The 72,089-nt window shown below is 45.3% G+C and overlaps 1 protein-coding gene across 2 annotated transcripts; it reads left to right on the plus strand.

The window, feature by feature from the left end:
- Positions 1-3,956: 3,956 nt before the first annotated feature.
- Positions 3,957-32,397, plus strand: LOC140714404 (peroxisomal N(1)-acetyl-spermine/spermidine oxidase-like). 2 transcript variants are annotated; one of them, XM_073025673.1, is made up of 7 exons: positions 3,957-4,217; positions 13,282-13,765; positions 18,494-18,693; positions 20,474-20,729; positions 25,583-25,695; positions 25,778-25,935; positions 31,373-32,397. In XM_073025673.1, exons 1-7 carry the CDS (start codon positions 4,043-4,045, stop codon positions 31,448-31,450), a joined length of 1,464 nt encoding a protein of 487 aa, XP_072881774.1. In that variant the 5' UTR covers positions 3,957-4,042; the 3' UTR covers positions 31,451-32,397. The 2 variants fall into 2 exon arrangements, with proteins under 2 accessions (XP_072881774.1, XP_072881773.1); XM_073025672.1 differs by having other exon boundaries at positions 3,960-4,217; positions 30,787-32,397.
- Positions 32,398-72,089: the final 39,692 nt, after the last annotated feature.

Raw genomic sequence — 72,089 nt, forward strand, 5'->3', positions numbered from 1 at the left:
CTATCTAACTCTTTCTTGAAAACATCCAGAGAATTGGGCTCCACTGCCTTCTGAGGCAGAGCATTCCATAGATCCACAAGTGTTCTCAGAGATCACATACTCGGGGGGGTGGCACAGTCGCATAACAGTTAACAAAATGCTTTCACAGCACCAGTGAACAGGGTTCAATTCCCACTGCTGCCTGTAAAATATTTGCTCGTTCTCCCTGTGACTGCATGGAGCACAGGTTTCCTCCCACATTCCAAAGGTTATTAGGTTAATTAGTCACATGGACGAGGTGGGATGACTGGACCGGAAGGGCCTGTTACCAAATAAATGAAACGAAACAACAGAAATTTTAGTAGCAGCACAGAGTATTGGGCAGTGAATGAATGCCACATGCAAACTGAGAGGAGTTATTGTGTGTCAGTAGTTCCTTTGATTCTAAAACTCCCTTCTCCCCACCGCTTTATACCTGCTATCTCTCTGCTTCCCGTGCAGTTCTGATGCAGGGTCTCCACCTGGTATCTTCTCTATTGGTTTCCCTGCTGAGTTCCTCCAGCATATTGTGTGTTGAAGCAGCGACTCTGAGATCACACATATAACCATATAACAATTACAGCACGGAAACAGGCCATTTCGGCCCTTCTAGTCCATGCCAACGCTTACACTCACCTAGTCCCACTGGCCCGCACTCAGCCCATAATCCTCCATTCCTTTCCTGTCCGTATACCTATCCAATTTTACTTTAAATGACAATACCGACCCTGCCTCTACCACTTCTACTGGAAGCTCATTCCACACAGCTACCACTCTCTGAGTAAAGAAATTTCCCCTCGTGTTACCCTTAAACTTTTGCCCCCTAACTCTCAACTCATGTCCTCTTGTTTGAATCTCCCCTACTCTGAATGGAAAAAGCCTACCCACGTCAACTCCATCTATCCCCCTCATAATTTTAAATACCACAATCAAGTCCCCCCTCAACCTTCTGCGCTCCAAAGAATAAAGACCTAACTTGTTCAGCCTTTCCCTGTAACTTAGGTGCTGAAACCCAGGTAACATTCTAGTAAATCTTCTCTGCACTCTCTCTATTTTGTTGACATCTTTCCTATAATTCGGTGACCAGAACTGTACACAATAAATGAGCCAGAGTCAGTAAGGACAGCAGATTGTGTTCCCTGTAAGACACCCCTGGCCCAGATGTGAATTCTCTGCTGCCTCTTACTCATGAATCCAGATGAATGCACAAGATGCCTGGATATTACAAATGCAAACTATTGGAAAACTGGAATAGAACAGAGCATGTTGAAGATACTCAGTAGGTCAGGCAGCATCTGTGGGATGAGAAAAAGAGTTAACAGTACCATGCTGACTATCCCTAATCAGACTCTGCTTATCCTCTGACTAGGATCTTTATGTCCTCGTTGTCCACGGGAATGGTACCGGAGGATTGGAGGGAGGCGAATGTGTCCCCTTGTTCAAAAAAGGTAGTAAGGATAGTCCAGGTAATTACAGACCAGTGAGCCTTACGCCTGTGGTGGGAAAGCTGTTGGAAAAGATTCTTAGAGATAGGATCTATGGGCATTTAGAGAATCATGGTCTGATCAAGGACAGTCAGCATGGCTTTGTGAAGGGCAGATCGTGCCTAACAAGCCTGATAGAGTTCTTTGAGGAGGTGACCAGGCATATAGATGAGGGTAGTGCAGTGGATGTGATCTACATGGATTTTAGTAAGGCATTTGACAAGGTTCCATACGGTAGGCTTATTCAGAAAGTCAGAAGGCATGGGATCCAGGGAAGTTTGGCCAGGTGGATTCAGAAATGGCTTGCCTGCAGAAGGCAGAGGGTTGTGGTAGAGGGAGTACATTCAGATTGGAGGGTTGTGACTAGTGGTGTCCCACAAGGATCTGTTCTGGGACCTCTACTTTTTGTGATTTTTATTAATGACCTGGATGTGGGGGTAGAAGGGTGGGTTGGCAAGTTTGCAGACGACACAAAGGTTGGTGTAGAGGATTGTCAAAGATTGCAGAGAGACATTGATAGGATGCAGAAGTGGGCTGAGAAGTGGCAGATGGAGTTCAACCCAGAGAAGTGTGAGGTGGTACACTTTGGAGGGACAAACTCCAAGGCAGAGTACAAAGTAAATGGCAGGATTCTTGGTAGTGTGGAGGAGCAGAGAGATCTGGGGGTACATGTCCACAGATCCCTGAAAGTTGCCTCACAGGTAGATAGGGTAGTTAAGAAAGCTTATGGGGTGTTAGCTTTCATAAGTCAAGGGATAGCGTTTAAGAGACGCGATGAAATGATGCAGCTCTATGAAACTCTAGTTAGGCCACATTTGGAGTACTGTGTCCAGTTCTGGTCGCCTCAGTATAGGAAGGATGTGGAAGCATTGGAAAGGGTACAGAGGAGATTTACCAGGATGCTGCCTGGTTTAGAGAGTATGGATTATGATCAGAGATTAAGGGAGCTAGGGCTTTACTCTTTGGAGAGAAGGAGGATGAGAGGAGACATGATAGAGGTGTACAAGATATTAAGAGGAATAGACAGAGTGGACAGCCAGCGCCTCTTCCCCAGGGCACCACTGCTCAGTACAAGAGGACATGGCTTTAAGGTAAGGGGAGGGAAGTTCAAGGGGGATATTAGAGGAAGGTTTTTACGTTTCCTCTTTTATCCTCAGTTCTACTCTCACTCTAGTCATCCACCTTAGGGTTGTCTTTAATCCTACTCATCAAGGCCTTCTCATGCCCCCTTCTAGCTCTCCCATCTGCATTCTTAAGCTCCTTCCAGACTACCTTGTAACTTTCAAGAGCCCTGTCTGAACTCTGCTTCCTAAACCTTAACTGCGCTTCTTTCTTCTTTTCACTAAATGTTCTACTTCTCTTCTCAATGATGGTTCTTCCACCCTACCATCCTTTCCCTGAATCAAAGGGAACCAGAACCCCACACAAATTCTCCCTAACAACCTTCACATTTCCATTGTGTATTTCCCTGAGTACATCTCTTCCCAATTTATGATCCTAAATTCCTTCCTAATTAGTTAGCCCTCCCTCAAACTGTCTGCTCCAATCCCAGTACAAGGTTAGAAACATAACTGGAGATGACCCATCTGCTACTCCCTCTGCAGATACTGACTGATCATCTGAGTGTTTCTGCTGGAAGGCAGTGTGCTACCGCAGAACTCTTTAAGAAAAGCATCTAAGGAGGAATAACATTACCAGCGATATCTGGGCTAAGAGAGATTGATAGTTCCCCTGTATAATCCCAATATTAAATACAGAATTTTGTGTAAAGATTTTCAGTTTATAATTTGATGCAGGGTGAGTTTTAACATCTCTTGGTGGTTTTTGAACAGGGACCAGACCACCTTATCCATTTTCAACATGCAAAGTGGAGGAATTTTCTATCCGCCGTGTGGGTATGTAATAAACTCACCACCTGGTCATTGTATTTAGCTGCCCATTGTTCCTTGCTGTCTTGCATTCAGAGCCTTCAGTAAAGATAGCTACTTCATTAATCCCAGAGGAAGTTACAGTGTCACAGTTACATTACACATGCATAGGTAATAAATGTTAGAAGTAGAAAGAAACTACAGGTCACACAAACTACAAGTACAGGAGCCTCAAGACTCACACCACCAGGTTCATGAACAGTTATTACCCCTCAACCATTGGGCTGCTGAACCAGAGAGGATAACTTTGCTTGGCCCATCTCTGAAATGTTCCCACAACCTATGGACGTTCTTTCAAGGTCTCCTGAACTCGTCTTCTCGATATTTAATTCGTTAGTTAGTTATTCATTCTTTTTGCATCGTTTGTTGTCTTTTGCACACTGGTTGAACTCCCAAGTTGGTGCGCCCTTTCAATGACTGTTATGGTTATTATTTTATGATTTTATTTCATATGCACGTAAGCCAATATATGGTGACAGGTATGTAATTTAGTAATAAATCTACTTTGAACTTTGAAGTGCTCCATCTTTGCAGGCATCCGCGACCGGCGCAGCCACTGCGCAGAATCGACTGGCAGAGGCGGCGCAAAGCCGAGCCCCGGGAGCGAGCGGAATGGCTACCGCTGATGGTCACCTCGGACCGGGCCGGGACTGCAACATCGTCATCGTGGGCTGCGGAATCGCGGGGATAGCGGCAGCGCAGCGGCTGATGGAGCACGGCTTCGGCCGGGTGCGCATCGTCGAGGCAAGGGAGCGGTGCGGCGGCCGCATTTGGAGCCGCGGCTTCGGTGAGAACGGCGCGGTGATGGACAGAGCGGCGGCCAAACAGCATGCCAGCCAAGCCCGGAATAGGGCGACAGCGGCCAATGAGCAAAGGGCCGGTGGGAGGGGGGGCGGGGTTTTCAGTGCAGGGTGACTGTCTTCATTTTGTGACACAGGTCATTCAGCCCATCGTCCTTCTCTCCCATTTGTCCCCATACACTGTTGCCTCGTATATCAGGGTGGTACGATGTAGTACCTCAGTTTCAGAGAAAGGGCAGTGCAAACAGATAAGTAAGGTGCAACATGGGAGATTGGGAGATCCAGAGTTATAACAGAATGGAAATAGTCCTTGACCTGTGATGCACCATCAATAACTCTCGGAGACGGGAGGCGAACGATAGGCTTTTATTAGCTGCAAGAGACCACCACACAACATCCTGGAGACTGAGGGGGGAGCAGTGCCTCCAATCGCCTTTATACAGGGGTCAGTGGGAGGAGCCACAGGAGCAGTCAGCGGGGGGGCGTGTCCAGACAGGTATACATAGTTCACCACATTCACCCCCCCTTTGTTTTAAAAGAGAGTCCCCATGGGGCGAAGTTCCTTACAAGTATATTTACAGATTAAGTCTATCAGGCAGTCGAATCTGTTGCTGCGAACTACGTAGCACCGGTGGTGATTGCATCAGTGACGGTGGTTGTGCTGGCTCCAGCCTGACTTGAGGTGTCAGCCCGTTAGGCGTCAGTAATCCCTCATGCGTGTGCGAGGCGCCCAGTATGGGAGTGTCGTGAGGAGTCTGTGTAGGGCTTGGTGTGCGCGGTGTCTCGTGGGTATATACCCTCGGTGGGTACGGGGTTCATAGTCATCGTGGAGTGTTCGGGGTAGCGGTCTGCTGCTCCTGCGGGCGTCAGGTCGCGGACGGAGACCGTGTCCTCCTGCCCATCAGGTAAGACCACGTAGGCATACTGGGGGTTCGCATGAAGTAGGTGAACCCTCTCGACCATTGGGGAGTATTTATTGCTCCTCGCATGTTTCCGGAGCAGCACTAGCCCTGGGGACGTCAGCCAAGCTGGTAGGGAGGTCCCAGTGGCAGACTTCCTGGGAAAAGAAAAGAGGCGCTCATGAGGGGTGACATTGGTGGACGTGCATAACAGAGAGCGGATGGAGTGGAGTGCCTCGGGGAGGACCTCCTGCCAGCGAGAGACCGGCAATCCCTTTGACTTAAGGGCTAGGAGTGTGGCCTTCCACTCAGTGGCATTCTCCCTCTCCACCTGTCCATTTCCCCGGGGATTATAACTTGTGGTCCCACTAGTAGCAATACCCCTAGCCAGCAGGTACTGGCGCAGCTCGTCACTCATAAAGGAGGACCCTCTATCACTGTGGATATAGCAGGGATATCCGAACAGAGTGAAGAGCTGGCGCAGGGCTTTTATGACGGACGTGGCAGTGGTATTGGGGCAGGGGATGGCAAAGGGGAACCGCGAGTACTCGTCGATTATGTTGAGAAAGTAGACATTGTGGTCGGTGGAGGGAAGGGGGCCCTTAAAGTCCACAATCAGTCGCTCAAAGGGGTGGGTGGCCTTGATAAGTTGTGCCTTTTCAGGACGGTAGAAGTGCGGTTTGCACTCAGCGCAGACTTGGCAGTCCCTGATCATCATTCTGATGTCCTCAAGGGAGTAAGGCAGGTTCCGGGCTTTCACGAAGTAAAATCGGGTGACTCCTGGGTGGCAAAGATCTGCATGGAGGGTGTATAGCTGGTTGAGCTGCGCGCTGGCACATGCTCCCCGGGATAGGGCATCAGGGGGCTCATTGAGCCTTCCAGGCTGGTACAGGATATCATAGTTGTAGGTGGAGAGTTCCATTCTCCACTGCAAAATTTTATCATTTTTGATTTTGCCCCGCTGTTGGTTGCTAAACATGAATGCAACTGAGCGTTGGTCGGTCAGCAAGGTGAACCTTTTGCCGGCGAGATAGTGCCTCCAGTGCCTAATAGCTTCCACTATGGCCTGGGCTTCTTTCTCCACTGTGGAGTGCCGAATTTCAGGGCTTGAAGGGTACGAGAGAAGAATGCTACTGGCCTTCCTGCCTGATTGAGGGTAGCAGCCAGCGCGAAGTCGGAGGCGTCACTCTCTACTTGGAAGGGAATGGTCTCGTCCACCGCATGCATCGTTGCTTTGGCAATGTCCCCTTTAATGCAGCTGAAGGCTGCGCGGGCCTTGGCTGAGAGGGGAAATGTGGTAGACCTGACCAGGGGGCGGGCCTTGTCTGCGTAGTGAGGGACGCATTGGGCGTAATAGGAAAAGAAGCCCAAGCACCTTTTGAGGGCTCTGAGGGTGGTGGGAAGACGGAGTTCCAACAGGGGGCGCATACAGTCGGGGTCAGGGCCAATGACTCCGTTCTCCACGACACACCCAAGGATAGCGAGCCGGGTGGTTCTGAACACACACTTGTCCCTGTTATAGGTAAGGTTAAGAGCTTTGGCTGCTTGGAAAAATCATTGGAGGTTGGTGTTGTGATCCTGCCAGTCGTGACCGCAGATGGTGATGTTATCCAGATATGGGAACGTGGCCTTCAGTTGGCACTGGTCCACCATCCGGTCCATTTCCCTCTGGAAGACAGAGACACCATTCGTGACACTGAAGGGGACGCGCAGGAAGTGATAGAGCCTGCCGCCCGCCTCGAAGGCGGTGTAGGGGCGGTCCTCCGGGTGGATGGGGAGCTGATGGTAAGTGGATTTCAGGTCTATGGTCGAGTACACCTTGTACTGAGCTATCTGATTGACCATATCCGCGATGCGGGGTAGGGGGTACGCGTCAAGCTGCGTGAACCTATTGATGGTCTGGCTATAGTCCACGACCATCTTATTTTTCTGCCCTGTCCGAACAACAATCACCTGGGCCCTCCAAGGACTTGTGCTTGGCTTGATGATCCCCTCCCTGAGCAGCCGCTGCACCTCCGACTTAATGAAGGCCCTGTCCCCCGCGCTGTACCGCCTGCTTTTAGTTGCCACAGGTTTACAGTCGGGGTCAGGTTGGCGAACAGCAGTGGGGGAGGGATCTTGAGGGTGGAGAGGCTGTAAGTGGAGTCAGTAGCGCAGCTGTTGGCATGGTGTTGGGTGGGATGTGTGGGTCGGTGTGTGTGTGTGGTCAGTAGCGGGGTATATGACGAAGCCCCACAGAACTGAGGATTTCTGACAGCGATTGGTGGGAGGGGCCCGTCATACTCCATTGTCACATTTTTCAGGTGGCTCTGGAAGTCGAGCCCCAATAGCACAGGGGCACACAATTGAGGCATGACCAGTAACGCAAAGTTCCGATATTCTGTGCCCTGCACCACCAATGTCGCTACACAACCCCCCCGGATGTCTGTGGAATGCGATCCAGAAGCCATGGTGACCCTCTGGCTTACCGGCTGTGTCACGGGTCCGCAGCGTTGCACTGTGTCCGGGTGAATAAAACTCTCAGTGCTGCCCGTGTCAAACAGGCAGCTAGTCCTGTGCCCCTCCACCAGGATGTCCATCATTGACCTTGCAAGCTGGTGTGGAGCGCTTTGGTCGAGGGTTACGGAGGCCAGAGTTGAATCGTCGTCTTGGTGCCCGGTAAGCACCCGTGGGTCAGAGGTGGGGCGAGGTGGCGCTGACAAAGATGGCCGCCCCCATGCCTAGCATGAGGCGGGCAGGCAAGATGGCGGTGACCAAGATGGCGACCTCCATGCCTCGCACACGGCGCTGCTCGACCCTGCTCATGCTTTAGACTTACAGGCCTTGGCGAAGTGGCCCTTCTTTCTGCAGTTGGAGCAGGTAGCTTCTCGGGCCGGGCAGCATTTTCGGGGGTGCTTTTCGAGTCCGCAGAAGTAACACTGCGCGGACTTGCGACTGGCAGCAGCCGTGGTCGATTCGTCGGAGGGTTGCGGGGAGTTCATGGACTCGCGAGTGGCAGCAGCTGTGGTCGATTCGCCAGCGGGTGGCGGGGTCTGCAGCGTCCATGGGACCGGCGGGAGATCGCGCAGCTGGACAGCATCAGCGTTGTGCAGAGCAGCCTCCAGCGTGTCGGCCAGCTCGATCGCCGACTGTAAGGTAAGATCGGCGTTTTCCAGCAGCCGCTGGCGCACGTACACTGACCTGATCCCCGTAATGAAGGCGACTCGTACCAGGAGCTCCGCATGCTGTTCTGCCACCAGTCCCCTGCAGTCGCAGGCCCGCACGAGGGTCTGTAGGGCCTGGACAAACTCAACGCTCGACTCTCCGGCCCGCTGCCGCCGTGTCGCTAAACAATGTCTTGCATAGACGGTGTTCACCGGCCGCAGGTACTGTCTTTTGAGGGCGTCCAGTGCCCCTTGGTAGGTCGTCAGGTCCCTGATTAGGGAGTATACCCACGGACTGACTCTGGAGAGGAGAACTCTGCGTATGATAGCAGGCTCAGTCACGCGAATCTCTTCCAGGTGTGATTGGAAGCATGCAAGCCAGAGATCAAAGGCAATGGCTGCTTCGGGAGATTGAGGATCAATGTCCAATTTATCTGGTCGTAAAATGCTCTTCATGTTTTAAAATTGCAGCTAATAAAATTGATGCACCATCAATAACTCTCGGAGACGGGAGGCGAACGATCGGCTTTTATTAGCTGCAAGAGACCACGATTAGCAGCAAGAGACTACCACACAACATCCTAGAGACTGAGGGGGGAGCAGTGCCTCCAAGTGCCTTTATACAGGGGTCTGTGGAAGGAGCCACAGGAGCAGTCAGCAGAGGGGCGTGTCCAGACAGGTATATGTAGTTCACCACAACCTGGTGGAACATGATCTGAAGTTTTTGTACTTCTGCCCAATGGGAGTGGGGAGAAGAGAGAATGCTTGTGGTGGGAGGAGAGTTCCTGCGCTGGCTACTTTCCTAAGGCAGTGGGAAGTGTAGACAGACAGTAGAGGGGTGTCTCATTTGTGTGATAGACCGGGCGGTGTTCAGGGCTCACACCAAGCTGAGATGTATTTGTAAAGAATTCATTTGTAAAAATTGATGAGTCATGGGATCATTGGAAGTTTCCTTAGCTTTCTGAGGAAGTGGAAGCACTGGTGTGCTTTCTGAATGATAGCATGCACGTGACTTGATGATTGTTACACTGGAAATTTTTTAAATTGCCTTCGAGTGAATCTTGTATAAATGGACTCTTGATCTCAATCTATATTGTTTTGATCTTGGTTTAATCTTTTACTTTTCATTATCTATTAGACTTTCTTCTGCCTTGTTAGTGTTTTACATTATTCCATCTCAATAAGCTGTGTAATGGTCTTAACTGTATGAACAATACGCGATGTCTTAGTACATGTGACAACCATCATCATCATTATGTGCCGTGTCTGGATGATCTGAGTGATAATGGTCACATGAACTTGATTGTTCTTGGCAATTTTTTCTTTAGAAGTGCTTTGCCATTGCCTTCTGGGCAATGTCTTTACAAGACGGGTGTCCCCAGTCATTCTCAATACTCGTCAGAGATTGTCTGACATCTGTGGTCACATAACCAGGACTCGTGATATGCACCAGCTGCTCATATGAGCATCCACCACCTGCTCCCATGGCTTCACGTGACCCTGATTGGGCGGGCTAAGTTACACATTACGTTTCCTTTTATAGAGACGAATCTCCACCCCACCACCCATACATGTGACAATAATACACCATAAGACCTAGGAGAAGAATTAGGCCCATTGAATCTGCTTCACCATTCAATCATGACTGATCTTTTTTTTCCCCCTCAGCCCCAGATCCCAGCCTTCTCCCTGTAATCTATGATGCCATGTCCAATCAAGAGCCTATCAATCTCTGCCTTAAATGCACCCAGTGCCCTGGCCTCCACAGCTGCATGTGGCAACAAATTCCACAAATTCACCACCCTTTGTCTAGAGAAATTTCACCGCATCTCTGTTTTGAAAGTACACTCCTCTATCCTGAGACTGTGCCCTCTTGTCCTAGACTTCCCCAGCATGGGAAACATCTTTTCCACATCTACTCTGTCAGGGCCTTTCAACATTCGAAAGGTTTCAGTGAGATCCCCCCCCCCCCCCTTCTAAATTCCAGTGAGTACAAACCCAGAGCTATCAAACATTCCTCGTATGATAACCCTTTCATTCCCAGAAACAACCTTGTGAACCTCTGAAATCTCTTCAATGCCAACACATCTTTTCTTAGATGAGGAGCCCAATACTGTTCAGAATACTCAAGGTGAGGCCTTACCAGTGCCTTATAAAGCCTCAGCACCACATCCCTGCTCTTGTATTCTAGACCTCTTGAAATGAATGCTAACATTGCATTTGTCTTCTTCACCACCAACTCTTCCAGCAAGTTAACCTTTAGGTTCTTCTGCACAAAGACTTGCATCCCTTTGCATCTCAGATTTTTGGATTTTCTTCCCAATTAGAAAACAGTCTGCTCATTTATTTCTTCCTCCAAAGTGCATGACCCTGCATTTTCCAACATTATATTTCATTTGCTACTTTCTTGCCCATTCTCTTAATCTGTATAAGTCCTTCTGCATCCTACCCATTTCCTCTACACTACCTGCCCCTCCATCAATCTTTGTATCATCTGCAAACTTGGCAACAAAGACATCTATACCATCATCAAAATCATTGATCAATTGATCATTGGTTAAACCAGTATGAATACACAAGCAGCACTCAGGGTTCAGCATCAAACTTGTTGTGCTTTCCAATGCCCAATGTTATTCATGCAAATATTATCCTAAGGGGGCTTGACAGGGTAGATGTTGAGATGAAGATGCAACAGAGTGCAGATGCTGGAATCTGGAGCATCAAACAATCTGCTGGAAGAACTCAGCATGTGGAGCAGCAACTGGGAGGAATTGTTGATATTTTGGGCCAAATTCCTGCATCTGAACATTGAGTTGTTTCCACTAGTGAGAGAGTCACAAAACAAGAGAATAACATCCAATCACTACAAAGAGAGGTCACCAAAATTTCTTCTCAGAGGATGGTGAGTCTCTGGAATTCTCTGTCTTGGAGAGTGGTGGCGGCTGGATCAATGGATTTATTTAAGGAGGAGGCAGGTAAATATTTGGAAGATCAAAGAATTGAGGGTTATGAGGGACTGAAACAGAAGGCAAGCTGAGGCCAACGTAGATGAACCAGAATTATATTGAATGTCTGGGCAGCCTTGAGGAGCAGAGTTGCTTGTTCGTGGAGAATCTGAAGGAGCTGGACTTGGTGCAGATCGTGCTGCTGCCTGAGACAGGGGTCGGAGGAGGTGATATGCAGTCTAACGACAAGTGATGGTGGGTGGGTGGTGTGGTGATAGTGAGTGGGTGACGGTGGGTGGGTGATGTTGGTGGTGCTGTTGCCGATGATGAACTCCAAAACACTGAGCTGTAATCATGTCAGGCTAACCATTGCGTTATGTGGTGCCCTGTGAAGTACTTCATTACAGCTTTGGCATGTACTGCAAGGTACTTCCTTGTTGGAAGCCTGTTTTCTTAGGGGAAGGGGCTGTTGTTTTGCTTTCCTATTTCTTAAAAAGGATGAGAAATTCATGAGTACACAATAATGAGAGAAACTACAAGGCCAAGGTTGTGTGTACATTGCCAATAGAACAGTCTGCATTGACATCTTCTAAAAAAGTAACTGAAGATTCATCAACTAAAAGATAAAGATTGGCTTTATCTTAAATATAGAGTGAAATGTGTCATTTGCATCAACAGCCAACACAGTCGAGAATATGCTGGTGGCAGCCCTCAAGTGTCACCGTGTTTCTGGTGCCAGTATCACATGCCCACAGCCTGGTAACTAGCACGTCTTTGGAATGTGGGAGGAAACCGGAGCACCCGGAGGAAACCCACACAGTCAAGGGGAGAACGTACAAACTCCTTACAAACAGCAGCAGGAATAGAACCCTTGTTTGCCAGAAGTGGTGGTTGAAGAGGCCCATTAACAATGTTTGAAAGAGATGGGCTGAGAGGAAATTTAGATCAGCCATGATGAAATGGCTGAGTAGAGACAATGCGCCAAATGGCCCAATTCTGCTCCTAATTCTTATGGACATATGGTCTTATGATCCCATGAATAAATAAAATTAAAATCAGGCATACATGCACATCCTTGTTTGTGAAAGATCAGGACTAAGTGAAATGGAGTAAATTGAAGGAAGCCGTTCTCCCATTAAAGAACAGTTCAATTAAAGGGGCAGAAATAATATGAAACGAAGACAAACATACAAGAGGAGTGTAAGGAAAACCTTTAGCATACAATCTGATACAGGATTTGATGTTTGCAAGCTGGTGGAAGTAGAATCAATCAGTGTTTAAAATGGAACTGGGTCGACTCTTGAGGGAAAATAATTGACCAAACCATGGGAAGAGTGGAGACATGGAACAGATCCAGAGCTGGCAGAGACTCAATGGACCAAATAAGAAAAAAGAGAAAAAGGATCTCCCATGATTCTGGCCTAATTCTGCTCCTATATTTTATGGTCTTATGGTCAAATAGCCACCTTCTGGATCAGAATTATAGGAAAATACAGCAATTGGTTATGTTTTGTTTCTAGGACATCACTATGGCTGATGAAAGGAAACATTCTGGATCAGTACATGGATAGCAGAGGTTTAGAGGGCTGTGGGCCAAGTGCAGTCAGATGGCATGTGCTCACTGGGCAACACAGTCAGCCTAGAAAAGTTGGGCAGAAGAGCCTGTTTCAATTATCTATAACTTATTAAAACATCTACTGACAAGACTGAACAGATAACATATCATAAGACCATAAGGTAACGGAGCAGAATTGGGCTATTTGGCTCATCAATTTTGCTCCGCTGTCCCATCATAGATGAATGATTATCCCTTTCAATCCCATTCTCCTGCCTTCTCCCTGTGCCGCCCTGACTAATAAAGGATATATAAACCTCTACCTTAAATATACTCAACAACTTGGTCTCCACTGGAGCCTATGACAATGAATTCCACAGATTCACCACCCTCTGAAGAAATTTCTCCTCATCTCTGTTCTAAATGGATGTCCCTCTATTCTGAGACTGTGCCCTCTGCAATTTCCATTATAATGAAAATGCTTCTGTGCAAATTTCTTTCTGCAAAAGGTTTGGTTGAAATTGGAGCACAGTGGATCCACGGCCCCTCGAAGCGGAACGCTGTATTTCAGTTAGCTGGCCAATACGGTCTTCTGGATGAAACAGCAATGTCCGAGGAGAACCAGGCAGTACAACTAGACACTCACCTGCCGGCCGTGACAACCTGTTACACCAGCTCTGGGAAGAGAATAGACCCAGAGATAGCAGCTTCCATGGAAGATCTATATTCAACGCTGTGCCTGAAAAGCAGAGAATTCTTCCAATCAAAGAAAGAACCTGTCCAGAGTCTGGGCGAATTTCTCAAGTGTGAAATAGCTCAGTGTGCAGAGAGTTGGAAAGACAATGAGGAACTGTGCAGTCTTAAACTGGCCCTGCTGAATGTGGAATTTAAACTGGTATGTTGCGTGGCAGGCACTGACAGTTTGGATCTGTTGGCACTACAGCCGTATGGTGAATACATGATGCTGCCTGGGATTGACTGCACTTTTCCAAGGTTTGTGTTATTTTTATGCAGACCTAAAGCTTTAAGTTTAAGTTCTGGAGGTTGTTTTTCCTTCATGTACATTATTTCAATAGTGCTGTTCGACAACCTCTCCAGACCCTTCATCCTCCCCCCATTTACTGTCACTGACACTCCACACCTCATCCCTACACTGACACACTCCCTTCCACACACCCTCACCACTCCTTCATCCCCCATTCACTGTCACTCCACACTGACACTCCACACCTCATCCCTACACGGACACACTCCTCTCCACAGTCCCTCACCACCCCCTTCATCCCCCCATTCACTGTCACTCCACACTGACACTCCACACCTCATCCCTACACTGACACACTCCTCTCCAGTCCCTCACCACCCCCTTCATCCCCCCGTTCACTGTCACTATCACTCCACACCTCATCCCTACACTGACACACTCCTCTCCACAGTCCCTCACCACCCCCTTCATCCCCCCATTTACTGTCACTGACACTCCACACCTCATCCCTACACTGACACACTCCCTTCCACACACCCTCACCACCCCTTCATCCCCCATTCACTGTCACTCCACACTGACACTCCACACCTCATCCCTACACGGACACACTCCTCTCCACAGTCCCTCACCACCCCCTTCATCCCCCCATTCACTGTCACTCCACACTGACACTCCACACCTCATCCCTACACTGACACACTCCTCTCCAGTCCCTCACCACCCCCTTCATCCCCCCGTTCACTGTCACTATCACTCCACACCTCATCCCTACACTGACACACTCCTCTCCACAGTCCCTCACCACCCCCTTCATCCCCCCATTTACTGTCACTGACACTCCACACCTCATCCCTACACTGACACACTCCTTTCCACAGTCCCTCATCACCCCTTCATCCCCCCATTCACTGTCACTCCACACCTCATCCCTACACTGACACACTCCCTTCCACACACCCTCACCACCCCTTCATCCCCCATTCACTGTCACTCCACACTGACACTCCACACCTCATCCCTACACGGACACACTCCTCTCCACAGTCCCTCACCACCCCCTTCATCCCCCCATTCACTGTCACTCCACACTGACACTCCACACCTCATCCCTACACTGACACACTCCTCTCCAGTCCCTCACCACCCCCTTCATCCCCCCGTTCACTGTCACTATCACTCCACACCTCATCCCTACACTGACACACTCCTCTCCACAGTCCCTCACCACCCCCTTCATCCCCCCATTTACTGTCACTGACACTCCACACCTCATCCCTACACTGACACACTCCTCTCCACAGTCCCTCATCACCCCTTCATCCCCCCATTCACTGTCACTCCACACCTCATCCCTACACTGACACACTCCTCTCCACAGTCCCTCACCACCCCCTTCATCCCCCCATTCACTGTCACTCCACACCTCATCCCTACACTGACACACTCCTCTCCACAGACCCTCACCACCCCTTCATCCCCCATTCACTGTCACTATCACTCCACACCTCATCCCTACATTGACACACTCCTCTCCACAGACCCTCACCACCCCCTTCATCCCCCCATTCACCGTCACTCCACACTGACACTCCACACCTCATCCCTACACTGACACACTCCTCTCCACACACCCTCACCATCCCCTTCATCCCCCCATTCACCGTCACTCCACACTGACACTCCACACCTCATCCCTACACTGACACACTCCTCTCCACACACCCTCACCATCCCCTTCATCCCCCCATTCACCGTCACTCCACACTGACACTCCACACCTCATCCCTACACTGACACACTCCTCTCCACACACCCTCACCATCCCCTTCATCCCCCCATTCAATGTCACTTCACACTGTCACTCCACACCTCATCTCTACACTGACACACTCCTCTCCACACACCCTCACCACCTCCTTCATCCCCCCATTCACTGTCACTATCACTCCACACCTCATCCCTACACTGACACACTCCTCTCCACAGTCCCTCACCACCCCCTTCATCCCCATTCACTGTCACTCCACACTGACACTCCACACCTCATCCCTACACTGACACACTCCTCTCCACAGTCCCTCACCACCCCTTCATCCCCCATTTACTGTCACTGACACTCCACACCTCATCCCTACACTGACACACTCCTCTCCACTGTCCCTCACCACCCCCTTCATCCCCCCATTCACTGTCACTTCACACTGACACTCCACACCTCATCCCTACACTGACACACTCCTCTCCACAGTCCCTCACCATCCCCTTCATCCCCCATTTACTGTCACTCCACACTTCATCCCTACACTGACACACTCCTCTCCACAGTCCCTCACCACCCCTTCATCCCCCATTCACTGTCATTTCACACTGACACTCCACACCTCATCCCTACACTGACATACTCCTCCCCACAGTCCCTCACCACCCCCTTCATCCCCCCATTCACTGTCACTTCACACTGACACTCCACACCTCATCCCTACACTGACACACTCCTCTCCACAGTCCCTCACCACCCCCTTCATCCCCCATTCACTGTCACTATCACTCCACACCTCATCCCTACACTGACACACTCCTCTCCACAGTCCCTCACCACCCCCTTCATCCCCCCATTCACTGTCATTTCACACTGACACTCCACACCTCATCCCTACACTGACATACTCCTCCCCACAGTCCCTCACCACCCCCTTCATCCCCCCATTCACTGTCACTTCACACTGACACTCCACACCTCATCCCTACACTGACACACTCCTCTCCACAGTCCCTCACCACCCCCTTCATCCCCCATTCACTGTCACTATCACTCCACACCTCATCCCTACACTGACACACTCCTCTCCACAGTCCCTCACCACCCCCTTCATCCCCCCATTCACTGTCACTATCACTGCACTCCTTATGTGCTGGGCACAATCACTGTGCTACTGTAATTTCACGCCTTGCATGCTACCTGAAAGAGTTGTTCATTCCAAGACTCACATGTCACTTTATCATTTCTTGTCAGACACACCAGAAATGGGCAGTTATGTAATTAATATTACTTTACCCATTTTCCAAGCCTATAAAAAGGAGTGATTTTTGCCTGATCGCCAACCCTTACGCACTGCAGCCAAGAAGAATTTAAAAATTAATAAGTGACTCAAAAGATAACATATTTTTCCAAAGCAAATCATTAGCTCAACATCTGGAGTCTTAGGGTCCTCAAGAACTCTTAAAGACCCCATTCTCTGCTATTGCTACAACTGATTTAATTATGATCGTCCACAGTGCATACACCCTCCCGAGGGATTGAGCATCAGCTGTTGTGTGGTGGGTATAATTTTAATGCTAATGACACAGCAGAACTTCTTTACCAAACTGGAGGTTTGGAGGTACACAAAGAGGTGGAGCCTCACATAAATTAATTTTGCTATTTTCTAATTGGCTGCAGACCTATATTATTGCATGGTGTCTGGAATAATATTATAATTCACATGGGTTTATTTATAATTCAACTTAAATGTATTGTCTTAATTATTAATTAATTCTCCATAATAATCATTTAGGTGCTGATTATAGGAAGGATGTAGAAACTTTAGAGAGGATGCAGAGGAGATTTACCAGGATGCTGCCTGGACTAGAGGGCATGTATTATGAAGCTAAGTCGAGTGAACTCGGGCTTTTCTCTTGGAGAGAAGGAAGCTGATAGAGGTGTACAAGATGATGAGAGTGGACAGCCAGGGACTTCAGAATCTGAATCAGGTTTATTATCACCGGTATGTGTCATGAAATTTGTTAACTTAGCAGCAGCAGTTCAATGCAATACATAATATAGAAGGAAGAAATAAATAAATTACAGTTTATGTATATTGGAGATTAAAAACCGTGCAAAAACAGAAATAATATATATTTAAAAAGTGAGGTAGTGTCCAAGGGTTCAATTTCCATTTGGCAATTGGATGGCAGAGGGGAAGAAGCTGTTCCTGGATCAATGAGTGTGTGCCTTCAGACTTCTGTACCTCCTGCCTGATGGTAACAGTGGGAAAAGGGCATGCCCTGGGTGCTGGAGGTCCTTACTAATGGATGTTGACTTTCTGAGACAGGAGTCCCTGAAGATGCCCTGGGTACTTTGTAGGCTAGTGCCCAAGATGGAGCTGAATAGATGTACAACCTTCTGCAGCTTCTTTCAGTCCTGTGCAGTAGCCCCTCTATACCAGACAGTGATGCAGCCTGTCAGAATGCTCTCCATGGCACATCTGTAGAAGTTTTTGAGTGTTTTTGTTGATCTGCCAAATCTCTTCAAACCCCTAATGAAGTATAGAACTTTTTCCCAAGGCAGAAATGGCTAACATAAGGGGACATAAATTTAAGGTGATTGGAGGAAAGTATAAGGGGGAATGTCAGATAGGTGTTTTTTTTTACATAATGTGTGTTGGGTACGTGGGACACACTGCCAGGGGTAGTGGTGGAGGCAGATACATAAGGGACATTTAAGAACTCTTAGATTGGTACGTGGGTGATAAAATGGAGGGCCATGAGCGAGGGAAGGGGAAGATTGATTTCAGAGTAGGTTAAAAAGTCAGTACAACATTTTGGGCCAAAGGGCCTGTACTCTACTATAATGTCCCATGTTCTAACAAATGACAGTAAATGAAAATTATTTGACAAAATCATTGATCAAGCTTAAAGTTTTACTTTGGTATGATGATCTTGATTACAATTAATATTTTATTGATTTTTTTCAGGGGATTTAACAGCCTCATTGATGAAATGATGAAACCCCTGCCAAAGAACTTAGTGTCATTCAACAAGCCAGTTAAATGCATCCATTGGAATGGCTCCTTTGAAACACCAGCAGCTCTGAAACAGTCTGACCCGGTTGTAGTGGAGTGCGAAGACGGCGAAAGTATACCAGCAGATCATGTTATAGTCACTGTCCCTTTAGGTAATGTACCATTTGAGATTCATTTTGTCCCTCACAAACATAAATGAACAGATTTTGTGTGAGGAAATCAGCTTTCACAGGCACGATTCTTTAGTAGTTTGCCCAGAATAATTAGTACAAGTCTAAAAATGAAAATCTGCAACTCAAAAACTTAATAGTCATGAATGAATCACTCCCTCACTCCATCTCTCACTCTCTCATTCCCTGCCGCCTGCCTTTCCAGCCCAACAAGCTGCATCGCCTAGCAACCCACCGATTGGAAGAGGTCAATACTCCCCAATGCCATTAGGCTTTACAATTCTACCGCCAGGACTAAAGAACTTTTTAAAAGCTATTATTAATGCTTTTTGAGATAGTGATTTAGATGCATATCATATTCTTTACTGAGTTAAGTATTGTATGTAATTAGTTTTGCTACAACAAGTGTATGGGACATTGGAAAAAAGTTGAATTTCCTCATGGGGATGAATAAAGTATCTATCTATCTATCTATCTATTTGATCCTGGCCTAATCACAGGACAATTTACAATGGCCAAATAACCTACTAACACTACGTCTGTGGATTGTGAGAGGAAACTGGAGCAGTGGAGGACACCCACACTGTTCACAGAGAGGATGGTAAACTCCTGACAAGCGACACTGGAGACTCTGAACCCTGGAGCACCCCAAGGTGTAATAGCATCACGCTTAACCACTGTGCTACTGTGACGCCCGTGTAATACCAATATGGAAAAGTAAAACTGACAATGTCCAGAGTTTTATGTTGGATGTCAAAATGCTCTTACATAATATTCACCCATACAAATGTTCTAGGTTTCCAGTGGAAGCAATTGTTTGTACCAGTCAAAAAATGAAGCCGTAGCTTTGGCTTCTATAATGTTTCAATAATCAAACACATCTCACTAGTCCTTACATTTCTTGCGATAATGAACTGCATGAAATCCTACACTTTTAAAATCCTGTTAACCTTTCACAAGTCAGCTCAAGTTGCTGGGGGAGCCCAGCAATGTTTATGCTGAACATTGTGGGCGTATGATGTTGGTGCTGGGATGTGTGGTGACGCTTACGGGCTGTCCCAGCACATCGATGGGTGTGTAGGCTGTTAACACAAACGACACACTTCACTGTGTGTTTCCATGTGATAAATGAACCTAAATCTGAGCCTGACTTTACAACTTACTGTCTGTTACACCACTGGTTTGTAGGGCAGCAATAAAGCTTCTAGTTCTCTATCTGTCCTTGACGTAGCATCGCACACAGATATAGAAAGATCCTTCATTGCTGTATTGGTAATATTTTTTTTGACCGGTCAGGTTTGTTAACCTGGTTTGAACTCCCAAACCTGAAGGACCGCTGGAGCACTCTTAGTCTGCCTCTGCCCTTTGACCTGTTTGGCATGGGTGACCATGCCCAGTGCCAAAGCACATGGACCTGCCTCTAGCCAAGGTACCTCTACAGATCATTGAGTCATACAAGCCTTCAAATCCCAAGGCAATGTTGTGGTCATCTTGGAAGCTGACAGTTTAAGATAACGTTTAATTCATGGGCCTGTGTAGTTTTGGTTCTTGGGTTTGACTCACAGTTAGTTCACTCTGATTGAGTCCATCAAACACAAAAATAGCCCAAGGGTGGGGTCTTTCACTGTGAATGTCTGCAAGAGAACTAATCTCAGGGTTGTATATGGTGACATGTACTTTGATAATAAATTTACTTTGAACTTTCTGAACTTTGAGTTTTGGGGTTAACTGCTTATTGAAGATCACACTAATTGTTTTCCAGGTTTCCTCAAGGAACATTACAAAGCTTTCTTCTACCCCCCACTTCCTCCCGGCAAAACCAATTCCATTCAGAAAATGGGTTTTGGAACAATTAATAAAATCTTCCTTGAATTTGATGAGCCATTTTGGGAGCCAGAATATGACTTAATCAAACTGGTCTGGGAGGATGAATCTCCGCTAAATGATCGGCCGCCAGATCTGCAGAAGACCTGGTTTAGGAAGATCCTTGGTTTTATTGTCCTTAAACCAGCTGAAAGGTAATGATGCACATGATCTATTTTAGTGTCTAACATCAACGGTTTGTTGTGCTTCACCCAGATTTGGAGTTGTAGTTTTGAGAACATTTTAATTGTCTGAATGTGCCTTAATAAGAAGCAGTGATTTCACCGCTAAATGCTGTAACCAGCTAACTGTTAAAAAGCAAGAACCGTGTGGAGAGTGGGTTGGACAGGATCAAACCAGCATTTTTGTGAATATTCTTTGAACCCTCTCCAGTTTCTTCACATCCTTTCTAAGATAAGGGACCCAAACCTACTCACAATACTCCAAGTGAGACTTCACCAGTACTTTATAAAGTCTCAATATTACATCCTTGCTTTTATACCCTAGTCCTCTTGAAATGAATCCAAAACATTGCATTTGCCTTCCTCACCGCAGACTCAACCTGCAAATAAACCTTTAGCGAATCCTGCACAAAACTCCCAAGCCCCTTTGCACCTTAGATTTTTGTATTTTCTCTCATTTAGAAAATAATCAGCCCTTTCATTTCTTCAATCAAAGTGCATGATCATAGACTTCCCAACACTGTATTCAATCTGCATTTTTGCCCATTCTCCTAATCTAAGACCTTCTGTAGCCACTCTACTTCCTCAAAACCACCTGCCCATCCACCTATCTTCATATCATTTGCAAACTTTGCCACAAGCCCATCAATTCCATCATCCAAAATATTCACATATAATGTAAAAAGAATCAGTCCCAACACAGACCCCTGTGGAACACCACAAGTCACCAGCAACCAACCAGAAAAGGCGCTCTTTATTCACACTTTTTGCCATCTGCCAGTCAATCTCTGCTTTATCCATGCCCGAATCTTTCTTGTAATACCAATGGGCTCGTAGCTTGTTATGGATCCTCAGGTGTGCCACCTTGTCAAGGGCCTTTTGAAAATCCAAGTACACAACATCAAACGATTCTCCTTTATCTATCCTGCTTGTTATTTGTTCAAAGAATTCCAACAGATTTACACGTACAAATAAGCTGGATGAACTCAGCAGGTCGGGCAGCATCCGTTGAAAGGAGCCCTCAACGTTTCGGGCCGAGACCCTCCTGAGTCCTGACGATGCTGCCCGAACTGCTGAGTTCATCCAGCTTATTTGTACGGGTTATTTAACCACAGCATTCTGCAGTATACTTTGTGGTTCCAACAGATTTGTCAGGCAAGATTTTCCCTTGAGGGAGGAAACAGACAGACAGACAAACATACTTTATTGATCCTGAGGGAAATTGGGTTTCGTTACAGCCACACCAACCAAGAATAGTGAAGAAATATAGCAATATAAAACCATAAATAATTAAATAATAAGTTAATCATGCCAAGTGGAAATAAGTCCAGGACCAGCCTATTGGCACAGGGTGTCTTACACTCCGAGGGAGGAGTTGTAAAGTTTGATGGCTACAGATAGGAATGACTTCCTATGACGCTCAGTGTTACATCTCGGTGGAATGAGTCTCTGGCTGAATGTACTCCTGTGCCTAACCAGTACATTATGGAGTGGATGGGAGTCATTGTCCAAGATGACATGCAACTTGGACAGCATCCTCTTTTCAGACACCACCGTCAGAGAGTCCAGTTCCACCCCCACAACATCACTGGCCTTACGAATGAGTTTGTTGATTCTGTTGGTGTCTGCTACCCTCAGCCTGCTGCCCCAGCACACAACAGCAAACATGATAGCACTGGCCACCACAGACTCGTAGAACATCCTCAGCATTGTCCGGCAGATGTTAAAGGACCTCAGTCTCCTCAGGAAATAGAGACGGCTCTGACCCTTCTTGTAGACAGCCTCAGTGTTCTTTGACCAGTCCAGTTTATTGTCCATTCATATCCCCAGTTATTTGTAATCCTCCACCATGTCCATACTGACCCCTTGGATGGAAACCATACTGACTGCAGCCTATTTCTTCATGTGCCTCCAAGTACCCCAAAACCACATCCTTAACAATCGACTCCAACATCTTCCCAACCACTGAGGTCAGACTAACTGGCCTATAGTTTCCTTTCTTCTGCCTCCTTCCCTTCTTGAAGAGTGGTGTGACATTTGCAACTTTTCAGTCTTCTGAAACCATTTCAGAATCTAGTGATTCTTGAAGGATCATTACTAATCCCTCAGCAATCTCTTCAGCCTCCTCTTTCACAACCCTGGGGTGTACACCAACTGGTCCAGATGACTTATCTACCTTCAGAACTTTCAATTTCCCAAAGTACTTTCTCCCTAGTAATGATAACTTCACACACTTCATGCCCCGTCACCTGGAACTTCCACCATACTGCCAGTGTCTTTCACAGTGAACACTGATGCAAAATAGTTATTCAGTTTGTCTGCTATTTGCTTTTCCCCCATTACTACCTCTCCAGCATCGTTTTCCAGCAGTCCGATATCCCCTGTCGCCTCTCTTTTACACTTTATATATCTGAAGAGAGATTGGCAGCTGGTAGTATGACAGCCTTTACTTGGCACACACAAGCTGATAACATTTGGAGTCACTCTGGAGAGGGGCTCCCTGAGCTAATATTACATCACATTTTTATATGCTAAAGATCAAAAGTATCAGCAGGACCATTACTATAGTTGCAATGCATTCATAATGCTTTCTTTGAATTACATATAATTTCCAAACACCTAGATCTTCTCACCAACACTCCAGACACCCAAAATGAATGTTAATCACCGGTCTCTCTAAACTGCACTCATGCATGTGCAGACATCTCAGGTCAATAGGGTGTTTCCTGGTTTGCAATCAATCTCAGTCTGCAGCTCCAGGAAGACCATTGTTCTGAGCTGCATTTTTACCTCAATCTACAATCCAAGTTCAGATCTGAAGACTAGGGTTGCTATTGTAATGATTATTTGCTAAATTCCATGTCTCCAGAATATGCCCCAGCACCCTTAGTAACATGGAGGTCCAGAGGGATCATGCGGTCCAGGTCCATCGTTCACTGAAAGTGTCTACACAAGTGGATAATGGGTAAAGAAGATGATTGACATGGTAGGGCTGTTGAGTTTAAGAGTAAAAACTTCAGTCACACTCCACCTGGAGTATTTTGTGCATTTTTGAATAAAACATTAGCCACACTCCACTTGGAGCATTGTGTGCAGCCTGTATAAAACTTCAGTCTCACGAACCTGGAGTATTTTGTACATTTTTGTATAAATCTTAAGTCGCACTCCTCTTGGAGTATTGTATGCAGCCTGTATAAAACTTCAGCCACACTCCACTTGGAGTATTTTGTGTATTTTTGTATAATACTTTAGCCACACTGCACCTGAAGTATTTTGTGCATTTTTGGTCACCTCCATTACAGGAAGATGTCATGTCTATGGTAAAGGGCACAGAAGAGGTTTACCAGGATGCTTCCTGGATTACGGGGCCTGAACTAAAAGGATAGGTTGGACAAACTTGGGTTGTTCTCTTTGGAGAGTCAGAGGCTGATGGAGGCCTGCGAGGCGTTTGTAGTTATGAGAGTCATAGAGAGAGTAGATAGTTGGAACCTGTACCCCAGAGTAGAATTGTTAAACAGCAGAGGACATGCTTTAGGGTTAGTTGGGGGTTGTTTAATGGTGATGTGAGGGGGCAAGTTTTTTTTAATAAGGAGTGGTCGGTACCTGGAATGTCTTACCAGGGTACAGGCAGAATCAAGTAGTTTAGAGTAGTTAAAGAAGCCATACAACGATGAATGCTACACAATAGGAGGACATCGTATAGACCAGCACAGCATCGCAGGCCAAATGACTTATCGAGAGACATTTCTCTAACTTCTGGTAACCATTGAGGCTCTCCAATGGTTGGGGTTAACCATGCATATTGTGTCCTAGCTGTCTAAGTGATACACAAGCCGGGTGGTACGATATGGAGAGCAAGCTGTTTCCCGTGCAACAGGCTCCCTACGCTACACGCAACTGATGAATCCAAAGGAACGGCAGAGACTGATATATTTTGGCACCGACAGCATCACAGGAGTTGCCAGTCAGTGTTAAACTCAACATAGAACTGTTTTGGGGACTCCAGCTCCAGACTTTTCCTCAGCAGTTACTCCGAAGCCTTCTCCATGAATGGCTATAGCCACAAGGCAGCAGAGGTTTCAAATCAGAGTTCCCCAACCACGGCTGATGAATCCCATCTGCCCGAAGTGACTGGTTTTAAGGCGTCTTAACCCTGTCAGTAGAAATTACTGTCAGTAGACTTAGTAATTAAGGCTAGGAGCTAGACTTGGTTGTCAGAGGCTATTTGAGATGGACATCATTAAATCATTGGGAACATTTAATAGGTAGTGGGAACTTATTCCCACTACACCTGGTGGTGGTGGACACAGAGGTACTGTAGATGCTGGAAATTTAGAGCAATATATACAAGGTGCTAGAGAAACTCGGCTGGTCAGGAGGCATCTACGGGTGGGAATAAACAATCGACATTTGGGCCAAGACCTTTCATCAGTACTGGGAAAGAAGGGAGAAGATTTAAACTTCTTTAGGGTCGGCATATTCCAAAGAGAGTACGCAGTAGAGCAGAAAATCATAGACACGAGGTACTGCAGATGCTGGAAATCGAGCAATACACACAATGTGCTGGAGGAGCTCAGCAGAGGGTGGTAGCAGATGGAACATATTCTGTGAGGAGGTCGGTTACCTTTCGTGCTCCGCAATGATCTGTTCTGGAACCCCTGATCTTTTGAAATTAGCATTTGAAAATAAAGTTTAAAATTTACATTATATACATTTTTGAATACACTAATAGAGCAGAGGTGAAGCATATTGTGTAAAGTTTGAGAAGTGAACCTAGGATATTCAAGGTTCATGCCAGACTTCATGACTGTGTTTTCTGGTTGCAGGTATGGCCATGTCCTCTTAGCTGTGCTGGCAGGGCAGGAAGCCAACCTAATGGAGCAGTTATCAGACTCTGATATTAAAGACTGTTTGACACAAATCATACATCAATTTACAGGTATAATTTCTCACATTGCATATCAATACAAGTCAATACTCAAACACCCTACAAAATACTGATAAATATTTTTTTTATTTAGGAAACCCCTCAATACCTCCACCAAAGAGTATAGTACGATCAAAATGGCACAGTGATCGGTTCACAAAGGGATCCTATAGTTATGTCGAAGTTGGCAGTTCAGGTGATGATATAGATGTTATTGCACAACCTCTCCCATCAACGTCTGCAGAGGAACAGGTATATCCCGATTCTGTTTTCTTTATTATGTAAAGTACACTCAGTGGCCATTTTATTAGGTACACCTGCTCATTGATGCAGATATCTACTCAGCCAATCACGTGGCAGCAACTCAATGCATAAAAGCATGCAGACATGGTCAAGAGGTTCCCTTGTTATTCAGACCAAACATCGGAATGGGGAAGAAATGTGAGCTAAGTGACCATGGAATAATTGTTGGTGCCAGGCAGGGTGGTTTGAGTAACCCAGAAACAGCTGATCTCCTGGGATTTTCATGCACAGCAGCCTCTAGAGTTTACAGAGTGGTAGCTTGCCTGAAACGTTTATGAGTGGCAGTTCTGTGGGCACCTTGTTAATGAGAGAGGTCGGAGGAGAATGACCAGACTGGTTCAAGCTGACAGGAAGGCAACAATAACTCTAGTAACCATGTTTTACAACAGTGGTGTGCAGAAGAGCATCTCTGAATGCATAACACGTCAAACCTTGAAGTGGTTGGCTTGCAGCAGTAGAAGACCACTGCTATACCTTATAAAATGGCCACTGGGTGTATACATTAATTTTCTATCTTAAAGATTAAAATTGCTGTTTTAGATCTTCCTCTTGGGCAGTCCCAGGGCCAGGGTGCTTGGCTTCCACGCCGTTTCTGTGGGCTCTGAGGTGGTGGATGAGCCTTGTGTGAGATCACCAGATTCTGTGTTTGATGGGGGTGGTGACTGGATTATATGCATGCTCCTTCCACAAGCTACACTTTACTCATCAGACTTGAGGAGGTATGTGCCTCCACAGAAGCTTCACTGTACTGAGTAGTTAGAGGCTCAGGATCCCAATGAGTTGGTGCGGATGAAGTCAGCAGTAGAGGATGTGTACGGACAAGAGACTGGAGACTGGAGACCTAATGTCTACGAGTTTAAGATTCCAGAAGGCCTGGACGTGTCCTGTACTGGGGTTGGAGGCCTGTGAGTATGAGGGGGTGGGAGAGAGTGAAAGTGGTGTGTTTTTGCTGTTATTGTCTTGTTCTGTTGTGGGTGCTGCTTATGTGCATGTGTTGGACATTGTGGGCATACTATGTTGGCGCTGGAGTGTATGGTGAGAACTTGCGGGCTACCCCAAGCACATCCTCGGACTGTGTTGTTAGTGACTGCAAACAATGCAGTTCACTGTATATTTCAAAGTACTTGTGACAAGTGAATCTGAACCTGTAAGTTTTCAGTGAGACTTAAAGAATGGAAAGTTATTTCCATCACCAAGCTCAGGGCTGCAGTTCATTTGCTTGTCTGACTGAAGTAGCTGAGCTTCTCAGCTGACTGTACTCTGAGCCTGGTCGCTGCAGATATTCAGCCAACAGTGGTTCATTTAATCTGGTCATGTGGATTTGGAGGATCTGTGAAAAGAGTATTAGTAGCGTTCCTCCAGTGCTTCCAGGTGTCGTCCATGTCTCTGAAGTAAGTCGGAGCACACAGACATCACAGCTGCTTGCAAACCCATGAGCTTCGGGCTGGGCTTGACATCTAAGCTTTGGAGCAAATCTTGCAATTCTTGTAAATACAAGAGATTCTGCAAATTCTGGAAATCCAGAGCAACACACACAAAGTGTTAGAGGGATTCAGCAGGTCAGGTGGCATCCATGGCAATTAATAATCAGTTTACATTTTGGGCTGAGACCTGTCATATCAGGACTGGATGAAGGGTCTTGGCCCAAAACAATGACTGATTCTTCATTTCTATAGATGCTGGTAACTACAGAGTTCCTCCAGCCTTTTGTGTGTTGCTCTCATGATTCTTAGATTGAGATTCTAAATTGGGAAAAGGTTAATTCTGATGGTATCAGAAAGGATCTGGCAAGTGTGGATTGTGACAGGCCATTTTCTGGCAAAAATGTGTTTGCTAAGTGGGAGGCCTTCAAAATTGAGATGTTGAGAGTGTAAAGCTTGTATGTGCCTGTCAGATTAAAAGGTACATATAACAAGTGTAGGGAACCTTGATCTTCAAGAGATGGGCAGGTGTAGCACTAAGCTGCTTGTAGGGATAAGTGCCTGGAGAGAGATTAGTGGGGAGGGGAAAATGGACAAGGGAATCACGGAGGGAGGGGGTAGTGGAGGTAAAGATATGTTTAGTGGTAGGGTCCCTTTGAAGATGGCTGAAGTTAAAGAGGATAACGTTATATGCAGAGGCTGTGGGGTGGTGGTAAGGATCAGAGGAACTCTATCCTTATTGAGGCAGCGGACGATGGGTGAGCACGGCAGATATGTAAGAGCAAAAGGATTGCTAGGGATACAATTGATCCTCTGGAAGATCAGAATGGTAATCCATGTGTGGAACCAAAAGAGATGGGGGAGATCATAAATGATTTTTTTGCATCTGTATTTTCTCATGAGATAGAAATGAGGCAAAATAGCATAGCTTCCTCCCTCCCCCCACCTTCCTGCTCTTACTTCTCATCTTTTTTACCAGTCTTGCTGAAGGGTCTTAGCCCAAAATGTTTCCTGGCCTGCTAAGTTCCTCCAGCATTTTATGTGTGTTGCTTGGATTTCTGGCATCTTCAGATTTTCTTTTGTTTGTCAACTTCATGGACCCTGTACAGATTACAGAGGAGGAGGTGGTTGCTGTCCAGAGGCAAATTACGGTGGATCAATCCCTGACAAGGTGATCCCTCTGACCCTGCGGAAGTCCAGCGCAGGGACTGCTGGGCCCTAGCAAAGATATTTAAATCATCCTTGGGGACTGACGAGGTACCAGATAGCCTATGTTGTTCTGTTCAAGAAAGGCTCTAAAAATAAACCAGGAAATTATAGGCCGGTGAGTTTGACGTCAGTAATGGGAAAGTTATTGGAAAGTAATATAAGTATTTAGATAGACAGGGACTGGTTACAGATAGTCAGCATGGCTTCATGTGTAGGTCATGTTTAACCAATCTTACAGAGTTTTTCAAGGAAGTCACCAGAAAAGTTGATGAAGGCAAGGTATTTGTCTACATGGACTTTACCAAGGCATTTGACAAGGCCCCGCATGGGAGATTGGTCAAGAAAGTTGGTCACTCAGCATTCAAGATAGGGTCATAAAGAAAGCTTTTGGCATATTGGCCTTCATAAATCTCAGTACTGAGGACAGGAAATGAGATGTTACATTGAAGTTGTATAAGACATTGGTAAGGTGTAATTTGGAATATTGTGTGCAGTTTTGGTTACTTACCTACAGGAAAAATGCAAATAGGTTTGAAAGAATACAGAGAAAATTTACAAGGATGTTGCTGGGTCTGGAGGACCTGAGTTATAGGAAATATTGAGTTGGTTAGCACTTTATTACTTGGAACGTAGAAGATTGAATAAAGGTATATAAAATGATGAGGAGTATAAAAAGGGTAAATGCAAGCAGGTTTCTTCCACTGAGGTTGGGTGGGACCACAACCAGAGGTTCTGGGTTAAGGGTGAAAGGTGAGAAGTTTAAAGGGAACATGAGGGGAAACTTCTTCACTCAGAGGGTCATGAGAGAGTGCTACGAGCTTAATTTCAAAGTTTAAGAGAAGTTTGGATAGGTCGATGCAATTAGGCAGTTTAATAGTTTGGCATAGACTAGATGGGCCGAATGGCCTGTCTCTGTGCTGTACTTTTCTATATTTCCTAATGAATCTCAAGGAAGATTGGCCTGTCAGAAACAGAAGATTGGCCTGTCAAAGACAGAAAAGCTAATGGAAACATTCTATAACATTAAACTGCATACTAGATCACAAATTAGGGTTAGTCCTTAAGTGGTTGCAACCAACTCCAGCTGTGAACAGCTGGCTCTTGCTGTTGATGGATTAAACCATGATATCAATATTTTCCCAGTCTTATTAATAAATTAAATAAAGGAAAGAGTAGTTACTTGGACAATACTGAATTTTCCACAGTGAGCCCATATAGCTGTGTGGCATATTTAATGGACATTTTCAAATCCTGTGTGATATTTTGTACTTCTGAAAATAATTTTTTTAAATCATTATTTAACCTTTTTTCTCTTTTAATTTCTTCAGATAATGTATACAGGCTGCTCATTTTGCCCTTTTCCTAATGATGAATTATCAATATTTTATAAACGGCCTATATTTTCATTTTAAGATTTAAGTTTGTTTATTGTCATTTTTCAGTACACAAGTGTAAAGCTCACAGAATGGTTGTTATTTTGGATCCAATACAACATTAAAAAAAACACCATAAGCATAAAAACACAATAAATATAAACGCATAAGATAGATTATATAGATTGATTGACACCAGGCACAGAAGTGCCTGTGCATAAGGTGATTGACAGGAAATGATGAAGTAGTGTTGGTTTGGTTGTGGAGGGATGGGTTAGTGAATGGAGGTGTTGATCAGTTGTACTGCTTGAGGAAAAGGTTTTTGAGTCTGGTATCCTGGCGTGGATGCTACGTAGCCTTTTTGCTGATGGGAGTGGGACAAACAGTCCACGAGTGGGGTGGGTGGGATCTATTAAGATATTGCTGGGCTTTTTCCAGCACCTTTCTGTATATACAGTATGTTCTTAATGGCAGATAGGCCAGGCAGTTTCTGTACCACACGGTGATGCAGCATGTTAGGATGCTGTCCATTGCACAATCTGTAGAAGGTTGTGAGAATTGGTGCGTATAGTTCAGCTCCATTCATCCTCCTCAGAAAGTGGAGGTGTTTACTAGGCTTACCTTAAACTCTAAGCATCAGGGCTGGGAGCAGGAACAGCTACCCTGACCACTCTTGCCCTCAGTGAGACCACGGCTGATCCAGTGGCTGAAGACTATTTAGAATATTAAAATAGAAGTCTTTGAGGATAGATATTTGTGGTTCATGGTGCGATTTAATAATTTCACATTGCCGTTAGCCTTTACAGGTGCTTTTTGCTGGTGAAGCCACTCACCGAACGTTTTATTCCACGACCCATGGTGCCTTGGAATCGGGATGGCGAGAAGCAGACCGCCTGAGAGACTACTACCTGCATCACTGTAACGTGAAGGGTTAAATTACCTGGCAGTCAAAAACCACTTCTGCTGCGCTGGTAGCTGATTGGGCCGTTCAAAAGAAGTGGCAAATCTGTCCTCATTTTCAAGTTATTCTTTACCATTCCTTTGTTTTTCATGCCCCCCACTATACGTGGCTCTTGTTATCTCCTTATCTCTCTTACTGGCTCCTCTGCTTAGACTTTGATCCATGTGAGTTTAACTATTAACAACTTTCTGTGCTGGATGAATTCTAGACAAGTCACTCCCAGAAAGATAGAGACAGAATCAGGGTTAATAGCACCTGCACACGTTGCAAAATTTGTTGTTTTGCAGCAGCAGTACATTACAATACTTAACAGTAAAAACTATAAATTACAATAAGAAATATATTTTAAAAGGAGAATTAGATAAACAAAAGAGAGGGGGGAAATGTAGTGAGGTAGCATCATTGGTTCAATGTCCTTTCAGAAATCTGACGGTGGAGGAGAAGAAGCTGTTCCTGAATCATTGAATGTGTGCCTTCAGAATTCTGTACCTCCATCCTGATGGTAGCAATGAGAACAAGGCATGTCCTGGGTGATGAGGTCTTTAATGACGGATGATGCCTTTTTAAGGTGTTTTGGATGCTGGGGAGGCTAGTGTCCATGACACGGGTGGCTGTGTTTGCAAGCCTCTGCAGCTTTTTCTGATCCTGTGCAGTGGCCTCTCCATGCCAAATGGTGATGAAACCAGTTCAAAGGCTCTCCATGGTGCATCTCTAGAAATTTTTTAAGTACCGGTATCTTTGGAGACATTTCAATTCTCCTTCAACTCCAGATGAAATATACCTGCCCAGGAAAGATCTTTAGAGATATTGGCACCCAGTGCTGAAGAATACTGAGGACTTGGCAGAGAAAGGTGTCAGACGGGAATGACAGGGTTATTGTCTTATTTTGTCTTTTTTTTTCTTCCCGTGAGTTTTAATGTAAGGTGCAAGCTGGCCTCCAGATTGACATGATGCATAGCATTTATGCTCTCTGCCCAAGCCCTGTCCATCTCTCTATGGCTCAATCCTCATAACTCAGTCAGTTGACTGTAAAAAGCAATATTCTTCTTCTTCTCTGCATGGCCGTCGTTGCTTGGATGTTATTCCTTGGTCTCGGTAATCAAAACTAAAATTTATTTTCAAAATGCAAATAATTTTGTAGATTATTAAATATTTTCTATCGATTATCAATGACAGGTTCTTAACGTCTGAATATCTGTGGCTCATTTGAATTTAATTGCATCTTTTGAACCCAATTGCTGGAAAAAACTTTTTTTTGCTTTGAATTTACTGAAAATGTCACAGCAATATGTAAAATGATTGTTTTTCCCGTACTGTACGGACATTTGATGAACAATGCCTGAAGTGCACTTAAAATTCTCATATTGAGTCCACAAGAATGTGATTTTTACATACATTTAAAATTACCGAATGTCTGCAAATCTATTAAACACTTACTTATCCTGGATTTCCAGCATCTGTTTTGTGTATTTTACTGAGCACTTGTTTAGATATGATTAAATTTTGAAACTTATTTGGCATATACCCCCATCATTGCAAAGTGCTTTGAGAGACTGGTTCTATCACATCTGAAATCCTGTCTGCCCACTACCCTGGACCCCCATCAATTTGCCTATTGCACCAACAGGTCAACAGAGGACACCATCTCCACGGCACTTCATTCTGCCCTGACCCACCTGGACAGCCCCAACTCTTACATCAGAATGCTGTTCATTGACTTTAGTTCGGCATTCAATACTGTGACCCCCTCCAAGCTGATCGCCAAACTTCGCCAGCTGGGTATCAGCTCATCCCTCTGCAATTGGACCTTGGAGTTTCTGACTAACAGACTCCAATCTGTTAAGTTAGACAACCTCTCACCCTGACAACGGCATGCCTCAAGGCTGTGCTGAGCCCTCGTCTGTACTCCCTTTTCACCTATGACTCCGTTCCTGTACATGGTTCTAATGCGACAGCCTATAGGGATGAGGTCCAGCAACTGGCCGCATGGTGTGCTGACAACAACCTGGCCCTTAACACCCAGAAGACCAAGGAGATCACTGTGGACTTCAGGCATGCTAGAAGCCACACTCATGTCCCCATCTACATCAAAGGAACTGTAGTAGAGCATGTATCAAACTTCAAATTCCTTGGTGTCCACATTTCCGAGGATCTCACCTGGTTCCTGAACTCCTCCATCCTGATCAAAAAGGCGCAACAGTGCCTTTATTTCCTGCGGAGCATCAAGAAAGCTCACCTCTGTCCCAGGATACTGACGGACTTTTACCGCTGTACCATTGAGAGCATACTCACCAACTGCATCTCAGTGTGGTATGGCAGCTGTCCCATATTGGACCGCAAAGCACTCCAGCGTGTGGTGAAATCTGCCCAGTGGATTATCGGCACCCAATTTCCCACCATTGAGAACATCTACCGTAAACGCTGCCTGGGCAGGGCGAAAAGCATTATGAAAGATGCATCTCACCCTAACCATGGACTTTTTACTCTCCTCCCATCCCATAGGTGCTGACAGGAGCCTCCGCTCCCACACCAGCAGGCACAGGAAGAGCTTCTTCCCTGAGGCTGTGAGCCTGCTGAACCTCACATCACAGCGCTAAGCAGTATTGCACCCATAGAGACATGAGAATACAGAATAGAGGCATGCAAGCTTCAACTAAGTTATCTAGTCTAGCACTATTTCTGATCCTTTAACTCAGAATTCAAATATAAAGAAATAAAGAATGAAAAGTAAGTTACCACAAACAGTCTTAACAGGAGGGGATCAGCAGCTATAGGTTGACTCATTATAGAGTCTAATGGCTGAGGGTAAGAATGATCTCATATAGTGCTCTTTGGAGCAAGGCAGTTGTCTTAGCCTATTATTAAAAATATTCCTCTGTTCAGCCAAGATGGCATACAGAGGGTGAGAAACATTGTCCAGAATTGCCAGGATTTTCCAGAGGGTCCTTTGTTCTGCCACAGCCTCCAATGTGTCCAGTTTGACTCCTATAACAGAGCCAGCCTTTCTAAACGGTCTATTAAGCCTCTTGTCACACCACTGCACAGAAAATTGTACTGGCAACAGCAGATTGGTAGAACATGTGAAGGAGAGGCCTGCAGACTCCAAAGGACCTCATTCTCCTCAGGAAATCGAAGTGACTCTGGCTCTTGTACACAGCCTCTGGTGATGCTCCACTCAAGTCTGTCATCCAGGTACTTGTAGGTCCTCACCACATCCTCATCCTCACCATCAATAGTAACAGGGAGCAGTGCAGGCTTAGTCTTCCTAAAGTCCATCACCATCTCCTTTGTCTTATTAATGTTGAGCTGCAGATGATTCAACCTGCACCATATGACAAAGTCCTCCACCAGGGCCCTGTATTTATCCTCCAGACCTCCCTTTGTACACCCAACTATTGCTGAGTCATCAGAGAATTTCTGCAGATGACATGACTCAGTGTTGTATCTAAAGTCCGAGGTGTACAGGGTAAACAGGAAGGGAGGCAATACAGTCCCCTGTGGGGCCCCAGTGCTGCTTATAGCCATGTCTGATACACAGCTCCGAAGCTGCAAAAAACTGTGGTCTGCCAGTCAGGTTACCGTTATCCAGGATACAATGGAAGAGTCAACCTGCATTGAGGGCTGTACGGTATTGAGAAATCAAAAAAACATGATCCTCACAGTGCTGCCCTGCTTATCCAGGTAGATGACAGCATCCTTGATTCCAATGTGCTCCTGGTAGGCAAACTGCAGGGGGTCGAGCAATCTGACCAGTGTGAGCCAGGACCAGCCTCTCTGGGGTCTTCATGATGTGTGAGGTCAGAGCCACTGGACGGTAGTCATGTTCATGTCAGTCAGCTGTTGAAGGTCCGGCCACTGCAGAAAGCCAAATTCCTAAGGCTGAAGTTGATTGATAATTCTTCCTCTATCACCAGACTGAGAGATAACTCAGTCCTGCTCAACACTTCAGGGCTTCTGCTGAAGGTGTGGCTCCAAGGATAAATCCACCAGTAGAAGGCTGAGAGGAGAAGGAAGGTAATGGAGACAGGAATTGTGGAACAGTGCCCAATTCCAGAAACTGTGGGCTGCCATATACCTCTCAATGATTTATGGAAAATAATTAACATTGCTGATTGGGACTGAGGATTTGGGCTGTAAGCTCGAGGTGTGAACAACCAGGAGTCCAATTTCCTGCTGTACGTTCTCTACACTGGACTCAGAATCACCCAAAAAGGGTGGTAGAGTGTGGAGTGTAGAGTGGAACATGAAACATAGAGCACAGAGCATAGACCATTAGACATAGAACTCAGAGCAGCATAATATAGGAACTGGCCCTTTGGCCCACAGTGTTGTGCCAAACTGATGAAATGTAATTCAATGCTTAACGAATCCCTTCTGCCTGCATATGGCCCATATCCCTCCATTCCCTGAACATTCTTGTGCCTATCTAAGAGCTTCTTAACAGTCTCCATCATATTTGCATCCACCACCAGCACATTCCAGGCCCCCACCACGCTCTGTAATAAATCAGCCACTATAGAAAGGTGGAGCAGACTCGATGAGCCAAGTGGCTTAATCCTACTCCTCGACATTATGATCTTATGATAATGAACTGATCCTTGTGGCCCACTCCACTGTCTGCTGTCTAAACTTCCAGCCAAGATGGCACCGAGCTGCAGTTTCCAACAAGGTCACACCTCAGACTTGGTTGTTTATTAGGGTTTGTACGGACTGTTTTGGGGACAGAGTGGGGAGTTAAGGGTATGCTGGGGTTTATGGGTAGGGATGAAGAGGAACTAGGGGTCAGACCAATCTCCAAGTTTGGTAAAAGGGAGACTTTTAAGAGTGCGATAGGAAGAGTTCAGGGCCAGAATGTTCCTGTTAGAATGAAGGGCAAGGCAGGTAAGATTAAAAATTCAAAGCAAATTTATTATCAAAGTACTTTTCTGTTACCATGTACTACCCTGAGATTCATATTCTTGCAGGCATTCACAGCAGATCGAACGAAACACAACAGAATCAATGAAGAACTACACACTACGTGAATGGTGAACGAGTCGTGTTTGGGGTACTGCAAGTCTGTGTCTTTATTGATGCTTTGCTGCACACTTCCGTGCTCGGTGGGGAGCGCCGACGCTTTTTTGCTGGTGGTGGAGGGGTGGGGGGAGGTCATTGCCTTGCTGTTGCTTGTGTGTGGGAGGGGGGAGCTGGGGGGGGCTTTGGGTTACTAATGTTTAACTGATATTCATTCGTTGGGTTACTCCTCTGCTTTTGTGGATGCTTGTGAAGAAAAAGAATTTCAGGATGTATATTGTATACATTTCTCTGACGTTAAACGTAGCTATTGACCTATTGAAACAAAGACAATCAAACAGCTAACGTGCCAAAGAAGACAAGCTGTACAAAAGCAAATAATAATAATAATGAAAATTAATGAATATGCAACAAATATTATTGAGAGCATGCATTGTAGAGTCCATGGTTTGTGGAATCAGTTCAGTGTTGAAGTGAGTAAAGTTATCTGCGCCGGTTCTGCAGCCTGGTTCTTGAAGGGTAATAACCCTGAACTTGGTGGTGTGGTACCTAAGGCTCCTGTACTTCCTTGGTGATGGCAGCAGTGAAAAGAGACCATTGATTGGATGTTTGGGGTCCTTGATGATGGATGCTACTTTCCTGTGACTGTACTCCTTGTAGATAGTGGCCAGGGCTTTGCCTGTGATGGACTGAGCTGTATCTGCTACTTTGTGTAGGATTTCCCATTCGTGGACATGATTCAACCAGTCCAGAAACTTTTGCTGATGTGGGACATTGAGGGAGCAGGGAGGCTGCAGAAGGAATTAGACAGATTAGGAGAAAGGGCAAAGAAGCAGATGGAATACAGTGTTGAGAAGTGTATTGTATGCACTTACATCATAGAAAAAATAAAAGGCTAGACTATTTTCTAAATGGAAAAAAAATCAAAAGTTTAAGGTACAAAGGCACTTGGAAGTGCTCATGCAGGATTCTTTAAAGGTTAATTTGCAAGTTGAGTCGGTGGTGAGGAAGGCAAATGCAATGTTAGCATTCATTTCAAGAGGAGTGGAATAAAAAAGCAAGGATGTAATGTTAAGGCTTTATAAGGCACTGGTAAGGCCTCACTTGGAGTATTGTGAGCAGTTTTGGGCCCCTTATTTAAGAAGAGATGTGCTGACATCAGAGAGGGTTCAGTGGAGGTTCACGAGTATGATTCAGGGAATGAAAGGGTTACAGAATAAGCACTGATTGATGGTTCTGGACCTGTACTCACCGGAAGTCAGAAGAACGAGGTGGGATCTCATTGAAATCTATCAAATGTTAAAAAGGCCTTGATAGAGTGGATGTGGAGAGGATGTTTCATATGGTGGGGGGCTCTAGGACCAGAGGGCAAAGCCTCAGAATAGAGGGATGTTGATTTAAAACAGAGATGAAGAGGAATTTCTTTAGCCAGAGGCATCAGTGGAGGCCAAGTCATTGGGTATATTTAAGGCAGAGGTTGATATGTTCTTAATTAGTCAGGGCATGAAAGGATATGGGGTGAAGACAGGAGATTGGGGCTGAGAGGGAAATAGATCAGCCATGGTGAAATATGGTCACCTCAGTATAGGAAGGATGTGGAAGCATTGGAAAGGGTACAGAGGAGATTTACCAGGATACTGCCTGGTTTAGAGAGTATGGATTATGATCAGAGATTAAAGGAGCTAGGGCTTTACTCTTTGGAGAGAAGGAGGATGAGAGGAGACATGATAGAGGTGTACAAGATATTAAGAGGAATAGATAGAGTGGACAGCCAGCGCCTCTTCCCCAGGGCACCACTACTCAATACAAGAGGACATGGCTTTAAGGTAAGGGGAGGAAAGTTCAAGGGGGATATTACAGGAAGGTTTTTTACTCAGAGAGTGGTTGGTGCGTGGAATGCACTGCCTGAGTCAGTGGTGGAGGCAGATACACTAGTGAAATTTAAAACATTGTGGGCCAAATGGTCTGTACTGTGCTGTATTATTCTTTGTTCTTTGAAACTGAGGGGCAGATTCAATGGGCCAAATGGCCTAATTCTGCTCCTATGTCTTATGGTCTCAGAATCAAGGAAAACTACACACAGCAAGGGAGGGACATTGAGAATCTGTTAGCAAAGGCACTTTGTGCTGCTCAATTTGCATTCCTTTTGAAATTATTCCTATCTTATTCACATCACTTTGTAATATAAATTGGACAATTAAATAATTTAGTTTATTTAGCTTGAATAATGACAACATCTTTCAAAAAATTGCATGTTCTTGGATTTGAAACCCATGGGCATGCAGACACTTTAGCTGTGAAGTATTACAGTAGTATTTCCATACCACAGTCTCTGTTGGAATAATGAGTGTAGCAATTAAGTAAATAAAAGGAATGTAGCTGGATGAATTGTTTGGCGGGAGACAAGGTTGCAGGGGAATGGGTGAGGAAAGGGGACTGACATAAATAATAAACGCACTCAATTCTTGAACTAACCCACAAAACCCTAATCACCACAGTTTAGCAGCACAATGATCACTTTGCATTAAAATGGATCTTGTTTCTTTTTGTTCTGATTGTGCTCTTTCTTGTAAAATCATGTATGATTTGTACTGTGAACACTGCTTATCTGATGCTATGCACCAGTGATGTTGCTGCAGGTAGGTTTTTCATTGTATCTGTGCACACATGGACACACATGACATGACAATTGTGCAGATGACAATTAACTCCGACTTTGACAAAGGCCTTTCCAAGTTGTTGCTGTGTTTTGATGTCTGTGTCTCTCCTTGCTCCACGATTGTGCCATGCTCTATCTCTGCCCAGGAAGGTTGTTGTACTTGCTGGGGACCTAAACTTATTTACTGATGCAACCAAAAATGCAATCACCGTGCTTCCCAAAAGGATAAATTGCAGGGTGGCAGGACAAAGTAGTGATTAGCACAAATCTTTACAATGTGAGTGATCACTGATTGGGGTTCAGCTCCTGCAGCTGTCTGTAAGGAGTTGGCACATTCTCCCTGTGACCTTGTGGGTTTCCTCCATGTGCTCCAGTTTCCTCCCACATTCCAAAGACGAATGGTCAAAGTTGGGGGTTGTAAATTGTGGGCATGCTATGTTGCTGCCTCCAGCACATCCTCGGACTGTGTTGGTCCTTGATGCAAAATGACGCATTTCACTGTGTGTTTCGATGTATATGTGACAAATAAAACTTACCTTATCTTTATAAAACTTAGTAAAACTAAGTTCTTTCTTACCTCTCATTGGCCAGTATATATCTTAGAATAGAATTGTAGAGTCATAGAAAAGTACACCACAGAAACAAGTCGTTCAGCCCAACAAGTCTGTGCCAAACTAATTAAGCTTCCTAGTCCATGACCTGTCTTCTTAAATTATTGTTGATGTGACTATGAATCATGAATCCTGTTGGGCTACAAGAGACTACAGATGCTTGAACAATTGCTGGAGGAACTCAATAGGTCAAGCAGAATCTGTGGAAGGAAATGGACAATCAGTGTTTCAGATCAACACCCTTAAAGTGCATTTCCCTTAGCAGATACTGTTGAGTTCCTCCAGCATTTTGTGTGTCTTGCTCTGGATTTCCAGCATCTGCAGAATCTCTTGTGTTTCTGGTTTGTTGCTGTTTTGCGAAGTAAGCAGACTGCCAGGAACGTTTAGCACTGGTTTGCTTGTATTCCTGAGGTCAACTGGGCTAGCACTAAGGGTGCTCTGCATCTTCACACTGTAACTAATGTCTGAGCAACTGAGCCAGCACAACACAAAAGAAAACAAACATTCCAACTCTCGTTCATGAAGCCCTCATCACATCTACTGGCCTCTGCGCTGAGGGCACCTTTGTCTGAAGCAAATACTTGTGGAGTACGATCATTGCTGGAGCATAGAAGGAGCAGCAATCAATCAACCTGTGTAGAAGTTAATGATATTAAAGGGCAGCTCAGTAATGCTAAAATGACCAAATATGTTGACATAAAACAGCTGAAATAATATTCATAAACACAGGAGTTTCTACAAAGCAACTCACACAAAACGCTGGAGGAACTCAGCAGGTCAGGCAGTATCTATGAAGAGGAATACACAGTTGACGTTTCAAGCTGAGACGCCTCATTAGGACTGGAAAGGAAGAGGGCAAAGCCAGAATAAGAAGGTGGAAGGTGGGAAGAGGGTAGGGAGAACAAGCTAGATTGTGATAAGTAAAGCCAGGTGGGTGGTGGAGGGAGATGAAGCAGAAAGCTGGGAGGCAATCAGTGGAACAGGTAAAGGGCTGGACTAGAAGGAATCTGATAGGAGAGGAGAGTGGATCATGGGAGGAAGGGGAGGTGCCAGGGAGAGGTGATAGACAGCAAAGGAGAAGAGGTAAGAGGCCAGAGTGGAGAATTGAAGAAGAGGGAAGGGGGAGGTGAAAACTTACAGGGTGTTGGAGGAATTGATACAGTTTGGAGCTACCTAGATGGAATTTGAAGTGTTGCTCCTCCAACCTGAGAGTGGCCTCATTGTGGCAGAAGAGGACCGACATGCCAGAATGGGAATGGGGATAGGAATTGAAATGGTTAACCACTGGGAAATTCTGCTTTTTGCGGATGGAGTACACGTGAGGGGGAAGGTGGGTGGGGGTGGGGGGATGAAGTAAGAAATTGGGAGGTGATAGGTGGAAGAAATAAGGGATTGAAGAAGGAAGAACCTGATAGGAAAGGAGAGTTTGGGAAGCAGAGGTTTGCCACAAATCCAATATAATTCTGTGTAAACTGAATTAAAGAGTAGGGTTCCAGAATTTGGCTTTCATTAGATACTATTTTCATGGTAACACACCACATTCTTCTTACATGTTATATCAGTCAATGAGGAGATTGTGTGTCTCAGTACTTGTTTTATATTTTCACAAATTGTCTTTTGTTTGACAGCCTATGTTTATAACGTGTATAAATGTCTTTTTGTATGAGCAGCTGGTACATATCATAAATACTGGTTATGCGACCACTGACGCCAGGCAGACAATCTCTGAAGACTATTGATAATGGCTAGGGTCACCTGTGTTGGAAAGAATAATTATGATCATGACCATGATCGCCCACATTATGAGACATGGCACATATTGATGATGATGTTTTTGCATCAATTCTATAGTATGTTTTAAATTTTCCTGTAAATGCCTACAAGAAAATGAATCCCTTTCCCATTTTTTGTGTTGGGGGGGGGGGTGATTTGGGGGATGATGTGCCTGTTCAGTTTTCGTTTGTTTACTTTGTGCTGGGAGGAGAGATTTGGGGGTTGATGATTGTACAGGTATTCTTTTCTTTCTTGATCTTGTGGCTGTCTGAAGAAGAAGAATTTCAAAGTTGTATACTTTGCTAATAAATGAATCTTTGAACCTTTGACAATACGTTTGCTTTGACTTTGATCAGTATTAAAGTTGTTGACATTTGGATTTCAGATTTACTTCTAGTGGGATAGTACATCAGCTGAGATCATATAGAATCACAGCAGATGCTATAACTAAATCCTCCACTGAACCTCAGAACAGTCAAAGTTAAACCTTTCACTTCAAGCTTCAGTATAGCAGGGATATCTAAGAACGTCCTGTTAAATGGCCTTTCCTGTTCTCCTTGTTCTGTTGATAATTATTAAGTCTGTTCACATATTCACATGTATTTAAGTTTGGTTATTGACATTTGTTCTGCTAATTGTTGATTGCTCATGGCTGTGTGCACTGTTGTCTTGTAAGTTGCTGGTTGCTGTTGTGTTGTCTGTTATGGTATTGTCCTGACTTTTATGCTTGGCACCGAACCACAATTAATTCTGGTCTGTTTCACATACTAGCAATAAAGACCATAAGACATAGGAGCTGAATTAGGCCATTCAGCCCATCAAGTCTGCTCCACCATTCCGTCATGTCTGATCCTGGATCCCACTCAACCCCATACACCTGCCTTCAAGCCATATCCTTTGATGCCCTGACTGATCAGGAAACAATCAACTTCCACCTTAAATATATCCATGGACTTGGCCTCCACTGCAGTCTGTGGCAGAGCATTCCACAGATTCCACTTCTCTCTGACTAAAAAAAATCCCTCCTTACTTCTGTTCTAAAAGGTTGTCCCTCAATTTTGACACTGTGCCCTTTAGTTCTGGATACCCCCACCATAGGAAACATCCTCTCCACATCCATATCTAGTCCCTTCAACATTTGGTAGGTTTCAATGAGATTCTCCCCTGCATTTTTCTAAATTCCAATGAGTACAGGCCCAAAGCTAGCAAATGCTCCTCGTATGTTAACTGCTTCATTTGCAGAAGCATATTCATGAACCTCCTCTGGACTCTCTTCAATGACAACACATCCTTTCTGAGATATGGGACCCAAAACTGTTGTGGACAGACTAGTGTCTTATAAAGCTTCAGCATTATCTCCTTGCTTTTAAATTCTATTCCCCTCAAAATAAATTCCAATATTTATATTTCCCTTCTTTACCACAGACTCAACCTGTAAATTAACCTTCTGGGAGTCTTGCATGAGGATTTCCAAGTCCCTCTGCACCTCTGATGCTTGAACCTTCTCCCCATTTAGATAATAGTCTGCACTATTGTTCATTTTACCAAAATACATTATCATACATTTCCCAACACTGTGTTCCATTTGCCACTTTTCTGCCCATTCTTCCAATTTGTTTAAGTCCTGCTGCAATCTCATTGCTTCCTCAGCACTACCTACCACTCCACCCATCTTCGTATCATCCCCAAACTTTGCCACAAAGCCATCAATTCCATTATCCAAATCCAAAATGTGAAAAGTAGCGGTCCCAATACTGACCCCTGAGAAACACCACTAGTCACTGGCAGCCAACAGAAAAGGCCCCTTTTATTCCCACTCACTGCCTCCTGCCTGTCAGCCATTCCTCAATCCATGCCATACCTTTCCTGTAACACCATAGGATGCCTCATGTGTGGCATCTTATCAAATACCTTCTGAAAATACAAATAAATGACATCTACTGCCTTTCCTCTTTCCCTGTTTGTTACTTCCTCGAAGAACTCTAACAGATTTGTCAAGCAAGATTTCCCTTTACAGAAACTACACTGATTTTGATTTATTTTATCATTAGTCTCCAAGTATCCTGAAACCTCATCCTTAATAATAGACTCCAACACTTTCCCAACCACTGAGGTTAGGCTAACTGGCCTATAATCTCCTTTCTTTTGCCTTCCTCCCTTCTTGAAGAGTGGAGTGACATTTCCAATCTTCCAGTCCTCCAGGACCATGGCTGAATCAAGTGACTCTTGAAATCAATGCATCAGTTATCTCTTCAGCAACCTCTCTCTTGACACTGGGATGTAATGCATCTGGTCCAGATGACTTATCAACCTTGAGATCTTCGAGTTTTCCTAGCACTTTTTCCGATGTAATAGTAACGAGACTCACTGCTGCTCCCTGACACTCACGGACCTCTGGCACACTCCTAGTGTCTTCCACAGTGAAGAATGATGCAAAGTCCCCATTAAGTTCATCTGCCATTTCTTTGTCCCCCAAAGAGGACATGGCTTTGAGGTAAGGGGAGGGAAGTTCAAGGGGGATATTAGAGGAAGAGTTTTTACTCAGAGAGTGGTTGGTGCGTGGAATGCACTGCCTGAGTCAGTGGTGGAGGCAGATACACTAGTGAAGTTTAAGAGACTACTAGACAGGTATATGGAGGAACTTAAGGTTGGGGGGTTATATGGGAGGCAGGGTTTGAGGGTCGGCACAACATTGTGGGCCGAAGGGCCTGTATTCTATGTTCTATGTTCTATTACTACCTCACCAGCATAATTTTCCAGTGGTCCAATATCAACTCTCACCTCCTTTTTAATCTTTATATAACTGAAAAAACTTTTTGTATCCTGCTTTATATTATTGGCTAGTTTTTCCTCATATTTCATCTTTTCCCTTCAGGTGAGTTTTTTTGGAATTTAAAAGCTTCCCAATATTCTAACTTATTTTGCTACTTATATGCCCTTTCCTTGGCTTTCATGCAGTCCTTAACTTTCCTTGTCAGCCACGGTTGCCTGGCCTTGCCATTTGAGAACAACTTCTGTGGGACGTATCTATTCTGCGCCATGTGAATTATTCCCAGAAACCTCAGCCACCTCTGCTCTGCTGCCATCCCCGCCGGTATCCTTCTCCAATCCACCTGGGCAAGCTCCTCTCTCATCCCTCTGTAATTCCCTTTATTCCATTGTGATGCTGAGACGTGTGACTTAATGCTTCTCTCTCTCAAATTGCAGTATGGATTCAATCATATTATGATCACTGTCTCCTAAGGGTTCCTTTACGTTAAGCTCCCTAATAAGACCTGGGTTATTACACAACGCCCAATCTAAGGGATTCTGATTCTGATTCTGAAGAGATTCTAATTCTGATGGTATTTTCATTCAAGGAATTTTTTTCAAACAAGGTATGAGAACATCCTTGTGTCTAACACACTGGCTGAATCCTAACACATTGAAAATAAGCTGCTTAATTTCTCTGTGTGAGGAATATTCATGCCAAGCACAGTAAAGAGAGGGGAAGCTGATTACTAAGCACAGGAATGATAGTAGACACAAGCTTACAGCAAGCCACAGGGCTTCTGTCAGCACTAATGTAGTCAATGAGATAGATTTTAAAAAGTATTGTAAGGAAGGACAGAAAGGGATGATGTGGAGATGTTTGGGTGGAATTCAAGAGCTCCTATCCTTGACAGCTAAAGATCTGGCCATTAGAGATGGGATAATTAAATTTAGCATTGATGAAGAGATCAGAATGGTGAATTGCTGGAGGAGATTTTGCAAGATCACAGCGGGATTTGAAAGCAAATGGAAGAATTTAAACAGGTAATTTTCAGCCTCCATTCTCTATGATGGATGGCCTCCGCGGACAGTAGGGATCTTTGACGGAAATTCTGGCATGGTCTGATTTTCCAAATATTTTCAACATTTCATTCTAGTTGATGAGGTTTCCTACTAGGATCCTAAAGTTAGAAATACATTTCCCCTGCACAATAACACATAGAGTAACACTAGCAGGATTATTTAATTGTTAGACAGGTGTGGATTAGTAACTATATAAAATAAAGCATTCATCTTTTTGAGCCATTAGAATCTGTGCTTCATTTTTTGAGACAAATAAAGATTTGTGCCAAATAAATTACCTGAACTTGGAGAAACTGTATTGGAAGCAGCTCTAGTCAGGGAGTCATGAAGGTGCCAGAAACTGGCTGAGCAGTGTATTAAAATCTGAACAGTGACCTGGGTGGTTTCTGCAGCAGACACAATGTCTCTCTGAATCTCTGCCAGACAGCAACACTCAACATCAAATCCTTCCTCTCCAATGTCAGGGGACATCCTGGAGGGGAGTGTCACGCTCCAGCCTTGGCATCTCAAGGTGTTTTTGTTTTTGGGGCAGCTGATTCATATTTCCCAGCTGTTTCTCCTGCTTGTCTTACAGACAGAGTCAGAGTGTTTACAACCAGCACTGTAGTGGTGAAGGAGAGGGTGGGTGGGTGGAATTAACCTACAGAGCAAATGGACAGTCGGCATTTCAGGTCGAGTCCCATCATCAGTACTCAGGACAATCAGTGGATTGTTTATTGTTGCTGGCTGGAGATGAAGGGTATTGACCTCCACCATCCAGGTCATGCTCTCTTCACACTGCTACCACCAGGAAGGCAGTACAGGAGTCCTGCTCCCATACCATCAAGTTCAGGAGCAGTAAATACCCTCCATCCATCAGGTGCCTGAACCAATGTGGATAATTTCACTCACCTCAACTCTGAATTGACTTCATAACCTACACTTACTTTCAAGTACTCCACACCTCATGTTCTCAGTATTATTTTCTTGTTTGTTTGTTTATTTATTTAGTGTATTTGCACAGTTTCTTCTTTTGCACATTGGTTGTATGTTAGTCTTTGTGTGTATTCATTGATTCCATTGTATTTCTTTGTTCTACTGTGAATGCCCACAAGAAAATGAATATGGTGACATATTGCATACATACTTTGATAATAAATTTACTTTGAACTTTGAAATGTTGACTGACCATTCCCTCTGTGGATGCTGACGGACCTGCTGAGTTCCTCCAGCCTTTTGCGCATTTCCAAAAGATTCATGGTGACCAGTTTTGCACTTTGCAAGTACTGAACGTGTTGTGTTACCAGTAATATATGGAGTTACACAGGGCAGCATTGGCTGTTGAGAAAAGCTGGTGTTAACATAGAACAGCATGATGCAGGTACAGGACTTTAGGCCCAATATATCTATAGTAACCTTTGATGACTCTCTTCCACCTATCCGAAATATTTATCAGCAGTGCTGCATATGCTGTTCTCTTAGTATTGTGAAGGGTCCTTCCCGTCCGTCCCCCAGTCTCTTTGACCACTACCGTCAGGCAGGAGGTACAGCAGAATTAGGACAAGGATGGTTAGGATGGGAAACAGCTTTCTCCCCCAGGCTGTGAGATGAGTGAACTCCCTGTCTCCTCCCAGGTCTCATCCTGTGTGAAGCGCCAGTAGTGTTACACTGTTTACTTCTTAACTTGTGTTGTAAATGCACCTTATCCTAAATGTCAGTCTTCTGGAATATATTTTATTATTTGTTAGTTTATTTGTGGTATTATTACTTTATGTGTTGTATGTGAGCTATATGTATTGTGTTGTGTACCTTGGTCCAGAGGAACATCGTTTTGTTTAGTGGCATATATCTGTACGACTGAATGACAATAAACTTGAACTCAAACTTGTTGCCAGTTTAAACTCATCCCACATGCTTGATGGTCCATATGCCTGATCATTTACCTCTCTAAATGCCTCTTCAGTGTTCCTGTATCTGCACCCAGGCTGTTTTTGGATCGGACCTGAGCTGTATTCCCACTGGATGGGGTGGCTCCTCTGCTGTGGTTCATGCAGAGAGCCACCCGGATCCGGCCAGCACTCGTGGCTGGTGGGGTAACCCAGCTGCAGGAGGCTGTGCCAAAAGAGGTTTGCATCAAAGGCTCCACAGTTCACTTTTGTCAAAACTCTGCAAGGAAAATACAGACTGTAAGTCAAATAAATTGCCATTTCCTGCTTTTAGAGTCCCAGTACCAGTAATTATGCACACAATAGTTAAAGTGCTTGCCTGATCTTTGGTTCACCCACTCATTAATTTCTCCAGTTCATTTTCTCATGGAAACAACTAACAGCCGTGCAACGTGCATTAGTGCAAGGAGGCAGTCCTAATTCAGAGAACAGCTTCAGCCCAGGAAGTGTTGACAGATTAATGCTGAATAAAGTGGTTCTTACTGAAGATATGGCTTTGAAATTGAGAATCTAATTCATAACAGTGATCAACTGATAATCTCAAATGTAAACTTGCAAGTTAAGTCAGTAGTAAGGAAGGCAAATGTAATGTTAGCGCTATTTTGCAAGGACTAGAAGATAAAAGCAAAGATGTAATGCTGAGGCTTTATAAGACATTCGTCTGCATTTGGAATACGTAAGCAGTTCTGTGAGCCTTATCACAGAAAGTACATGCTAGCAGTGAGAAGGCCCTAAGGAGGTGCACGCGAATGATTCTGGGAATGACAGGGTTAATGTATGAGGAGTGTTTGATGGCTCTGAGCCTGTACTCACTGGAGTTTAGGGGAATGTGAGGGATCTCATTGAAATCTTTTGAATATTGAAAGGCCTAGATAGACTGGAAATGGAGAGGATGTTTCTACTAGTGGGGGAGTTTAGGGCTAGAAGACACAGCCTCACAATAGAACAATGTCTCTATAGAACAGAGGTGAAGAGGAATTTCTTATGCCAGAAGGTGGTGAATCTGTGGAATTAATTCATTGCCACAGGCGGCTGTAGAGGCCAAGTCATTGGTATATTTAAAGTGGAGGTTGACCAATTAACTGTAGATATTTTAAAATTTTAGTTTTAAAAACATTATTATGTATTACACTGTATTTCTGCTGCAAAACAAGAAATTTCATGACACATGTCAGTGATAATAAACCTGATCCTGTCTGATTCTGAACCCTCTCGGTCTGGAACCTGCCTGCCGTGCTCAGTGAGTGACAACATGACTATTGATTACTAATTTAATTGGTTCAGCACAACACTGTGGGCTGAAGGGCCTGTTCCTGTGCTGTACTCTTCTATGTTCTATGTTCCATGACACACAGCCCTCATCTGAAGCCCTCAGTTACTTGTTATAGGCTGAGGAATGGCAGAGTGAGCGCGAGAAGCCAAAAGTCACTTGTTATAGGCTGAGGAATGGCAGAGTGAGCTAGAGAAGCCCTCAGTTACTTGTTATAGGCTGAGGAATGGCAGAGTGAGCTAGAGAAGCCCTCAGTCACTTGTTATAGGCTGAGGAATGGCAGAGTGAGCTAGAGAAGCCCTCAGTCACTTGTTATAGGCTGAGGAATGGCAGAGTGAGCTAGAGAAGCCAAAAGTCACTTGTTATAGGCTGAGGAATGGCAGAGTGAGCTAGAGAAGTCCTCAGTCACTTGTTATAGGCTGAGGAATGGCAGAGTGAGCTAGAGAAGCCAAAAGTCACTTGTTATAGGCTGAGGAATGGCAGAGTGAGCTAGAGAAGTCCTCAGTCACTTGTTATAGGCTGAGGAATGGCAGAGTGAGCTAGAGAAGTCCTCAGTCACTTGTTATAGGTTGAGGAATGGCAGAGTGAGCTAGAGAAGCCCTCAGTTACTTGTTATAGGCTGAGGAATGGCAGAGTGAGCTAGAGAAGCCCTCAGTCACTTGTTATAGGCTGAGGAATGGCAGAGTGAGCGAGAGAAGCCAAAAGTCACTTGTTATAGGCTGAGGAATGACAGAGTGAGCTAGAGAAGCCCTCAGTCACTTGTTATAGGCTGAGGAATGGCAGAGTGAGCGCGAGAAGCCAAAAGTCACTTGTTATAGGCTGAGGAATGGCAGAGTGAGCTAGAGAAGCCCTCAGTCACTTGTTATAGGCTGAGGAATGGCAGAGTGAGCTAGAGAAGTCCTCAGTCACTTGTTATAGGCTGAGGAATGGCAGAGTGAGCTAGAGAAGTCCTCAGTCACTTGTTATAGGCTGAGGAATGGCAGAGTGAGCGAGAGAAGCCAAAAGTCACTTGTTATAGGCTGAGGAATGGCAGAGTGAGCGAGAGAAGCCAAAAGTCACTTGTTATAGGCTGAGGAATGGCAGAGTGAGCTAGAGAAGTCCTCAGTCACTTGTTATAGGCTGAGGAATGGCAGAGTGAGCTAGAGAAGTCCTCAGTCACTTGTTATAGGCTGAGGAATGGCAGAGTGAGCGAGAGAAGTCCTCAGTCACTTGTTATAGGCTGAGGAATGGCAGAGTGAGCTAGAGAAGTCCTCAGTCACTTGTTATAGGCTGAGGAATGGCAGAGTGAGCGAGAGAAGCCAAAAGTCACTTGTTATAGGCTGAGGAATGGCAGAGTGAGCTAGAGAAGCCCTCAGTCACTTGTTATAGGCTGAGGAATGGCAGAGTGAGCTAGAGAAGTCCTCAGTCACTTGTTATAGGCTGAGGAATGGCAGAGTGAGCTAGAGAAGCCCTCAGTCACTTGTTATAGGCTGAGGAATGGCAGAGTGAGCGAGAGATTTTCTCTTCAGAGTGGATGAGGATGAGAGGTGACTTCATAGAGATCATGGTTAATATCGGGATTAATGAAGCTCGTTTGTGCTCACCAGATGATGCTGTTTTATGTTAACCTGGTCAGGCAGGGATTGGTTGGAGCTGAAGTATTGACAGATGTGGATTTAATAACACCTCAGGGGGAGGTGGTCTTCACACACTAATTTATGCTGCAGAGGATTGTAGCTCCAGCACAGGTACAATCCTCCCCACCATCAGGCACATCTTCAAGATGTGGTGCTTCAAGAAAATACCAACAATCACCAAGGACCCTCACTATTTAGGGCATGTCCTTTTCTCATTTCTATCATCAAGGAGGAAACACAGGAACCTGAAGATCCACACTCAACGTTTCAGGAACAGCTTCTTCGCCTCTGCCATCAGATTTTTGGATGGTCTATGAACCCATGAACACTACCTTGCTATTCCCTTTTTGGATCTATTTACTGATTCCTTAATTCATAGTAATTTTGTCTTTGCTCTGTACTTCAACTGCAAAGGAACAAATTTCATGATATATTTCAGGGAAGCATGGTAAGGTGGTGGTTAGCGTAACACTATTACAATGCCAGCAAACTGAGTTCAACTGGATGTACGACAAATCGGGCAGGGTTTGCAAGATATTACTTCCTACAAAGCAAAACCCAACAGCATGAGCATGAATGACAGTGATACTTCACTACCAGATGAACTCAACGCCTTCTCTGCTTGCTTTGAAAGGGAGAATGTAACTACAGCTGTGAACTCAGCAGGTTGGGCAGCATCTGTGGAAATGAGCAGTCAATGTTTTGGGCTGAGACCCTTCGACAGGTCTCGGCCCAAAACGTTGACTGCTCGTTTCCACGGATGCTGCCCGGCCTGCTGAGTTCCTCCAGCGTGTTGTCCGTGTTGATTTGACCGCAGCATCTGCGGTGTACTTTGTGTTTACAGCTGCGAAGATCCCTGCTGCACCTGATGATTCTGTGATCTCTGTCTTGGAGGAAAAGAAAATCTAAACACTAAATGAATACTGCTAGTCTTCAGAGCCAGTTGACTCGAAACTCCAATTTCTCAGGGAAGGTCAAAAGCAAACGGGCAACGAAGTGTTGCTGTGCTCTGTCCAAGTCTTGACAAGCACCAAGGTGACAAGTATGGAATTAAATACTATCATGATTAAATAATAATTAGCTGTCATGTGCAAATTCACAAGCGCAATTGCCGTTTCTACTGTGCTACCAAATCCATGCTTGTGAGAAAAAGCATGCAGAGGTTCAGTTGTTGTTCAAACCAAACATTAGAATGGGGAAGAAATATGATCTAAGTGACTTTGACTGGAATGATTGTTGTTGCCAGACAGGGTGGTTTGAATATCTCAGAAATTGTTGATCTCCTGGGATCTTCATGCACAATAGTCTCTAGAGCAGGGGTTCCCAAGCTTTTTTTATGCCAGTGAGCCTTACCATCAACCAAAGGGTCAGTGGACCCCAGGTTGCGAACTCCCAGTCTAGAGTTTAACTTGAATGGTGTGAAAAACAAAAAAACATCCAGTGAGCGGCAGTTCTGTGGGTGCAAATGCCTCATTAACGAGAGAGGTCAGAGGAGAATGGCCAGACTGGTTCAAGCTGACAGGAAGGCCACAGTAACTCAAGTAACCAGTGGTGTGCAGAAAAGCATGTCTGAACACACAACATGTCGAGCCTTGAAGTGGGTGGCCTAAAGCAGCAGAAAACCACAAAAATACACTCAGTGGCCACTTAAATAGGTACAGGTGGTAATTCATAAAGTGGCCAGTGAGTGTATGGGCATAAACCTGTTTCTGATTCTGACTCTGATTATGCATTGCTTACTAACTTCATGAGATAGTGTGTAAATGGAAGCTGTGTGAGAGGGACATTGGGAATATTCTATGCAGGTGCCAGGGTCCTCAGCTCTCCTTTCTAGCAGGTGGTTTGCCTTCTGTCTTCACGTGTCTCTGTTACACTGACGGGGAGTTGTTTCTGGGTCAGCCATCACTTGTTAACAACAGTCACCAACACATCTGTCTTTATTTACAAGAACCAGCCAAATATTTGGAAATGAAATGGCTCCAGGAGCTAAGCAATCACCAGTAACTGTGTAAGGTGAGCACAGAACTAACTCTGTCCCAAGCCCAGCTGTGAAAGGAGGAGGGTTGAGTTTGGGGCTGGCAACCCCATCCCATAATATCCCAGCGCTACAGAAATGCCAACAGAAGCTCCAATGACCTCATCCCTGGGAGGGGAAGGAGAAGGTGGGCTACTCCTGGGATAACTTGAAAGACTGGCTCAGGACAGAGGATTCTGGTCAACTACTGTGCCCAGGAGGGTGATTGGCTTAGTTAGCAAGTAAAGGTACAAAACTTCACACTGCATTGGAATTGAGTGAGGGAAAGGAGCTCATTCGGCGGGGGTGGGGGGTGGGGTGCAATCAGATCCAAGCTTCTCAAATTGCAGTTATTTGCAGGTTCAAGGAGGGTCAGATGAATTTATTTCCAGGAGGAGACTGAGGTAACTACATTTTTGACAAATGTTGTTTTTGGCATCACTGGGGTACTGCAAAAGCATAGAAAAGGAGGAGGGGTAACTATTTAAGTGAGGAAAGCCTTTGTTTTCGTGCACTTCAAGCTGAAATTAAAAATACCGGCAGTGCTAGACAACAGGCAGCAAGTAATAAAACACAGAGTTAGAGCTTTTAATCAAAACAGCACCAACCGCAAGGTTCTTGGCTTTGAGTATATTTATTCAATATTGTGTATAAATCTTGGAAACTGTTCTAATTTATGTTGGTATTGCTTAGACAAATTATTGAAAGTTTTAATTTGATCTCTGTGCTGTGTTGAATTGCTTAATTTCACCTCAGAACCAATGGGAGCACTGCAACTGACAGCGTCGTCCCTCAAGTGAAATCAAAATAAGTCCGTCCGGATCTTGACTGCTGAACCAGCTCCCTCTGTGGTCAGTGAGTGGACAATGGAGAGAACAAAATCCTTGGCACAGACATGTTGATAGGTGAGGGAGGGCTGCTGGATCAAGTGTCAGAGAGTTGACAACATCTGTGGAAAGCTGGCAATTCTAACACGAGGAAATCTGCAGATGCTGGAAATTCAAACAACACACACAAAATGCTGGTGGAACACAGCAGGCCAGGCAGCATCTATAAGGAGAAGCACTGTCGACATTTTGGGCCGAGACCCTTCATCAGGACTAACTGAAGGGAAAGATACTAAGAGATTTGAAAGTAGTGGGGGGAGGGGGAAATGCAAAATGATAGGAGAAGACCAGAGGGGGTGGGATGAACCTAAGAGCTGGAAAGGTGATTGGCGAAAGTGATACAGAGCTGGAGAAGGGAAAGGATCATGGGATGGGAGGCCTCGGGAGAAAGAAAGGGGGAGGGGGAGCACCAGTGGGAGATGGAGAACAGTCAGGGTGATGGGCGGAGAAAGAGAAAACAAAACAAACAACTAAATATGTCAGGGATGGGGTAAGAAGGGGAGTGAAGCCACACTGAGGTTGGAGGAACAACACTTATATACCGGCTGGGTAGCCTCCAATCTGATGGCATGAACATTGATTTCTCTAACTTCCGTTAATGCCCCTCCTCCCCTTCTTACCCCATCCCTGACATATTTAGTTGTTTTTTTTCTCTCTCTCTGCCCATTACTCTGCCTGTTCTCCATCTCCCTCTGGTGCTTTCTCCCCACTTTCTTTCTCCCGAGGCCTCCCGTCCCATGATCCTTTCCCTTCTCCAGCTCTGTATCACTTTCGCCAATCACCTTTCCAGCTCTTAGCTTCATCCCACCCCCTCCGGTCTTCTCCAATCATTTCACATTTTCCCCACCCCCCCCCGCTACTTTCAAATCTCTTAGTATCTTTTCCTTCAGTTAGTCCTGACGAAGGGTCTCAGCCCGAAACGTCGACAGTGCTTCTCCTTATAGATGCTGCCTGGCCTGCTGTGTTCCACCAGCATTTTGTGTGTGTTGTTGGCAATTCTAACGTTGCTTTATGTGACGACGTGAAGATTGAAGGGCTATCCACTGGACACCTTGCCCAATTAGATCTGGACTTGGGTCTCCGATGGTGATTTGGAATTAGCCCTGTGGGGAAGAAGACTATAACAGGAACTCAGGTGCAAAAATGGTGCATTTAGCCTATCACACCGATGTCAGCCTGTATAATCACTGTTATCCAAAGTTTACTTTTTATATAATTCTGTATTCCTTATAATTGAATATTGACCAACACACCACAGCAAATTCCTAATACATGTAAATGTATATATGAATAAAGTTCAAGTCGAGTCAAGTCAAATCACTTTTATTGTCATTTCGACCATAACTGCTGGTACAGTACATAGTAAAATCAAGGCAACATTTTTCAGGACCATGGTGCTACAAGAAACAGTACAAAAACTACACTGAACTACGTGAAAACAACACAGAAAAAAAAACTACACTAGACTACAGACCCACCCAGGACTGCATAAAGTGCACAAAACAGTACAGGCATTACAATAAATAATAAACAAGACAATAGGCACAGTAGAGGGCAGTAAGTTGGTGTCAGTCCAGGCTCTGGGTATTGAGGAGTCTGATAGCTTGGGGGAAGAAACTGTTACATAGTCTGGTTGTGAGAGCCCGAATGCTCCGGTGCCTTTTCCCAGACGGCAGGAGGGAGAAGAGTTTGTGTGAGCGGTGCGTGGGGGAATCAAGTTGACTCTTGATGTCTTTACTTTACTTTAGGCAATATTAGCGCTTAAATTAACGTGTTCAATTGCTTCTGTTGTAATTTCTTTTTTTGTTTTTATAAACAAGTATTTATATATATTGTAACTTATCTTTGGAGTGGTTTTATTATCTCTCATTATTAGTAAAGGTGGCACATTAGCAGTGATTGGGAGATTGTGGTTCAATTTCTGCCACTGTCGGTAAGGAGTTTACCCTGTCCTCCTTGTGACCATGTGGGTTTCCTCTGGGTGCTCTCGTTCCGCCCACAGTCCAAAGACATATGGGTAAGGGTTAGGAAGTCGTGGGCTTCCGGCACATCCTCAGAGTGTGTTGGTTGCTGATGAAAACGATGCATTATCAGTGATTTAGGTGGTGTGAAATGTATTGTCTTGTGGCAGCAGTACAGTGCAAAGACTTAAAATTAGTATAAAATGCAAAAATAAGTAAATAGAGGGATGAGGAGATCGTATTTGTGGGCTCAAGGACCATTTAGGAAACTGATGGCGGATGGGAAGAAGCTGTTCATAAATGTACCTCCTTCCGGATGGTAGCAATGAGAAGAGGATAGTGAGGGTTTTTAATGTTGGATGCTGCTTCCTGAGGCACTGCCTCTTGGAGACGTCCATAATGCTGAGAAGGATTGTGCAAGTGGTGGAGCTGGCTGAGATTATAAATGGTGAAAAAAGTTTGATAGGTCACTTGGCATAGGAACCCTAACCTACCAATTAACCACATTCCTCACCCCTACCACCTCAGTGTGTGAGCTGTTGCAGGAGACATGGGAATTAATGACATGAGACCAGTCATCCATTGCAGATGGACGAAGGCTGAAGCTGTGTGGATAGAGTAGATGGTTGCTGTAGGTTACAGTGGGACATTGACAGAATGCCAGTCTGGGCTGAGAAGTGGCAGATGGAGTTCATTCAGGAAAAGTGTGAAATGACTCACTTTGGAAGGTGGAACTTGAAGGCGGAATTCAGAGTTAATTTCAGGATTCTGAGCAGTGTGGAGGAACAGAGGGATCCGCGTCCATACATCCTTCAAAGTAGCCATGCAAGTTGACAGTGTGGTTAAGAAGGCGTATGGTATGTTGGCTCTCATTAGTCAGGGGATTGAGCTTAAGTGCCACGACGTAATGTTGCAGCTTTATAAAACTAGTTAAACTACACTCGGAATATTGTGTTCATTTCTGGTCACCTCATTATAGGAAGGATGTGGAAAATCTAGAGAGGGTGCAGAGGGGATTACACCACACTTGGAGTATTGTGTTCAGTTCTGGTTACCTCATTATAGGAAGGATGTGGAAGCTTTAGAGAGGGTGCAGAGGGGATTTACCAAGATGCTGTCTGGATAGGAGTGCAAGTCTTATGAAGGTAGGTTGATTGAGCGAGGGCTTTTCTCTTAGGAAAATGAGAGGAGGTTTGATAGAGATGTACAAGATGATAAGAGGCATAGATAGAATGGACTGTCAATGCCTTTCTTCCAGGGTGCAAAAGGCTAATGCGAGACAACATACTTTTAAGATAATTGGAGTAAAGTATAGGGAGGGGTGCTGTCAGAGGCAGGGTTTTACAAAGAGTGTATGGAATCTGCTGACAGAGTGATGGTAGAGGTAGATTCACCAGGGACATTTGAGAGACTCTTAGATAACCACATAGATGAAAAAAAATGGAGGGCTATATAGGAGGGGAGGGTTAGATTGGTCTTAGAGTGTGTTTAAAGATCAGCACAACAGAGTGGGTGACAGGGCCTGTAGTGTGCTGTAATGTTCCATGTTCATTGTGTCTGTGATGATTAACAAAGGCTTGCACTAGCATTGAGTCCACATTTCTGCAGATCGAGAATCTTCAAATCCACATCCAAGTGCTGTTTCCAAGTTACTGTTGCACGGTTCCAGGTTCTGTGTTTCTGCCTCTCTCTTCTCTCAGATGTGAGTTCCAAACATCCAGCACCTTTGAATGTCTGCAAATAATGGTGCCCTTTGACTGGTTCATATATCACATCGTGTATGGGGATCAGGGGTCAACAATGGACTAACTGATCGATTAGTCAATATATATTATTAATGTATTGTTAGGGATTACCAGCATTAACTGGTTTAAGCTTCTTGCTCGCTGTGCCCCTCCAACACCCTTCTGATGTTGTTAGTACGGCCAAGGTGTTGGGGAAAAGAAGGCACATGTTCTCCGGGTGAGACATTGTGTAATTAACAATCAGAATCCAGCTGCAATAACAGAGAGGGTAATTGGATCGAACCCAGACTGGTGAGAGTTCAGTATGTGTCAACCAAATTAACCCTTTGTGTATCAAACTGAAGCACAAGTACAAAGCAGCAAATATCCCCTTTCTAACAATTTATTTGGTGGATACCCACTTTTGAAACATTTAAGTCAATATCAGAATATATATTTGAAATAACATAACAGTTTTGTCACCAAATCAGCAACCTCAGAGATTCAGCAGACGCTGGAGAAATTTCCCCCACTGTCTGTAACGTGTTGGTACGATCTCTTTGTGACTACATGGGTTTCTTCTGGGTGCCCTAGATTCCTCCACATTCCAAAGATGCATGAGTTAGTGGGCTAATTACTCAATGGGTGCAACTGGACAGTGGGGCTCGTTGGCCTGGAAGGGCCTGTTACCCTGCTGTATCACTAAATAAACAAATAAATAAATAACTCAGCCGGTCAGGCAGCATTTGTAGAGGGGAATAAATAGTTGATGTTTCAGGCTGAGACCCTTCAGCAGTTCTGATGAAAGGTCTTGGCCTGAAACTTCGACTGTTTATTTCCCTGTATAGATGCTGCCTGACTGGCTGATTTCCTCCAGTATTTATTGTCACTAGGACGTAGAACATCTATTTATTGATTATTGAGACTCGGTGTGGAACAGGCCTTTCCAGCTTTTCGAGCCGTGTCACCCAGCAGCCCCGATTTATTCCTAGCCTAATCGTGAGACAATGACCAATTAACCTACCAAACAGGTACAGCTTTGGACTGTGGGAGGAAACCCATGCGGTCACGGGGAGAATGTACAGACTCCTTGCAGGCAGCGGCAGGAGACGAACCTGTGTCGTTGGTACAGTAAAGCGTTGTGCTAAGCACCACACTACTGTCTGCCTACAGAACAGTACAGCACAGGAACAGACCCCTCAGCTCACAATCTTGTGCCGAGCCAACTAAATTAGTGATCAAATGGCCAGACAAACCGATCCCCAGCTTCTATTCTCACATTCGTGTGCCCATCTAAACGCCTCTAAAAGTCCCTAATATATCTGCCTCTCCTATCGTCCCAGGCAGCGCATTCAGGCACCCACCACGCTGTGTGTTATTAAAAAAAAGCTTGCCCTTATCTCCTTTGAAATATACCTTCTAGTAATAGACCTTTTGACCCTGGGAAAAAGATACCGTTTGTCTACTTTATACCTCTCATAATCTTTAAAACCTTAATCAGATTTCCCCTCAGACTCGGCCGCTCCAGCGAAAACAACCCAAGTTTGTTCATTCTCCTGGTATAAATGTTTCTAGGCCTGTACTTATTGGAGTTGAGAAAAATGGGTGGGCGTAGTGGTGGGGGGGAATCTCATTGAAACATATTGAATATTGAAAGGCATAGACAGAGAGGATGAGGAGAGGATGTTTCCTACAGTGGGTGAGTCCAGGACTGGATGATACAGCCTCAGAATAGAGGAACGTCCATTTAGAACAGAGATGAGGAGGAATTTCTTTAGTCAGTGGTTGGTCAATCTGTGGAATTCATTGCCATGAATGGCTGAGGAGGCCAAGTCATTGAGTATTTTTAAAGCTGAGGTTAATAGTTTCTTGATTGGTCAGGGTGTCAAAGGTTATTGAGAGAAGGTAGGAGAAAGGAGATTGAGAGGGATAATAAATCCGCCATAATGGAATGGTAGAGCAGATTTGTTGGGCCAAATGGCCTAATTCTGCTCCTATACCTTATGGTCTTTAGCACATGCCCCCTAATCCAGACAGCATCCTGGGAAGCTTCTTCTGCACCTTCTGCAAAGCCTTGACATCCGCCCTATAAAGGGGCGACCAGGACTGTATGCAATACTCGAGATCCATGTAAAATAATATCTGCAGTGTGCTTGCCGGTAAAAGTTTACAATGAGCACCATCAGTGGTTTTCTTTTGAAACACCCAGGCAGAGTAACACATGGCTGCCCTGAGGATACAGTGGCTCTAAGTGACCAATTATCGGCTTCAGTGAGTCGCATTCCTTACACAGCAGTCCAGCGGGGGAGCAGTTCACATCTCCAGCGGTTTGCTGCTGCTGATTATGGTACAGAGCATAATTCCAGTAACAGATTGTGTGCTAAAGATTTCCAGGTGGCCATGTCTCCCGATACAACTGAACTGGCCTCACCTCAGTTGTTGTAATGCCATCAATGTGCTAGCAAATTCACACGGAATACACCTCATTCAAGTGCCATGCAATGAACTCTCATCAGTCTGAAGTCTCAGACCGGATCCAATTATACTCCCTCAAACACAGGAGTCCCAAGTTTGTACAAATTTCTGTGTGGTGATCCCAAACCAGGGCAGCATTGATCTGACTCCGAATTCACGCACACCATTCTAGTTGCTGTGTAAGTCTTAGACCCATAAGACATAGGATCAGAATCTGCCATTTGACCCATCGAGTCTGTTCTACCATTTGATCATGTTCGATTTAATATTCCCTCTCAGCCTTATTCTTCTGCCTTCTCTTCATAACCTGTGACATCCTGACTAACCAAGAGTTTATCAACTTCTCCTTGAAACATACTTGGCCTCCACAGCTGTCCGTGGCAATGAATTCTACAGATTCACCATCCTCTGGCTAAAGCAATTCCTATTCTACTTCCATTCTAAAGAGACATTCTTCTATTCTGAGGCTGTGCCCTCTGGTCCTAGACTCTCCTGCTATAGGAAACCTCTTCTGTTGTCCACTCTATCAAGGCCTTTCAGTATTCAGCAGGCTTCCATCAGATACCCCCACCCCCTCATTTTGCTAAACTCCAGTGAGTACGGGCCCAAAACCATCAAAAACTCCTCATATATTAACTCTTTCATTCCCAGGACAATTCTCATGAACCTCCTTTCCAGTATCCAGCACGGGGCTGTTGAACTACATTTTGGGAGAGCGCCATTGCAATGAGGCAACACCAATGCAGGACTCACTCTGAAGATCAGCCTTTGTACGCTCATCTTCAGAGTCCAAGGGTCTGTCAACCCGCACTCTCATGGGCTGCTGAGCTCACAGGAGATGTGAGAGTCTGCTGGCGCTAGAATTTGGAGCAACAACCAATTAACCCACTGATCTGCACTTACCCAGCATAAACATGTTTAAGAGTTTACTAATCTTTTGAATGTGGAAGAAAACTGGACTCCTGGAGGAAACCCACATGGTCGTGGGAAGAATATCCAAACTCTAAACGGACAGCGGCAGGAACTGGTGCTGTAACAGCATCACACTACCATACCACACCACCCAATGCAGTAACAGAACCTGCTCTGCTCAGTTACACCTGTGTGAAAGCTTTGACATTTTGGCTCAAAGTCCCGATGCAGGTGATTGCCCCTAAATGTAATGATTCCTTTCCTCTGAAAGACGCTGCTCAGCCCGCTGAGTTCCTCCAGCACATTGTTTGTTGCTCCAGGTGCACAAGTCTCCTTTCTAAATCACTCTGCAGAGCTGCACAGCGTTAAGATGGCCTTCTCTAACTTCTGGTAATTTCTCACACCCTCTCCCCCACCCCACTCTCTTTTTCCATTCCCCATTCTGGCTCTCCTCTTACTCTTATCCTCATCTGCCCATCATCTCCCTCCGGTTCCCCTTCTTCTTCCCTTTCTCCCATGGTCAACTTTCCTGTGCATGAAGATTCCTTCTTCTTCAACCCTCCACCCAGCTTCTCACTTCACCCCCTCCTCCACCCACTTTCTCCCTCACCTGGATCCACCTATCACCACCCAGCTTCTCACTTCACCCCCTCCTCCACCCACCTTCTCCCTCACCTGGATCCACCTATCACCACCCAGCTTCTCACTTCACCCCCTCCTCCACCCGCCTTCTCCCTCACCTGGATCCACCTATCACCACCCAGCTTCTCACTTCATCCCCTCCTCCACCCACCTTCGCCCTCACCTGGATCCACCTATCACCACCCAGCTTCTCACTTCACCCCCTCCTCCACCTACCTTCGCCCTCACCTGGATCCACCTATCACCACCCAGCTTCTCACTTCATTCCCTCCTCCACCCGCCTTCGCCCTCACCTGGATCCACCTATCACCACCCAGCTTCTCACTTCACCCCCTCCTCCACCTACCTTCGCCCTCACCTGGATCCACCTATCACCACCCAGCTTCTCACTTCACCCCCTCCTCCACCCGCCTTCTCCCTCACCTGGATCCACCTATCACCACCCAGCTTCTCACTTCACCCCCTCCTCCACGCACCTTCTCCCTCACCTGGATCCACCTATCACCACCCAGCTTCTCACTTCACCCCCTCCTCCACCCGCCTTCGCCCTCACCTGGATCCACCTATCACCACCCAGCTTCTCACTTCACCCCCTCCTCCACCTACCTTCGCCCTCACCTGGATCCACCTATCACCACCCAGCTTCTCACTTCACCCCCTCCTCCACCCGCCTTCTCCCTCACCTGGATCCACCTATCACCACCCAGCTTCTCACTTCACCCCCTCCTCCACGCACCTTCTCCCTCACCTGGATCCACCTATCACCACCCAGCTTCTCACTTCACCCCCTCCTCCACCCGCCTTCGCCCTCACCTGGATCCACCTATCACCACCCAGCTTCTCACTTCACCCCCTCCTCCACCCGCCTTCTCCCTCACCTGGATCCACCTATCACCACCCAGCTTCTCACTTCATCCCCTCCTCCACCCACCTTCTCCCTCACCTGGATCCACCTATCACCACCCAGCTTAGAGTAGGGCACATGCTCTGGTCACACACCATAGGGAAAAGCAGTAAATTTAAAACACATTTAAGAAGCATTTAGATGATAAAGGTGTAGAGGGATTTTGGATTTGTGTAGATAGACATCATGATGCAGAGTCCACCACATAGCGTGGACAAGGTTCAAAATACATTTAATATCAAAATATGTGTACATTACTATACAATACCTTGATATTCATTTTCTTGCAGGCATTAATAGTGAAAAAGAAATGCGAACAAAGTTAAGGGCAGCATGGTGGTGTAGTGGTTAGCATAATGCTATTACAGCACCAGTGACTCAGGTTCATTTTCTGCCGCTATAACGTTTGTAATATCTTCCTGTGACCATGCGGGTTACCTCAAGGTGCTCTGGTTTCCTCCCACATTGCAAAGACATGCGAGTTAGCAGCTTAATTGGTCACATGGGTGTAATTGGACACTGCTGCTTGGCAGGCTGGAAAGACCTGCTACTGTACTGCATTTCTTAATAAGTAAGTTAAAAAGAAATTATACAAAAGCAAACAAAATCTGACAAGCATCCAATGTGCAAAAGAAGGTGGCTAAAAGAGCACATGTCTGTGTTTTAAAATTCTTTGAGACTATGGCTTACTTGAAGTTTCAAGTTCAAGTTTAATTATTATTTAACCGTACATGAATGTAGCCACGTGAAACAGGGCTCATCCAGGGCCAAGGTGCAAATCACGTTACCAGCAGCACACAGCACAAATAGCACATCTGATTACAATTTCAGAAAGACATACAGTCACAAAGAGAAAAAGTAACATAGCCCACGTTCCTGGTCTGGCTTATTCTTCCATAAGACAAAGGAGCAGAAGTCAGCTGTTCGGCCCATCGAGTCTGCTCCGCCATTTCATCATGAGCTGATCCAATCTCCCCTTTAGTCCCATTCCCCCACCTTCTCACCATAACCTTTGATGCCCTGACTACTCAGATACCTATCAATCTCTGCCTTAAATACACCTGATGACTTGGCCTCCACTGCCACCCGTGGCAACAAATTCCACAGATTCACCACCCTCTGGCTAAAATTTTTTTTCGCATCTCTGTTCTGAATGGGCGCCCTGCAATCCTCAAGTCATGCCCTCTCGTACTAGACTCCCCCACCATGGGAAACAAGTTGCCACATCCACTCTGTCCATGCCTTTCAACATTCAAAATGTTTCTATGAGGTCCGCCCTCGTTCTTCTAAACTCCAAGGAGTACAGTCCAAGAGTGGTCAAACGTTCCTCATATGTTAACCCTCTCATTCCCGGAATCATTCTAGTGAATCTTCTCTGAACCCTCTCCAATGTCAGCACATTCTTTCTTAAATAAGGAGCCCAAAACTGCACACAGTATTCCAAGTGAGGTCTTACCAGTGCCTTATACAGCCTCAACATCACATCCCTGCTCCTAAACTCTATTCCTCTAGAAATGAATGCCAACATTGCATTCGCCTTCTTCACCACCGACTCAACCTGGAGGTTAACCTTAAGGGTATCCTGCACGAGGTCTCCCAAGTCCCATTGCATCTCAGAACTTTGAATTCTCTCCCTATTTAAATAATAGTCTGCCCGTTTATTTCTTCTACCAAAGTGCATGACTATACACTTTCCAACATTGTAATTCATTTGCCACTTCTTTGCCCATTCCCCCAATCTATCCAAGTCTCTCTGCAGACTCTCTGTTTTCTCAGCACTACCGGCACCTCCACCTATCTTTGTATCATCAGCAAACTTAGCCACAAAGCCATCTATTCCATAATCCAAATCGTTGATATACAACGTAAAAAGAAGCGGCCCCAACATGGACCCCTGTGGAACACCACTGGTAACCGGCAGCCAACCAGAATGGGATCCCTTTATTCCCACTCTCTGTTTCCTGCCAATCAACCAACGCTCTATCCACGTATGTAACTTTCCTGTAATTCCATGGGCTCTTATCTTCCACTGAGCAAGCACTGGGGGTTAGATTAAAACATCTCACTGTTACCAGTGAGAGGGATTTTTTTTAAATGCACTCTGTTAAATTAGAGATCTCGATCTTGTTACTGATGCTACCAGTTACTGTGACTTACATTCAACAGGTATCTGCCTGATGCGCTTGCAAGCAGTTGAAAGATTTCAAAACCACCTGTCTGTTTGAGTTAAAAATAAATGTTAATGCAACATGGTAGATGAATATTGTAAGAAAACTGACCACCGGGAGTTTGAAAATTTAAAACCTGTATGGAGTGCTCAGTAAGATGTTAACTTCTGTTTTGAGAATTACTTGGAGACTTTTGATAGGAGATAGACAGCACTTAACACAGGTCTTATTGTTCTTCTTAAATCGTAAAGGAAACTGGCGCAAAAGGTACAAATAGATTTAAAAACAAAATTGGAATTAAGTTCCCGTTGCCAACTGCTGACTGTTGCAGGAAATGTCTTTTTGAACATGCTTTAGTAAAGATGTTATTTTGCTCCTGATGCACTGTGCTTTTGATTTCCTGCCAACAGTTGGCTAAAGGGACACAAATTGTAATGGGAAGTTTTCCAGACCTGAGCATGGTGTTTGGCAAACAACACGGAGCTGGCAACAGACTTACAGCTATTCTGCAGTTTCTTCCTTACCGAGTAATTGCATTGCTGACAGAAAATGTTCTCTAATTCCGAGGAAATTTCTGGGAGGATTCCAGCAACACACAATGGAAAACATAGAGTCAGTGGCCACTTTGTTAGGTACACCTGTACACCTGCTCATTAATGCAAATATCTTGTCAGCAAATCATGTGGCAACAACTTAATGTATAAAAGCATGCAGACATGGTCAAGAGGCTCAGCTGTTGTTCAGACCAAACATCAGAATGGGGAAGAAATGTGATCCAAGTGATTTTAATCATGGAATTATAGTTGGTGCCAGATGGGGTGATTTAAGTATCTCCAAAACTGCTGATGTCCTGGGATTTTCACACACTGCAGTCTCTAGAGTTTACAGAAAATTATGCAAGAAATAAACAAAAATATCCAGTGAGCTGCAAATCTGAGGGTGAAAACACCTTGTTAATGAGAGAGGTCAGAGGCAAATGACCAGACTGGTTCAAGCTGACAGGAAAGCGACAGTAACTCAGATAACCACACGTTACAACAGTGGTGTGCAGAACAGCATCTCTGAATGCACAACACACTAAACCTTGAAGTGGATGGGCTACAGCAGATCATGAACATACCCTCAGTGGCTGCTTTATTAGGTTCAGGAGTGAGCAGATATCTGGGAATTTCATTATCTTACTTTTATGTTTGAACCATCACTCTTCCCGCAAATAAACCCATCTCAGGAGTCTGGTCTTGGGCGGACAGTCCAACCCCCATTTGGCCCCCACACCCCAGTCCAGGAGTAAAGGTCTGGGGTGGGTAGTCCTTCCCCCATCTGGACCCCACCCCATCCCAGGAGTTAAAGTTTGGGGTACAAAGTCTAACTCCCATCTCCCCCAATCTCCCGCACCCCATCTCAGAGTCTGGTCTGAAGTGAACAGTCTAACCCGCATCTCCCCCACCCCCACCCAATCTCAGAGCCCAGTCTGAGGTGAACAGACTAATCCCCATCTCCCCCACCCCACAGCCCATCTCAGAGTCCAGTCTGAGGTGGACAGACTAATCCCCATCCCCCCACCCCACACCCAATCTCAGAGTCCAGTCTGAGGTGGACAGACTAATCCCCATCTCCCCTACCCCCAGCCCACCTCAGAGTCCAGTCTGAGGTGGACAGTCTAACCCCCGTCTCCCTGACCCCACACCCAATCTGAGTCCAGTCTGAGGTGGACTGTCTAACCCCTGTCTCCCCCATCTCCCTCACCCCCACCCAATCTCAGAACCCAGTCTGAGGTGGACAGCCTTACCCTCGTCTCCCCGGCCCCCACCCAATCTCAGAGTCCAGTCTGAGGTGGACAGACTAACCCCCATCTCCCCCACCCCACAGCCCATCTCAGAGTCCAGTCTGAGGTGGACAGACTAATCCCCATCCCCCCACCCCACACCCAATCTCAGAGTCCAGTCTGAGGTGGACAGTCTGACCCCCGTCTCCCTCACCCCCAGCCCACCTCAGAGTCCAGTCTGAGGTGAACAGACTAATCCCCATCTCCCCCACCCCCACCCAATTTCAGAGTCCAGTCTGAGGTGGACAGTCTAACCCCCGTCTCCCTCACCCCACACCCACCTCAGAGTCCAGTCTGAGGTGGACAGTCTAACCCCCGTCTCCCCCACCCCACACCCACCTCAGAGTCCAGTCTGAGGTGGACAGTCTAACCCCCGTCTCCCTCACCCCCACCCAGTCTCAGAGCCCAGTCTGAGGTGGACAGACTCACCCCCGTCTCCCTCACCCCCACCCAATCTCAGAGTTCAGTCTGAGGTGGACAGACTAACCCCCGTCTCCCTGACCCCACACCCAATCTCAGAGTCCAGTCTGAGGTGGACAGACTAATCCCCATTTCCCCCACCCCCAGCCCACCTCAGAGTCCAGTCTGAGGTGGACTGTCGACTTAGACTTTGATTCATAATCTGTAACCTTGTACGGTGAATATTTATTTATTTGCAGATACAATGTGGACTAGGGTTTTCCAGCCTTTCAAGCCATGACGACATCATCCCTGATTTAACCCTAGCCTAATCACGGGGCAATTTACAATGACCAATTATATTAGTCACTAGTACACCTATGGACTGTGGGAGAAAACCGGTGGACCCAGAGGAAACCCATGCATTCCAAAGGGAGGACGTACAGAGACTCCGTACAGAGGACACTGGGACTGAACACCGAACTCCAGCGCCCTTCTCTGTAATGGTATTACGCTAACCGCTATACTGCTTTGAGTCACCCTGGTTAGTCCTGAGTACGGATAGTATCTGGGTACATGAGTGATGATAAACAAAGGCAGACACACATAGAAACATAGAAAACCTACAGCGCAATACAGGCCCTTCGGCCCACAAAGCTGTGCTGAACATGTCCCTACCTTAGAAATTACTAGGCTTGCCCATAGCTCTCTATTTTACTAAGCTCCATGCACCTATCCAAAAGCCTCTTAAAAGATCCTATTGCATCTGCCTCCACCACCGTTGCCGGCAGCCCATTCCACGCACTCACCACTCTCTGAGTAAAAAACTTACCCCTGACATCTCCTCTGTACCTACACCCCAGCACCTTAAACCTGTGGCATTTTGTGGCAACCATTTCAGCCCTGGGAAAAAGCCTCTGACTATCCACACGATCAATGCCTCTCATCATCTTATACACCTCTATCAGGTCAACTCTCATCCTCCATCGCTCCAAGGAGAAAGGGCTGAGTTCACTCAACCTATTCTCATAAGTCATGCTCTCTAATCCAGGCAACATCCTTGTAAATCTCCTCTGCACCCTTTCTATGGCTTCCACATCCTTCCTGTAGTGAGGTGACCAGAACTGAGTACAGTACTCCAAGTGGGTTCTGACTAGGGTCCTATATAGCTGCAACATTACCACTCAGCTCCTAGATTCAATTCCAAGATTGATGAAGGCCAATATGCCTTCTTAACCACAGAGTCAACCTGTGCAGCTGCTTTGAGTGTTCTATAGACTCAGACCCCAAGATCCTTCTGATCCTCCACACTGCTAAGAGTCTGACCATTAATACTATATTCTGCCATCATATTTGACCTACCAAAATGAACCACCACACTTATCTGGGTTGAACTCCATCTGCCACTTCTCAGCCCAGTTTTGCATCCTATCGATGTTCCACTGTAACCTCTGACAGCCCTCCACACTATCCACAACACCCCCAATCTTTGGGTCATCAGCAAATTTATTAACCCCTCCCTCCACTTCCTCATCCAGGTCATTTATAAAAATCAAGAAGATTAGGGGTCCCAGAACAGATCCCTGAAGCACACCACTGGTCACTGGCCTCCATACAGAATATGACCCGTCTACAACCACTCTTTGCCTTCTGTGGGCAAGCCGGTTCTGGATCCACAAAGCAATGTCCCCTTGGATCCCATGCCTCCTTACTTTCTCAATAAACCTTGCATGGGGTACCTTGCTGAAATCCATATACACTACATCTACTGCTCTTCCTTCATCAATGTGTTTAGTCACATCCTCAAAAAACTCAATCAGGCTCGTAAGGCACAATCTGCCCTTTACAGAGCTGTGCTGACTATTCCTAATCATATTATACCTCTCCAAATGTTTATAAATCCTGCCTCTCAGGACTTTCTCCATCAACTTACCAACTACTGAAGTAAGACTCACTGGTCTACAATTTCCTGGGCTATCTCTACTCCCTTTCTTGAATAAAGGAACAACATCCGCAACCCTCCAATCCTATGGAACCTCTCCCATCCCAATTGATGCAAAGATCATTGTCAGAGGCTCAGCAATCTCCTGCCTCACCTCCCACATTAGCCTGAGGTACATCTCATCCGGTCCCGGAGACTTATCCAACTTGATGCTTTCCAAAAGCTCCAGCACATCCTCTTTCTTAATATCTACATGCTCAAGTTTTTCAGTCTGCTGCAAGTCATCACTATAATCACTAAGATCCTTTTCCGTAATGAATACTGAAGTAAAGTATTCATTAGATACCTCCGCTGTTTCCTCTGGTTCCATTACACATTTTCCCACTGTCACACTTGATAGGTCCCATTCTTTCACATCTTATCCTCTTGCTCTTCACGTACTTGTAGAATGGCTTGGGGTTTTCCTAAATTCTGCCCACCAAGGGCTTCTCATGGACCCTTCTGGTTCTCCTAATTTCTTTCTTAAGCTCCTTCCTAGTAGCCTTATAATCTTCATGATTCATAATCTTCATGAGGGAAAATCTTGGCAAAAATCCCAAGGATCCCATTTCGTTGTCAGGCATCAGGTATCCCACAGACTGAGACACACCGTCTGGACACGGTAACTCAGTGATCTGTGACAGGAATCTCACAGACAGAGACACACCGCCTGGACACGGTAACTCAGTGATCTGTGACAGAAATCACACAGACTGAGACACATCGTCTGGACACGGTAACTCAGTGATCTGTGACAGAAATCACACAGACTGAGACACATCGTCTGGACACGGTAACTCAGTGATCTGTGACAGGTATCCTGCAGACAGAGACACATTGTCTGGACACAGTAACTCAGTGATCTGTGACAGGAATCTCACAGACAGAGACACATTGTCTGGACACGGTAACGCAGTGATCTGTGACAGGAATCTCACAGACAGAGACGCACCGTCTGGACACGGTAACTCAGTGATCTGTGACAGGAATCCTGCAGACAGAGACACATTGTCTGGACACAGTAACTCAGTGATCTGTGACAGGAATCTCACAGACAGAGACGCACCGTCTGGACATGGTAACTCAGTGATCTGTGACAGGTATCCCGCAGACAGAGACACATTGTCTGGATGCGGTAACGCAGTGATCTGTGACAGGAATCTCACAGACAGTGACACATCGTCTGGACACGGTAACTCATCACAGTGATGGTACAGGCCTTTCTACCCACCATGTTGTTTTAACATTGTAAGATTAAGCCCCCCATTTATCTTTCATCCATGTGCCTATCTAAGAGTTTCTTAAATGCTTCTAATGTATTTGCTTCTGCCATTACCCCGGCAGAGCATTCAACGCATCCTCCACTCTGTGTAGAAAAAAATCTCCCTCCAGTATTCTCCCTATACCCTCCTCCGATCATCTGAGAATTATTTTATTTTATTTTATACACTTAGTGATACAGCACAGAGCAGGCCCTTCTAGCCCTTTGAACTATGCCACCCCAGTAACCCCACAACCCTGATTAACCTTAACCTAATCACGGGACAATTTACAATGACCAATTAACCAACACGCTGCATCTTTGGACTGTGGGAGGGAACCAGAGCAGCTGGGGAAAACCCATGCATTCCATGGGGAGGGCGTACAAAGACTTCTTACAGAATGGCGCTGGAGTTGAACTCCGAACTCCAGAACAACCCAACTGTAATAGTGTCATGCTAACCACTGTGCTACCGTGGCAACCCATAAATGGCTATTATGTCCCCTCATTATAGCCATTTCCAGCTTGGGGTAAAGTCTCTGGCTGTCCACTCTAACTATGCCTCTTATCATCTTATCACCTCTAATGCTCCAAAGAGAAGAGTCCTATCTCACTCAACCTATGCTCATAAAATGTGCTCTCTAAGCCCAGCAGCATCCTTGTAAACTGCTTCTGCATCCTTTCTACCACCTTCACATCCTTCCTGTAATGAGGCGACCAGAATTGGACATAATGTGGTCTAATCAGAGTTTTATAAAGCTGCAACATTACCTCATGGCTCTTGGAACCAGTACCCTGACTAATGAAGACCAACACAACATACACTTACTTAGTAAGATGCACAAAAAGCAGGAGGGTCTCAGCAGGTCAGGCAGCATCAATGAAGAGGAATAAAGAGTCAATATTTCAGGGCAAGACCCTTATCGGGACTGGGTATTTTTGACTCTGTGTGTGTGTGCCATCTTAACCACCCTATCATCTAGTTTTGTCAGGCTTCAGCACATTGGCCAGGCACAGGAGCTCAGCACAGCCAAAGTCTCTTCAACCTGTCGATGGCCTGAACCCCAGCTACTTTGTCAGCCGAGTATTTTATAAAACTAAGTGTGGAGTATTCACACATTTCCAAAGTACCATCCTGCAGTGTGAGCTTTGTAAACTGCACCCACTGCTCCACCATGCAGTCACATTTCAATCACAATTAACACTGGGCTTTTCAATTTAAAAATGATCATGTACTTTGAAACAAGATGGCTGCTGCCAGTCGTGCTGTGGTTAGTGTAATACTATTACAGCTTGGTGGGTGTAGTTCAGAGTTTAATCTGATGTCTACGTAAGCAGTTTGTACATTCCTCCCCGTGTCCGCGTGTGTTTCCTCCGGATGCTCCGGTTTCTTCCCACGGTCCAAAGCCCGGTTAGTAAGCTAAATAGTCATTGCAAATTTCCTGTGATTAGCAATACACACGAAATGCAGGAGGAACTCAGGAGAACAGGCAGCATCTATGGAAAAGAGCAAACAGACTCACCCTATATGTCATTGTACTCTCTACCATAGCTGCTGCCTGGCCTGCTGAGTTCCTCCAGCGTTTTGTGTGTGTTGCTTGGATTTCCAGCATCTGCAGATTCTCCCTTGTGTGTCCTGTGGTTAGGCTCGGGTTAAGTAGGTGGGCTGCTGGACCGTGTGGATCGTTGGGTCAGAAGAGTCTGCTCAATGCTGTATCACTAAATAAATAAACAAACAAGCAAACAAAATAACAGTACCAAATTAATAAATTAAGAAAAGCAAAAAATAACAAGGAATTCTGATAAGTATCTAGGCTGGGCCGGCAGGAAGTTGTACCTGCCCCACACAATATACACATTGTGTTGCTGAATATCTGCTGTACAACGTTATCAGAAACTGCTTGTTTATCCTTCGTTACGTAAGGCCATTGACATTTTGAGAACACGAGTGTGTTTAATAGCAGCAAATGTTGATATTTGTCCAAGGAAGAAAGTTTTCCTAAATAAAGAGAAAGCCCAGGCTTCAGAGTGTTTGTTTAAGATTCAAGATTGTTTAATGGAATTTCCAGTAGATATGTGTAAAGAGAATGAAATAATTGTTGGTCCAGATCCAATGCAGGCCAAAATAAACACAATAAGATAAAGAACACAAAAATAAAAATACACAATAAATATAAATATGTACTGGAAGATAGTTTATAAATGTAGATTGATTGTTTGTCCATAAAGTGACACTTGGCACAGAAGTGTCTGTACATAAGGTGAGTCTGACAGGATACAGCAGTAGTTGTTGGGGTGTGGGGGGTGCGGTGGGTTAGTGGGTTGAGGTGTTGATCAGCTTGGGGAAAGGAAGTATTTTTGACACAAAGTTCCTCCAGCTTGTTATACATGTTGAAATATTTTTGAGTTTGGTGGTCCTGGCATGCATGCCACGTAGCCTTCTCCCTGATGAGAGCAATCACAAACACTATTTTCAGGGAGGGTGGGATCCTTTACAACGTTACTGGCCCTTTTCCAGCACCTTTCTGTGTATATATCCCTGATGGTGGGTGTGCCTGTGCCGTTAATGCGCTGGGTAGTTGTAGAACCCTCCTGTCCGTCACAGTGCTGATCATAGCCAATTTATTACCCTCTTAACCCCACTTTCACTGCATCCTTACCATCAACTTAGCAACCTCTGTTTTAAATATACCCAATGACTTGTCCTCTGCAGCTGCCTGTGGCAAAGAATCCACAGATTCACCACCCTCTGGCTAAAGAAATTCTCCTCATCTCTGTTCTAAATGGATTACCCTCTATATTGAGGCTGTGCCCTCTGGTTCTAGACTCCGCTGTGAGGACAGCTCTTCTCTCTGAGCTACTCCAGTCTGGACAACGGAGAGCATTACAGAGTCAGGCCACCTCTGGCAACAGTATTGTTGGCTTGTATCCTCCATTTGGTGAACTGGCTGAATCAGTGTTTTAAAGTAGACACAATGATGCTCCGGGTAATCTGCTGGACTAGAGATCATTTCCAAATAAGAAGCTACTTGTGAGGTGCTCTTTGGTGTGATGTAACATGCAGGTTTGTGAGTGCTGGGGCTTGAGTCTGCCGAAGTGATTTGAGCTGGTTACTGGCTTGGTAACTGATTTAGAACAAAGAGCCAGAAATTACCAGTTGTCACTTGTGGAAGAAGGCAATAAATGGATGCTGGCTTGGACCAGAGCCAATAAGAAGGGACACAGCTCAGTCAGAGATGGAAATGCAACATTTGAACTGGTAAGGAAAGTGTATAAAAATGAGAG

Source organism: Hemitrygon akajei, chromosome 21 (assembly GCF_048418815.1).
Source record: "Hemitrygon akajei chromosome 21, sHemAka1.3, whole genome shotgun sequence".
NCBI lineage: Eukaryota > Metazoa > Chordata > Chondrichthyes > Myliobatiformes > Dasyatidae > Hemitrygon > Hemitrygon akajei.

Excerpts from the sequence above, each read along its gene's own strand:
- LOC140714404 (XM_073025672.1), top strand. The coding sequence starts at position 4,043 with ATGGCTACCGCTGATGGTCACCTCGGACCGGGCCGGGACTGCAACATC. Across the intron at positions 4,218-13,281 it reads CATTTGGAGCCGCGGCTTCG|GTTTGGTTGAAATTGGAGCA; the intron begins GTGAGAACGGCG and ends TTTCTGCAAAAG. Across the intron at positions 13,766-18,493 it reads ATTGACTGCACTTTTCCAAG|GGGATTTAACAGCCTCATTG; the intron begins GTTTGTGTTATT and ends GATTTTTTTCAG.